The following is a 72,089-nucleotide window of genomic DNA, read 5'->3' as shown; positions in this document are numbered from 1 at the left end:
CTACAAAAGATTTTAAAACAAATCATAACTTTTTATCTTATCAATTCTTTTGCGGAAAACTGCATGAGAATAGTTAAAATTACATGTAAATATTCATTGGAAATAATGATAGACTAAATATTACAAAAGTTACATTTTCATAAGTCTCAAAGTAAAATACAAAATAGTTACAAACTTAAAATGTGATAGCAATGCCATGCTTTTAAATATAAACTGCTCAATGTCCATACATCCATACATATAGGTACAAAATACATCAACAAGAAATTACAGGGATATACCTATAATATATACCCATAAACAATACGAAAATGCTGCTTCCAAGTCTCTCACTTGGCAGCCTTCTCCTTTCCCTTACCTGCGACAGCATAAAGAAGCTATCGCTAAGTATATCACTCAGTGGTGCACAACTAATAACTTTAAAGCTTAAGGTAAAATACAATTTGTCAAAGCATAATAAATCACATTTTTCTTAAGCATGAAAACTTCACAATAGTTCTAAATTCATAAGAGTCATTTATTGGAATAATATTTCAAATGAGAAATCACACTTCATAAATCACAATTCACAAAGCGTTAGTGTTGCTAACATCAACACACAGTTTAGGCTATAACACAAAATTTCACGATCAGTGTCGTGTTGTACACCACGACAAAGCAATCTCAACCTCACTAACCGTTATTAATGAGGGAAGGGCTAGCTAGCTAATGAGTGCTCACGTAGTCTTATCCCACTAACCGTTATTAATGGGAGACATAATCAATATCAATTATCAACCCCAAGTAGCTGTTACTACTGTGGAGTTCCGAAAGAGACTGTCATGCTAATTGTGGTTTCAAAACAGTTTCTAAAAATTTCCCACTCAACAATCACATTTATAAACCAATAAACACATTTCAATTCATCATAATATCCATATAAAGATGGCAACACCCAAATTTTTTAAATGCAATAGAAAAACCGTATTTCAGTCAAAGTAAACTTGTTCAAAGCAAACTCATTCAATTTAACACATTCCAAGCAATTTACAAGTTTAAAAATGAAAAAAAGGTTAGTTGTGCACAAACCTTCAATAATTCTCCTTCCTTGTTACCTACTTCTCCTTGTCCGTACCAACTTCTTTTTCTACTGAAAATACACAAATAGAATACCTCAATACCAATCTCAATTGCTGCCAAGAACTCATTACATGCATATCTAATGCATCCCAAGTTAGCTTTGAAAATTTTAGAATATTTTGGTTTTGGGACAGCTTGGTGCCCCAATTTTTGAAGCCAATTTGTACCTAGTTTTGATCATAATTTGATGAGGTGTTCTTCATGAAAATTGTTCATTTAGGTCTTAAATTTATTTTCCTTTTTGAATCGCCTAATTTAGAGCTGTGTAGCTCAAGTTATGGCCAAAGTACGGTTACTGTTTACGTCACTGTTCATGCTGCAGATTCAGTTCTGGCAGATTTATCAATCCAAAATCGTTCAGCAATTTGATCAAAGTAAGTCCATAATTTGGTCTAATGTTCTTCATACGAAATGTTCTACTATGTCTTAGGTTTCCATCGGTTCAAGAATCGCCTAAATCGGAGCTTTCTAGAGAGAGTTATGGCCATGCAAATTTACTGTTCATATGGTAAATATGCAATTCTACAGATTCGGTGATTCAAATTTGCTCAGCAATTTGATTGGGTTAAGTCTATAATTTAGCCTCAAGTTCTTCATATGAAATGTTCTACTATGTCTTAGGTTTCCATCGGTTCAAGAATTGCCTAAATCGGAGTTTTCTAGAGAGAGTTATGGCCATGCAAAGTTTACTGTTCAGATGATCAAATTCTGCAGGTTCCAAAATTGTGTCTCCAAGTTCAAGCCAAGGTTTAGGCAATTTCTGGGCAGTTTCTGGGGTGGGTCTCTTCATGAAAATTCTAGCCCTATGTCTTAAGTTTCATTTCCAATTGGTTTCACACCAATTGGAGTTGTGTAGCTCAATTTATGGGCTGTCAAACACACTGAACTCAGTGTGCAAATTCTGCCCTAGGTTTAAAATTTTTATTTCTTCAATTATTCCCTCTAACCAACCTCAATTCACATTTAATTCACCCAAAATGACTATAATTTAGCATTGACACATCAATGGCACTTCCTAGCACAAACCCCGCAATTTTCAAACACCAAAGTTTGCAATTTTCCCTAATCCTACAATTTCATTACTTCCATTCATCAACCCAATGTCAATTTAAACTAAATAAACCTCAAATGATCATAATTTAACACTACACACACCAATTTCACTCTCTAGCACTAAAACACCAAATTTCCCATGAACCCTAATCTCCCATAATTAAATTTATACACATTTCATGCAATTTCTTTGCCCCAATCATGTATACTACTTCAACTAAGCTTAATCTCATCATAAATTTCATTCAAAGACATCAAACCCTAACTTTTCTCTAATTTTGGCCAAAACCCTAGTTTAGATTCCATACATGTTTTCTTTCATTTTCTTATGAAATTTCATGCTTTCTCATGTAAATTCATCAGATCCAAACTTGATTCAAAGCATATTTGGTTAATCAAGCATGAAAGAGAGAGCTTACCTCACTTGATGATTTTTGCCACTTCCAATCTCTTCCAAATCTTGCTCTTCTTGCTTTTAATCTCTCAATCAAAGATCTCTTTGATATTTTCTTTTAGTGGGCTATGGAATTTATGAAGGAAATTAAAGTGAATCAAGACTTGGAAGGGAAAACAATGGTGGAAGAAGATTGGAGAAGAAGAGAGAAGAAAAGAGAGGGAGAGGGAAGATGGGTGGTGGCATGGAAGAAGAGAAAGAAGGAGACTTGTCTTCTTTTATACTTATTTATTCCTTTTTAATTAAATAATTAAGTTTAATTATCAAAAGCCCATAAGTCATTAATTTTAATTAGATCAAAAATGGAATTTAAATTTTAGATTTTTGCCTCTTTTATTTTCTTTCTACTTTTACTCTAATTTTTTCCGCAATTTTTCTTCATAATTCAATATTTTATTTTCATTTTATTAAATTGACATTTTGGTTAAAAATCAACTCTTAAAGTGAATTGACCAAAATACCCCTTATCGGGTCATAATCCCTCTTTTACAATATACCCGGTGAGTCCTTATATTTTTGGATCACTTGAATTTTTATTGTGTCTATCTCAATTAATTTTCTATTTATTTTTAATCCTCAAGGTGTCTTTGAATAGTACTAGTCACGAACCAAAAATTGTACTATTCATAACTCGGAGGTTCGGGGTGTTACATTGGCAACTATTATTGTATGCAAATTCTATCAATGGGAGGTACCTATCCCAGCTCCCCCCAAAATCAATAATTCAACTTCTAAGCATATCCTTAAGTACTCAGATCACTCTTTTTGACTGACCATCTATTTGAGGATGGAAAGCAGTGCTGAAATGCAACTGAGTGCCTAAAGCTTCTTGCAACTTCTTCCAGAATTGTGATGTAAACCTCAGATCTCTATCAGAAATGATCGATGCAGGCACTCCATGTAACCGAACTATCTCATTAATGTATAACTCAGCTAACTTCTCCAATAAGTAGCTGATTCTGACAGGTAAAAAATGAGCAGACTTGGTTAATCTATCAATTATCACCCATACAGCATCATGCTTTTTCTGTATAAGAGGAACACCTATAACAAAATCCATAGTGATGTGATCCCATTTCCACTCTGGTATCGATATTGGTTACAGTAATCTTGATGGAACTTGATACTTTGCCTTACCTTGCTGACATATCAGGCATTTAGTCACATAATTTGCAATATCATTCTTCATACCAGGCCACCAATAATGAGTTTTCAAATCCTAATGCATCTTTGTTCTCCCTAGATGTATGGCAAAAAAACTACAATGTGCTTCCTTGAGAATGCTCTTCTTAATTCCCTCATCATCCTGTACACATATTCTTCCTTTATAATACAAATAAATGTCTCCCTTGATCTCATATTCATTCTCCTTCTCCTCTTGAATCTACCTTATGATGGTTGATAGCTTCTCATCTTATTTTTAGGCCTCTTGTACTTGCTGTAGCAAACTAGGCTTCACTTGCAACTCAGCTATAATAGCTCCATCTCATGCTAAAGCCAAACGAGCATTAAAAGATCTTAAAGCTGCTATGGACTTCCTGCTTATAGCATCTGCTATCACGTTCACCATCTCGGGGTGGTAGTCAATAATACAATCATAATCTTTCAGAAACCCTATCCATCTCCTCTGTCTCGAATTGGGCTCCTTCTGAATTGGCAAGTATTTAAAACTCTTGTGATCTGTGTAGATATAACACTTCTCACCATATAAGTAATGCCTCCATATCTTTAATGCAAACACAATCGCTGCTAGTTTTAAATCATGTGTAGGGTAGTTCTTCTCATGTGGCTTAAGTTGCCTAGAAGCATAAGCAACTACCTTCCCTTCCTACATCAATACACACCCTAATCTATTTTGAGAGGCATCACTATAAATCACAAAGTCTTTCCCTGATAATGGTTGTGTAAGGATAGGTGCCTCTGTAAGTATTACTTTTAGCTTCTCAAAGCTTGCTTGACATTTATGATCCCACTCAAACTTAACATCGTTGTGCAACAATTTAGTTAATGGTGATGTTATGAGAGAGAATCCCTTCACAAATCTCTGTAATAGCTAGCCAACCCTAAGAAACTTCTAATTTCTGTCATATTCTTTGGTGGTTTCTAATCTACAATAGCTTTTATCTTTTTGTGATCCACCCTAATCCGATCAACTGACACAATGTGGCCCAGAAAGGTAATCCCATACAGCCAAAACTCACATTTAGACAACTTAACATAGAGTTGCTTCTCCCTCAAGGTCTGCAGTATAATCCTTAAATGTTCTTCATACCCTTCCTAGTCTCTAGAATACACTAGTATATCATCAATAAAGACTAACACGAACCTATCTAACTAAGGATGGAAGATACAATTCATCAGGTCCATGAATGCTGCTGGTGTATTGGTTAGCCCAAATGGAATAACTAAAAACTCATAATGTCTATACCGAGTTCTAAATGTTGTCTTACAAACATCTTACTCCTTTACTCTCAGTTGATGATACCCTGATATAAGGTCAATCTTGGAGAAAACACCTGTTCCCTTTAGCTAATCAAACAAGTCATTAATTCTGGGTAAAGGATATCTATTCTTCATAGTCACCTTATTCAACTGTCTGTAATCCACAAAGTCTAAGTGTCCCATCCTTCTTCTTTGCAAATAATACCGGTGCTCCCTAGGGCGACATACTAGGGTGTATAAACCCTTTATCCAACAACTCCTGTAACTGAATTTTTAACTCCTTCACTTCTGCGAGAGCCATCCTAGAAGGAGCAATGGACACTAGTGTTGTACCAGGCATAACCTCTATAGCAAACTCCACTTCCCTCTCTGGTGGCAAGCCCTCAGGGAAAACATATGGACAATCATATGTAATGGGTATGTCTTGAAGGTTAGGCTTAGCCTTCCTAGTATTAACCACATGTGCCAACTAAGCTTCACAACCCTTTCTTATCAACCTCCTTGCAGTAGTGGCTGATATAACATTAGACAGATAATCTATCTTTCACCTACAATAGTGATCTTATCATTATCAGGAGTCCTCAATGTGATTCTCTTTAAATGGTAATCCACCATAGCTTGGTGACATGACAGCCAATCCATCTCAAAGATCACATCAAAACTCTTAAAAAGGCAGCTCAATAAGGTCTGCCAAAAACTCATACTCCTGAATCCTCAAGGGACAACCCCAATAAACCTTATTCACCATCACACTATGGCCTAAGGGTTTAGTAACTAGGATGTCCTGCTCAATGGTTTCAACCTTTAAACCCCTATCTACTGCGGTGGCAGTGCACATGTAAGAATGAGTTAAACTTGGGTCTATCAATGCATGCACCACAGAGTCAAAGAGAGAAAATGTACCAACTATGACATCGGGTGCATCCTGCTTGTAACACCCCTCACCTGTCTACAGTATAGCCGAGCAAGGCGTGCTACACGGCGTGCCGGAACACCTAGTCTGTGATTATTTCATTTCTTGAACTCAATTTATTTTAAGAAGTCTTTTATGTAATATTCATATCATGCTGATACTATTGTCATACTTTAATAAAATCAGTATTTCAAGACTGGTATTAAAAATTTGGCAAGATGCCATCTATATTTAGGACAAACTGTCATTCCAAACCTGTTGAAAACAGTTTAATATGATGATATCAAAATCTCAAATATTTTTACAGTCTTTATTTCTCAGTAAAGTCAATAGACTTTTACAGTCATTAAACAGTTCCATAATATAGTCCATAATAATTTAAATATATATAGAAAATCTCCATATCATTTAATATGTACAAAATATTACAAACTTTAGAGCTTTCATAACATTACAAAATACAGGCTGAATTTCAAATATACAATAAAAGTATAAAATACAAGATATCCTAAGTCCTACCATGTATGCAATGCAGTACAGATGACTCTGGACTCCTGTGCAGATCTGATGTCTCACCCGGTCGTAGGTCTGCTGGGCTCCCCAGCTGTGTCTCCAATACCTACGCGTTACAAAAGCAACGCGCTAAGCAATTTTGCTTAGTGGTGCCAAATATAAAGAAATATACACTAAAATAAAGTAAATAAAGTGTTTACAAATTTTTGGTGGTGCTGTATGTCAGTAGACTGGATTTAGCTATTTGAATTTAATAATACTTGAATTACTGCCCGTGTAGCCTATATACTGACCAGACTGGATAAACGGATATACTGGCACTGGGTACCTAGTACCTTGGGCCGTCACACCATCGGGAGACATCGGTCACAAAGTGTCTCCCGATGTGCAAATAGCGTGGCTAAAAAGCCATATAGTCAATCTGGCGATAAGCCAAAAATAAATACACAATATATATAGCAGTAGGCTATTAAAGTCACAGTGTGGCATAATAAGCCGTAAAAATACAGTATGGCATGAAGCCATTTACAGAACAGCTGTCAGAATCCTATTGGCATGCCAACCTATCCATACTAGTCAACTAGGCAAACTAGGGCACATTATTAATTAATTGTTTAATTCTTCAATTTTTGGAGTTTACTAACTATTATATAATTCACAAGTCAATGCATATGTTGACCTTTTTAGGTAATATGGATAAGTTGTTTCTAGCATCAATATGTCACAATTTATATCTCAATATGCTGCCAATATAGTGCCATTTACCATTTTTACAAATTGGCATTCATTGCCAAAATGCTTCAAGCATCATTGTATGCAAAATGTCAAATTCTCAATTTTTGTATGCTAGATTGGTCTAGCTTAAAGTCCTATTTCCCTTGGTTTTTAGCTTCTGGTCAAAGAAGCAAAATTGTAGCTCTATGTCTTATTGCACGCGGGGCAAAATTTCAGGTCATTCCGAGTTGTGTAGACCAAGATATGGTCAATTTGCTAAAGCTGGACAGATTGCACTTTTAGTGCACAATTTGGTCAATTTTTAGGTCACTTTTGGTTCGGCAGTTTTTGTGCCCGAACTTGTGCAAGCCATTTGACTTGGTTTTGGTCAGTTTTGGGCTTTGGTGTCTTCATAAGACTTGTAGATATAGGTCTTAACTATTCATGGTCAAAATTTCAGGTCAATTGGACCTGTTTTGAGTAAGTTATGGCCTAAACACTAACTGCTGCCCAAATGGTCAGTTTTCAGGCCTTAAATGCACTAATCCGGATTTGGTCACTTTTTAAGGTCAGTTTCTAGGCAGAATTTTAGCAACCTTCCTGCATGAAAGTTGGCCTATTTGGTGTCTAGTTTCACCCCATATTGGCCTCATACCAATTGGGTTCATAGTTTGGCACTTATGGCCTCATTTAGGTGCTGCCTTCAATACACAACCTGCACAAAGCTCATACACTCCCAATTTAATGTTCCTTCTCCTCCTCATTACTACAATATTCAATCAACAACACTTCCATACATATATTGTACACAATTCCAGCAAAAATTCTGGACAGAATACTCAAGTGCACAAGGCACACAATACACCATTAAACTTCAATATTTACATCCACCCAAATTCAACATACTTCAATGTTAATATTATACATATACTTCAACATATTCATACTTCAACATCACTTACACTTGCTGCCCACAAATTGACATTCACATATATAATTAATAACCATATATTCACACACAATTTCATGCTATTAGGGGCTGCCAAACATGGCAGTTTGCTCAAGGCTTCAAGGTTCCATTTCACACCTTTAATCTAAACACTACATGTACATACTTGTGCACAAACTTACTACAACTTTCATTTGGACAATTCAACCTTCATTTTCATTCATTAGAAGTAAAAATAACTCAAGCTCAACAAGGGTTCATGGCTGCCAAAAATGGACAAATTCATTTCTCACTATTTCTTTCATTTCTCTTCACCAAAACACTCACCTCAACCTAAACACAAGCTTTACCAAAGCAAGGGAGAGGTTTTGGACACTTACCACTTTTGGAGCTTGTTAAAACTTCACCAAATCTCTTCCTTTTTGTCTTCTATAATCTGCCCAAGAGGTGTGGACCAAGTTTAATGAAAGAATTTAAGTGGAAACATGGCGTGAAGGTGCTTGCATGAGAGGTTAGGAAGCTTGGCCATGGTGTTTTCATGGTGGTCCATTTCGGCTGGAGAAGATGATGCAGAAAACTGAAGTGTTTAGTGGACATACACATGTCCTTTAGGTGTTTAAATACCCCTTAGTGCTCCACTCACTTTTAATTAAGTAATTTTATATGTTAAGATTTTAATTATTCACTTTATACCCCATTTCTTGCACTATTAATATAATGTACCACAATTTTAATTTTTAAGACATTTATAAAGTGTAATATCATTTATTTTTAATGGACATTGAGGTCAAAAGGCAACTCTAGGTGTCAAATGACCAAAATACCCCACTTCGGGTTATATTCCCGATTTTTCGGTAACACCGATTTTTGTCTGTTTCTCGATTTTTCGTTTTTCTTTGTACTAATTTATTAATTTTTCTTTGATATTTCTAGTGTCAATTACATTTCAATAAACCTTTATTTATGTCTCAAAATTAAATTCCGAGGGTTCTCCGCAGTTCTAGAGTCGGCAACAGCCTTCCTGGTGTGGTCACCCATCACTGCGGTACCAGCTCGTTTAACTTAGCTTCACTTTCTGTCTTTTATTTTTCTTCGATTTTTCTTGTTTTTTTTTTTATTTATTTCATCATTATATGTCTATTCACTATCACCGAAGTGTAGTTCGGACATTCGACTTACTGGATGTTATTTGACCATCGAGCAGCAGGCGTACAAAATATGTACAGTGGGGATGTTACAACTCTTCCCCTCTAAATAAAAATTTCGTCCTCGAAATTTATCTGATGTGAAGAGCTGAGGGAACTGTTGTCTCATTGTCTCCTCACTCTCCCATGTTGCCTCTTCCGTGTTGTGGTGTCTCCATAGGATTTTCACTAGTGGAATTGTCTTGTTTCTGAGCTCTTTTATCTCTCGTGCCAAGATTTTAATTGGTTCTTCTTAATATGTCAGGTCAGGTTGTACCACAATTTCTTCTGCTGAGATGACATGTGAAGGATCTGATCTGTATCTTCTGAGCATCGAGACATGGAACACATTATGTATCTTGTCCAGCTCAGGTGGTAAGGCTAATCGGTAGGCTACTGGTCCCTCACGTTCAATAACTTCATATGGCCCAATAAACCTAGGGCTTAATTTTCCCTTTTTCCCGAATCTCAACACTTTCTTCCACGGTGATACTTTGAGAAATACCTTCTCGCCAACTTCATACTCAATGTCTTTTCTCCTCAAGTCAGCATAAGATTTCTGTTAGTCTGAGGCAACTTTCAAATTGGCCTTTATCAGTTTCACCTTTTCCTTTGTCTGTTTTATAAGGGTCTGGCCCCACTAGCTTATCTTCACCCAACTCAGTCCAACATACAAGTGTTCTGCATTTTCTCCCATACAGTGCTTCATAGGGTGCCATTTGTATGCTAGCTTGATAGCTATTATTATATGCAAATTCTGCCAGTGGAAGATATCTATCCCAACTTCCCTCAAACTCAATAACACAACTTCTTAGCATATCCTCAAGGACCTATCACATATATTCGGTTATTGTTATCATTATCAGTTCAATTATTGTTTACAATAACTCAATGAGTTTCAAAATTTACCTGGATTATTCTTTCTGACTGTCCATCCGTCTGAGGATGAAAAGCCGTACTAAAATGGAGTTGTGTGCCCAAGGATTCTTGTAATTTCTTCCAAAATCTAGATGTAAACCTCGGGTCTCTATCAGATATAATGGAAAGTGGAATTCCATGTAGTCTAACTATCTCACTGATGTACAATTACGCTAGCTTTTCCGGTGAGTAGTCGATTCGATCGCGTAAAATGTCTTGATTTGGTTAACCTATCCACAATCACCCATACTGCATCATGCTTCTTCTGAGTGAGAGGTAGACCACTGACAAAGTCCATAGTGACTTAGTCCCACTTCCATTCAGGTATGTTTATGGGCTGTAACAAACCTAATGGAACTTGATGTTCTGCTTTGACTTGTTGACATGTCAAGTATCTAGTTATATAGTCAACTATGTCCTTCTTCATACCTGGCCACCAGTATTGGAGTTTCAGGTCATGGTACATTTTTGTGCTTCCTGGGTGCATAGCATACACACTGTTATGTGCTTCTTTCAGAATACTAGTTTTCAACTCTTTATCATCTGGAACACACACTCTTTCTTTATAGTATAGGCACCCATTTTCTTTCACTACATATTCAGTTTCCTTCCCCTCAGTGATTTTGCCCATAACAGCCATTAATTTCTCATCTATCTTCTGCCCATCCTGTATCTGTTGTAACAGATTCGGCTTCACTTACAACTCAGCCAAAATAACTCTATCATGAGTTAAGGATAGTTGGGCATTCAGAGATCTTAATGCTACAATAGATTTTCTGCTTAAAGCATCAGCGACTACATTTGCCTTCTCAGGGTGGTAGTCAATCACACAATCATAATCTTTCAGGAATTCAATCCATCGCCTCTGTCTCAAATTAAGTTCCTTCTGGGTTGGCAGATACTTCAGACTCTTATGGTCTGTGTATATGTAGCATTTTTCTCCATACAAGTAATACCTCCATATATTCAATGTGAAGATAATTGCTGCTAACTCTAAATCATGAGTAGGGTAATTCTTTTCATGTGGCCTTAACTGCCTGGAAGCATATGCGACCACTTTCCCTTATTGCATCAGTACACACCCTAACCCATTGTGTGAGGCATCACTGTAGACTACAAAGTCTTTTCCAGACATTGGCTATGTTAACACTGGTGCCTCTGTCAACATAGCCTTCAGCCTCTCAAAACTGGCTTGACACTTGTCATTCCAGTTAAATTTCATATTCTTGTGCAGTAATTTGGTCATTGGAGCAGCTATCAGGGAAAATCCCTTTATAAATCTTCTATAATATCCAGCTAACCCCAAGAAACTTCTGATCTCAGTTGTATTTCTGGGAGGCTTCCATTCCATCACTGCTTCAATCTTCTTGGGATCCACTCTAATCCCTTCAGCTAATATTACATGTCCAAGGAATGCAATCTCATTCAACCAGAACTCACACTTGGACAATTTAGCATACAATTTCTTCTCTTTTAAAGTCTGCAGAACAATTCTCAAATGCTCATCATGTTCTGCTTTATCCTTGGAATACACCAGGATGTCATCAATGAAGACCACTACGAACCGATCTAAGTATGGATGGAAGATACGGTTCATAAGGTCCATGAATGCTGCTGGAGCATTTGTTAACCCAAATGGCATCACCAGGAATTCATAATGCCCATACCGAGTTCTAAATGCAGTCTTAGGCACATCTGCATCCTTAACCCTTAGCTGATGATACCCTGATCTGAGATCAATCTTAGAAAACACACTGGCTCCCTTCAACTGATCAAACAGATCGTCAATTCTAGGCAACGGATACTTGTTCTTCACTGTTACTCTGTTTAACTGCCGGTAGTCAACACATAACCTCAGTGTCCCATCTTTCTTCTTTACAAACAGTACCGAAGCTCCCCACGGTGACACACTGGGGCGTATGAACCCCTTGTCTAGTAATTCTTGCAGCTGGATTTTTAACTCTTTCAATTCAGCAGGTGCCATCCTATACGGAGCAATTGAAATTGGAGCTATACCCGGCATAATCTCAATAGCAAATACAACTTCCCTTTCTGGTGGCAAACTAGGCAATTCCTCAGGAAATACCTCAGAGAAATCCTTTACTGCGGGTATGTCAGACAAGTCAAGTTTACCCTGCCTAGTGTCAACCATGTGTGCCAGATAGGCTTCACACCCTTTTCTCAACCATCTCCTTGCAACTGTAGCTGAGATGACATTGGACAAGAAATCTGTCCTTTCACCCACAACTGTTATTTCTTCGTTCTCGTGATTTTGAGAGATTCTCTTCAATTTACAATATACTATTGCCTGATGATGGGATAACCAGTCCATTCCCAAAATCACATCAAACTCATAGAAAGGCAGTTCGATTAAGTCTGCTAAGAACTCTTTCCCTTGAATCTTCAATGGACAGCCCTTATACACCTTGTTTACTACCACACTGTGGCCTAGCGGATTTGTGACCAGGATATCTTAGTCACTTTCCTCCACTGCTATTCCCTTTTCTACGGGCAGCTTGATATAAATATATGAATGAGTAGATCCAGGATCCACTAATACATGCACAGAAGTATTATAAAGGAGGAACGTACCCTTGATGACATCTGGAGCATCCTGTTCCTCCTGTGCCCTTATATCATAGGCTTTGGCTGGTTTTCTGCCTTCTACTCTCTCCACAGATTCTGACACAGGTTTCTGTGAAGTACCGGCTACCTCAGTCTTACCCGGCCTTCTACCCCTTGGAGCTGGAGGGGCAGGCCTATTAGTTGATACTGGAGTGGATGCAGCAGTTCTGCGAGGACAATCTCGGACTAGGTGGTCTGTAGATCCACACCGTAAACAAGCACCTATCATCCTCCAACATTCACCCTTATGCCATTTTTGGCAATGTAGGCAAGCAACAGATACTGTTGGGGTGGCCCCTGTGCCACTGTCACTGGAGCTAGCCATTGAAGGGGTGGGTGGCCTCTCCTTGGTGTAAGCGAGATTTGGGCCTCTGTGGTGACCACGACTTGGTGCTCTACTAAAACTCGAGTGGCGAACCTCTGAATTTCTTGCTAGGGCGAGGAAGATGTCTGCGGTCGACCACGACCTCTTTTCTGCTATCTGTCCCTTCTGCTCTGCTCATTCATTCTAACTTTTTCAACCTTCAGTGCAGCTTCCACCAATTTGGCAAACTCTGTAATCCCCAAGGCTGTAATCATTACTTTAATGTTATCATTGAGTCCTTCCTCAAATATCTTGCATCTCTCTGCCTCATTAGGGACTATTTCCCTCCCATAGCGGCTCAGTCTAACAAATTCTCTTTCATATTCAGCACTGTTAGCTGTCTCTGGCGTAGGGTAATAAACTCCCTTCTCTTCTCTTCCAAGTATACACTACCCACATACTTCTTTCTGAACTCAGTGAGAAAGAAATCCCAAGTTATCTGTTCTGGTGGCACCTCACTAGTTACTGTATCCCACCACTGGTATGCATCATCTTGCAGTAGTGATGCAGCAGCTTCCAAATTTTGCTCTGGAGTACAATGAAGTTGTTTCAAGACTCTTCCAGTTCTGTCCAACCAGTTTTCAGCTGTGACAGAATCATTTTCCTTTTTGCCCAGAAAGTCCACTGCTCCAAACTTCCTGAGTCTCTCCATATGAGATTTTTGATGTGGAGGTGGTGGTGGTGGTGGCATAACTCCTACCATCTGTCTAAAAAACTCAGCCATTTGCTGAAATGTGGCTGATGCATTTGGTACTGGTGGAACAGGTTCCCTCCTGTCTCCTGGTTCAGTCATAAATGGAGCATGACTTTCCACTTCCTCATCGACCGCTCTCTGCGATGTGGAGTCCATATTCTGATCAAAATAACAAAACAAATCAAAAGATCTGCATTAGAGTCATCTTATCACTTACAATGTAATGCATGATATGCAATCTATCTAGGTCCAAAAATACCTAAACCGTGCTCTGATACCACTAAATGTAACACCCCTCACCCGTCTACAGTATAGCCGAGCAAGGCGTGCTACACGGCGTGCCGGAACACCTAGTCTGTGATTATTTCATTTCTTGAACTCAATTTAATTTTAAGAAGTCTTTTATGTAATATTCATATCATGCTGATACTATTGTCATACTTTAATAAAATCAGTGTTTCAAGACTGGTAATAAAAATTTGGCAAGATACCGTCTATATTTAGGACAAACTGTCTTTCCAAACCTGTTGAAAATAGTTTAATATGATGATATCAAAATCTCAAATATTTTCACAGTCTCTATTTCTCAGTAAAGTCAATAGACTTTTACAGTCATTAAATGATTCCATAATCTGATCCATAATAATTTAAATATATATAGAAAATCTCCATATCATTTAATATGTACAAAATATTACAAACTTTAGAGCTTTCATAACATTACAAAATACAGGCTGAATTTCAAATATACAACAAAAGTACAAAATACAAGATATCCTAAGTCCTACCATGTATGCAATGCAGTGCAGATGACTCTGGACTCCTGTTCAGATCTGATGTCTCACCCGGTCGTAGGTCTACTGGGCTCCCCAGCTGTGTCTCCAATACCTACGCGTTACAAAAGCAACGCACTAAGCAATTTTGCTTAGTAGTGCCAAATATAAAGAAATATACACTAAAATAAAGTAAATAAAGTGTTTATAAATTTTTGGTGGTGCTGTATGTCAGTAGAGTGGATTTAGCTATTTGAATTTAATAATACTTGAATTACTGCCCGTGTAGCCTATATACTGACCAGACTGGATAAACAGATATACTGGCACTGGGTACCTAGTACCTCAGGCCGTCACACCATCGGTCACAAAGTGTCTCCCGGTGTGCAAATAGCGTGGCTAAAAAGCCATATAGTCAATCATGCGATAAGCCAAAAATAAATACACAATATATATAGCAGTAGGCTATTAAAGTCACAGTGCGGCATAATAAGCCGTAAAAATACAGTATGGCATGAAGCCATTTACAGAACAGCTGTCAGAATCCTATTGGCATGCCAACCTATCCATACTAGTCAACTAGGCAAACTAGGGCACATTATTAATTAATTGTTTAATTCTTCAATTTTTGGAGTTTACTAACTATTATATAATTCACAAGTCAATGCATATGTTGACCTTTTTAGGTAACATGGATAAGTTGTTTCTAGCATCAATATGTCATAATTTATATCTCAATATGCTGCCAATATAGTGCAATTTACCATTTTTACAAATTGGCATTCATTGCCAAAATGCTTCAAGCATCATTGTATGCAAAATGTCAAATTCTCAATTTTTGTATGCTAGATTGGTCTAGCTTAAAGTCCTATTTCCCTTGGTTTTTAGCTTCTGGTCAAAGAAGCAAAATTGTAGCTCTATGTCTTATTGCACGCGGGGCAAAATTTCAGGTCATTCCGAGTTGTGTACACCAAGATATGGTCAATTTGCTAAAGCTGGACAGATTGCACTTTTAGTGCACAATTTGGTCAATTTTTAGGTCACTTTTGGTTCGGCAGTTTTTGTGCCCGAACTTTTGCAAGCCATTTGACTTGGTTCTGGTCATTTTTGGGCTTTGGTGTCTTCATAAGACTTGTAGATATAGGTCTTAACTATTCATGGTCAAAATTTCAGGTCAATTGGACCTGTTTTGAGTGAGTTATGGCCTAAACACTAACTGCTGCCCAAATGGTCAGTTTTCAGGCCTTAAATGCACTAATCCGGATTTGGTCACTTTTTAAGGTCAGTTTCTAGGCAGAATTTTGGCAACCTTTCTACATGAAAGTTGGCCTATTTGGTGTCTAGTTTCACCCCATATTAGCCTCATACCAATTGGGTTCATAGTTTGGCACTTATGGCCTTATTTAGGTGTTGCCTTCAATACACAACCTGCACAAAGCTCATACACTCTCAATTTAATGTTCCTTCTCCTCCTCATTACTACAATATTCAATCAACAACACTTCCATAAATATATTGTACACAATTCCAACAAAAATTCTGGGCAGAATACTCAAGTGCACAAGGCACACAATACACCATTAAACTTCAATATTTACATCCACCCAAATTCAACATACTTCAATGTTAATATTACACATATACTTCAACATATTCATACTTCAACATCACTTACACTTGCTGCCCACAAATTGACATTCACATATATAATTAATAACCATATATTCACACACAATTTCATGCTATTAGGGGCTGCCAAACATGGCAGTTTGCTCAAGGCTTCAAGATTCCATTTCACACCTTTAATCTAAACACTACATGTACATACTTGTGCACAAACTTACTACAACTTTCATTTGGACAATTCAACCTTCATTTTCATTCATTAGAAGTAAAAATAACTCAAGCTCAACAAGGGTTCATGGCTGCTAAAAATGGACAAATTCATTTCTCACTATTTCTTTCATTTCTCTTCACCAAAACACTCACCTCAACCTAAACACAAGCTTTACCAAAGCAAGGGAGAGGTTTTGGACACTTACCACTTTTGGAGCTTGTTAAAACTTCACCAAATCTCTTCCTTTTTATCTTCTATAATCTGCCCAATAGGTGTGGACCAAGTTTAATGAAAGAATTTAAGTGGAAACATGGCGTGAAGGTGCTTGCATGAGAGGTTAGGAAGCTTGGCCATGGTGTTTTCATGGTGGTCCATTTCGGCTGGAGAAGATGATGCAGAAAACTGAAGTTTTTAGTGGACATACACATGTCCTTTAGGTGTTTAAATACCCCTTAGTGCTCCACTCACTTTTAATTAAGTAATTTTATATGTTAAGATTTTAATTATTCACTTTATACCCCATTTCTTGCACTATTAATATAATGTACCACAATTTTAATTTTTAAGACATTTATAAAGTGTAATATCATTTATTTTTAATGGAAATTGAGGTCAAAAGGCAACTCTAGGTGTCAAATGACCAAAATACCCCACTTCGGGTTATATTCCCGATTTTTTTCGATAATACAGATTTTCGTCTGTTTCTCGATTTTTCGTTTTTCTTTGTACTAATTTATTAATTTTTCTTTGATATTTCTAGTGTCAATTACATTTCAATAAACCTTTATTTATGTCTCAAAATTAAATTCAGAGGGTTCCCCGCGGTCCTGGGGTCGGCAACGGCCTTCCCGGTGCGGTCACCCATCACTGCGGTGCCGGCTCGTTTAACTTAGCTTCATTTTCTCTCTTTCATTTTTGTTTGATTTTTCTTGTATTTTCTTTTTATTTATTTAATCGTTATATGTCTGTTCACTATCACCGAAGTGTAGTTCCAGACATCCTGACTTGCCTGGACTGTTATTTGACCACTGGAGCAACAGAACGTACAAAATATGTACAGTGGGGATGTTACACTGCTCCTCTCTGGCTCGAATGGCATATGCACGTGCTAGCACTCTAGTGTTTAGTCTCTCCATTGTCTCAAATGCAGGCCTTACGCTGCCCTCGGCTGCCTCAGATCTCCCGGGCTTCCTACCCCTCTGTGCAGTGGGAGCCAACCTCTCTGTCTGTGCTGGGCGAATAGTCCTCCTAGGACATCTCTCTAGAAGTGGTCAGTGGCCCCACATCTATAACAAGCTCCAATTAACCCCAACATTCTCCTCTATGCCTTTTCCCACAGTGTGTGCACACTGCTGGGGCGGGACCTCTCACTGCTGGTCCTGGTGTACTAGCCATCGATCTTTGCCGGTGCCTCTCCCTAGCGTGGACTGGACCTGTCCGACCTGAGTCGATGCCTTACTAGATTGCCCTCTGGGCCTCTTACTACTTATGAATGTGGAGCTATACTGGCCAAAGCCTCTCTTCTGCTATTCACCCCTCCTACTCTACTCACTAACTCGAACTCTCTCCACATTCATAGCTGCCGCCACAACCTGAGTGAAATCTATATACTGCAATGCCATAATATGAAGTCTAACACTATCATTGAGGCCTTCTTCGAACCTCCTGCATATCTCTTCCTCTATGGTAATGATCTCCCTGGCGTACCTACTCAGCCGGACAAATTCTCACTCATATTCAGCCACAATCAGTTGTCTCTGCCTCAGAGCAATAAACTCTCTCCTCTTGTCCTCCAAGTAAATACAACTAATATACTTCTTTCTAAACTCTACCAGAAAGAAATCCTAATTCACCACAGCTGGTTGTACTACCCTGGTCACTATGTCTTATCACTGGTAAGCAGCCTCCTGCATTAGTGAGATTGCACACTCTAAACTCTGATCCGGTGTGCAATGCAACAGCTAGAGAACTCTCTCAGTCCTCTCTAGCTAATACTCTATAGCAGCTGGGTCATCCTCCCTTTTTTCTCTAAAATCCACAACCCCATACTTTTGGAGCTTCTCCAAAGGTGATCTCTATGAGGGCTGCATCTGAGCTTCTGTCACCTACCAGAGTAAATCGTCCATCTGCTAAAAAAACTACTGCTGAGGTTTTGCGAGCTGCTTAGCAGCTACTTGTGGTGCAAAATCTCTCATGCCTCTAACACTACTACTCTCAGGGGCATGACTCTCCACTTCCTCTTCAATAGCCCGAGGAGTATTAGAATCCATTCCACCAACCTAAAATAGATAGGCGATTAAATCTGCATAAGAGTCACCTTAATCCCTAGTAGATGCAATGCATGTTTATATACATATGTTATAATTTGTTATCTAGGTCTAAGAATGCCTAAACCTTGCTCTGATACCACTATATGTAATACCCCCTACCCGATCTACAGTGAAACCGAGAAGGAGAAGTTACATTCGGTGCACAAAGCGCCTATCTTTGTGCCTGATAAATGTATAATTTATTAATTTTACTCCCATCACATTTAGTGTTTCTAGTGTATTTTTATGCCTAATTTAGTTGATTAAAGTATAGTTATCAATTAGGCATATTTTTAGATAGTTGTTGGAATAATTGTGTTAAATGGAGAAATTTTCAGCTTTTGCATTAATTTGACCTTTGCTGTATTTTTCTGGTGTTTCTAAAGTTGTGGGTCTCGAAATTGAGTGCTGTTTAAGTCATTGAAAAGCTAAGTAAGAGCACTACAAATGACAAAGAGGGACCAAAGCCCAAATCAGTCTCCAAGATTGACAAGATGAGCTACGGATCTATTGCAAAAGCCCATAATTGATTTGTCACGACCAGTCTTGGGATTTATTTTATATTTAGAGCTTCGGAGGTCCAAATGAAGCAAACCCAGGCCCAATTGAACCTTAAGAGCCACCTCTACAATTGTTGTGAAGGGCTGAAAGTGAGATAAGATCATTTTAATTGTCAAAATTGGCAATGAAGTCAAAATTATGGGCTGGACCATTTATCATAACCAGTTTTGGTTTTTAGCCCATAACTTAGGCTGTAGACCACGGATTTAGGCAAATAAGTACCCGTTGGAAAGCTAAGAAGTAGAGCTACAACATTCCTGAAGAAGGCAGAGGCAGATTCGAAAAGGAAGTGGCTAAAAAACTGCCGTGATTGCAGAGCAGAAAATCTATCTTTTGAATTTCAAAACTTTTCCAAGTTTGGCTCTTATTTTTGGATTAGGTTTTGAGTATAAAAACCATCTTTGGCCAGCAGCTGAAAAAAACCATTCAGACCTTCGAACACTATAGAAGACCTTCATTCTCCATTCTCTTTTTAGATTTTTTTTCTTTATTTTTCTTTAATTTTCTATAAGCCATGAACATGAGTGGCTGAGTTCTAAATTTAGATCAAGGGATTCTAGTTCTATTGCATGATTTGTGAGACTAGGTTCTTAATTTAAATTATGTCTTTTTGAATATCTATTTGTTTCCCGATTTCATTATTTTTGATCTATTAAATGATTTGCTAAAAAGGCCTATTAGTTAATTGTTTGATCTGATCAATTGCTAGTTCATATTCATAATCTGTAATTGTTGTGTAAGATTGAATGTGAGTAGCAATTAGGTTTTATTGATTATGATCCAAGTTTTCGATAATAACCTAAGGAAACAATAGGGTGAATTAAATGATTTATGCTTTTATAAATCGTTGTTCAGCTTAACTACTTCCTATTTTTAAAGTAGTTATTAATTTGATGAGGATTGCTTAATACCAATTCAATTAATAATTAGAGTCAACAAGAGTGCTGGGCTCGAATTGATGAGTATAGGAAGCTGAGGGTTTTACCTCACTGTTTGGTAAATCTACGTTAAGTATTCAATAAGAGATAATTGTATTTCCTTTGTCTATGATTGAGTCATGCATTAGAATGCGAATTACCATTGACTGAAGTTTGTTTAATTCGAGAAGTTTCATATCTAAATTTAGTTCTTTAATTTCTAAAATTGATTTCTTCTGATTTAGTATTACAACCCCCCCCCCCCCTCCCCCCTCTTTTCTTTTCTTGTTACACAAGTGCACAAAATTTAGTAACACAGTCTCTAGGATTTGATCTGGATTACCACTTACTGCAGAAAATATTTCATTACTGATAATTTCAGTTAATTTAATTTTTTGTGGGTTCGGCAACCATCAGTGCCATTATTTATTTTTCCTTTAATTCTTACCAATTTATTTACAATAATTTGTCAGTTTTTGTTAAATGGAGAAACTGCAAGAGTTTTTCCTAAATTTTAACAATTCACCTATTAAAATATTATTCATAACCTGTTAAATCCTAAATTTCCATATCATTTCCATCACATAATAATCATCAAATTTCATCAACATTAATCTTCACTCAAGTTGCACATAAACAAGAAATATCTTAAATTTACAATTTTATTAACCAACTCATGTGGCTAATTTAAACTTACATACCTATGATTACATTATCTAAAATAAAGTTTATATAATATTTATTACAACATAAATGTACATACACGTATGAGTAAAGATATACAATGAGGATGCATCCACCCAAAAGTCTAAGGTACACACACGTATGACTCCTATCGTAATTTTGGACTTTTCTGCAGATCCAATCTACCTCCTGTCAGCCAAAATCTACTCTTTATCTACTCTACCTGTGCGAGGAAACAAATCTTTGTGCTGAGTTAAATAGCTTGGTGGTGCACTTTTAATTTAAAATAATATAATTCCTTTTATGTACATTAACACATAATATGCTCATAATATTCATACAAGAGTATTTAAAAATCTAAAAGCAATCAAATAACATCGTGACATAAATATAGGTCAATAAATCCATACTTGTTATTCATACCATTTAATGAGGTTAAATGCACTTTATTAACTCAACAATCCTTTATGATCACAAATGGGAGCTTTACTTTTGTGCCTATAATAACCTATGACAGATGATATATAGACTGGATAGTGGGACTCGCGGTGTTGACCACTCAGTGGTTTGGGTCGATATAACACAGGCTTACATTCTCGGTGCTGACCACTCGGTGGTTTAGGTTGGTATAACACAGGCTTACATTCTTGGTACTGACCACTCGATGGCTCTGATCGATATGTCACTAGCTTTCATTCTCGGTACTGACCACTCAGTGGCTATGATTGGTAGCATGCCCACCTATCCAATCCTATACTCACTGTCTAGGCTTACTTAGGCTCAACTTTCTTAATTAACATTAATTTAACATTCTTTGCTCCTATAAATATCAAGATATGTGTGCCAACATCCTTATGCCATTTCCATATAAGAATAGCCTTTGCATTCAAACATATTAAGTACATGCACAACTAGCATTAAAGAACATCATGGCATAATCTTGCAAATTCCTAAAGGTATATACTGTATTCCATTAGGAATTAAACCACGTAAATGCAAGAATTAATTTATGCATTCTTCATAAGATTTTTAGATTTATATTTTAACTTTCATTTGGTTTTTGAATCACTTATTTCTGATTTATAGATCACAAGTTATGACCAAATAAGCAGGATCTGGTCATCTCTACCTTTTTCTTCCAGAACACAGGGTAGATTTTGGATAGGTTTTAGAACTCAATTTCAATTAAGTTTCAGTCATACTTTGTCAAATTGGTCTTCAGAAAGCTGTTTCTCTGTGTCTTAGCTTTCCAATAAGACAAGATTCACATCATTTGGAATTTTCTAGGGCAAGTTATACCCTTTTTACTCTGGATAGTCCAGGATACACTCTTACCTGATTCCATATTCTATGCCCTATTTTCTAGTTAATTTTAAGGTTACTTACCCACAATATTTGGATATTATTCCTTCATGAAAGTTTTAGCCTTATGTCTTACCTTTTATTTAAATTAAGAATCACCCAATTTCAAAGTCTAGAGCTCAAGTTATGCTCATTTTCCTACATATTGTTTAGTTTTTACCTGACCAAGTCTAGATACAGTCAAAATTCATTATTTCTATTCATAGGCCAATTTGACCATCTGAAAGACAGATTTAATCAAAGTAGCCTTCATAAGATATGTTACTACATGTTTTAAGTTCCCAATGGTTCAAGAATCACCTAATTTGGAGGCCTAAATCATGAGTTATAGCTAAATTATCACCTACTATTCAAGGATACAGAGTCTTGAGAATTCTAGGATTTCAGATTTTTAACTCAGATTTACACTCAATATTCAAATAATTTACATCTAGAATTTGTATTGGGTCTCTAAAACAAAGTTTTACGCCTATGTTTTAAGTTTTTAAATAATCTTGTATCACCTCAATTAGAGTTGTACAGAGGAAGATATACCTTACTCACTACACAGAGGTCACAGGACTGATTGCTGGAATTCCAGGAATTTCAGTTTTGCAATTCCAACTTCCTCTAAAATTTTAACCACTTTTCCCTTAAGAATTAGGTCCGGGTCAAAACATAGAATTTATAGATCTATGTCTTAAGAAAATTTTGGCATAAATTATATCTCAATTAGAGTTCTATAACTCAACTTATAACCAAATTAACACAGACTGCTCACTGGATATACTATCCTGGCAGTCACCAACCAAGGACTCATAAAGTAACAATTTTTATAACAAGCATAGACAAGCACTTACCTCAGCTTAATTCTAGAAATTTGCTTCCAATTGCGAGTGCCTTTCATCAAAAATCCCAAGCCAAATAAGTGCTTGAGCTTTGTTTTTTCCCCACCAATAGTTCTGCCCTCTTAAATCAGCTCACCAACCTTGATCCTTCCTTCCTATTTCACCTTGATTTCATGCTTTGTTCTTCAATTCCTTCAATTTTATTGCAAAATAGCATCATAAGTTGTTGAATTAGGGTTTATATGAGAGCTTGGATAAAAGAAAATGGAGGAGAATAGAAAGAGAGAGAGAGTTGGCCGGCTGGATAAGAAGAAGAAGAAGAAGAAGAAGACAAGTTTTTTCTTTTTATATGTATCTTGTTATTTATCTCTTTTAACCAAGTGTCTCCATGCCATTGGTCCTCTTTAATTGGTGATTAATTAACTTATAATCACACTTAATGATTCTAATTAAACTCAATTATGGGCTATGTTGGGAATTTTAATCCTTTCCCTCCCAAACTTCATTAATTTTACAATAAAGTCTATAGATATCATTTTAAAATCTTTAATTTAACCCCTCATTTAATCAAATTTATATACCATATTCAATATTTGAATTCTCATTGAGATATACTGAATATGGTCTGTAAATTTGATTAAATGAGGGGTTAAATTACAAGACCTCACTTAGCATTGTTTTTCCCTTCCCCTTTGAACCTCTACGAGACTTCCCACTGCTCTCAATTCTGTGCCAAGTGTCCCAGAATCTTCCTACTCCTTGCTTCTATCATCTTCAACATTCACCTTTAGCTCCTCATTCCTTAGCCCAGGAACATCGGCTTTGAAAATGTGGGTTATTGGCGTTTCCTTCAAATCGATTCATGCACTTGCAAAAGATGAGGTTTCCGCCAAGAAGGAGAAAGAGAAGTTGGGATAGTCAGTGCCTATAGGGAGTGGAAAGGGAATTCGTCAAATAAGTCTTATATATTGAGGAAGAATGGATCGAAGATGTTAGATCGACAACCACTAAAGAAAGGATTGATTAACATGGTTATAGTTGGATTAATGATAGGTCTTGATGATTAGCAGAAATTTGTGATGTTAGGGTCATTTTTAGGGTTAAAATAATTTTACTTAATTTTTTTTTTTTCAGTATCTTACTTGGCAATAGTAATGCTAGTGGCCATATTAAAAAGAAACATGTCAGCATTAATTTCACATCATCGCGCCTGTTTGTCGAGGTCATTGATCTCCCAAACACAGTGTTAAAATGTTACAATTTTTTAAAGGTCAAGTGTTAAATGATAAGAAAAAGGTTAAGAATCAATTAACTTTTCCGGTAAAGGTTAGAGCCAAACAATGTATTTGGCCCCTATAAAAGGAGGTGTTCACCATTTCAAAATTCCAATAAGTGGTTTGGATCTTCTAGCAATTATTTTTTTAATTAAATTACATTTATTTTAAATATATTTTAAACTAAATCATATTTAAAATAAAATCAATGATATGCTACTAGAAATAAATAGATGTGTGGTTATTAATAATTAGTAATATGGAGGAATTAATTAATATGTGAAGACAAAATAATTTGTTTCTAAAAATATTATTAGAAACAAATCTATTTAATTCTAAAAATAGATTTAGAGAGAAAAAATTTTGTTTATAAATATGGTTTTAAGGGCAAATAGTATAATTTGTAAAAATATATGGAGAAATAAATTTTTTATCTCCATAAGTTATTTTTACAGATAAATATATTTGTTTTTAAAAGTTAAATTAGTATCAAAAGTAAAGTTATACCGTTATTTGCCGTTAATTACATTTACAAATAAAAATAAATAAATAAATATTTATTTATCTTTAAAAAATATTGGGATAAATATACAATTTTAAATCACAATATAACAAATTTGGTGTACTGTTCTCATAACAATAAACTACTAAACCGAATATCATAGCATAAATTACCATCAAGACCAAGCCGAAGCATGCATGTTATATTGTTGGAAATTACATATTAATCTCATAATTTTTTAAGGAATTTTTGTAAATAAAATGAGAAAAGAAAAATAGAGAAAAAAAAAAAAGTTGTATAAACATTTGCTTTTATGAGTACAATTGTCTGCGCATGAGCATGAATAGCTATGATACATGGAAAAATGGATTCCCACTTGAAATCAACCACCACGGAAAAATAGATTTCCGCGTTTTTGAAAACGTTATGGAACCAAAAAAAATTGTAATTTACAACTAAATCTCTTTGAGAAACTCAAATATTAGTCTCAGATTTGTTTTTTTAATAATAATTTTATCTTTAAAATTTAATTCTGTTAATAAATTAGTTCATTTCATTAATTATTTTTTAATTTAAAATAATTTAATTCTAAAATTTTATTTTGTTAATAAAATAGTCTTCATATTTAAATGTTACATTTAAATAATTATTTAAAATAAATTTATTTATTTATTTACATATAAAATAAATAATCACTTAAATAAAAAATTTAAATGTAAGGATTATTTTGTTAATAAAATAAAATTTTAGAGACTATTTTATTAATAAAATAAATTTTTTAAAAATTAAATTATTTAAATTAAAAAGCAATTAATAAAATTAACAATAAATTTAAATAGTAGAAACTAATTTATTAATATAATTAAATTTTAAAAATCAAATTATTACAACAACCATATCAGTGACTATTATACCACAAAGATTTAATTGTAAATTAAAAAAAAAAAAAAAAAAAAAAAACTCAGCGGATCGGGTTTCACAAGTCTTTTACATCAAATTAAAATAAAAAAATTATAAACAATTACTTTACAGCCTAATTTCATCATGATCATGATACCATTTTCTAGTTGTCTCATCAACAAAATTTCACTTTTCTTTGGTTATTTTTATTGTCTCGCTCACTTTTTTATTGTTTATTATACCATGATATTTTTTAATATTTTATAAAATTAATTATAATTATAATTTTAATGTAAACTTCAAATACTATTAATCTAAAACTCATTAATAATATATTTTTAATATTGAAACACTTGGAATTTGCCGCAACCGAAAAAGAAAGCTTTTACATTTAATTAGGTTTTAGGAAAGCGCACTGCACAGTGGAAAATAGCTTCTATAAATACCATGCTAAGCTTGTAGAAGGAAGACGTAGCAAATGAGCCATCAAGCTTCCTATTTAGAACATTTAAAAGTTTTTCATGGCTCTTAGTTAAGGCCATGGAGGAAAACTCTTTAGCTTTATATTCATCGTCATCATCATCATCTTCTTCTTCTTCTTCTTCTTCTTCTTCTTCTTCTCAACAATGGAAATATGATGTTTTTCTTAGCTTTAGGGGTGAAGATACCCGTAAAAATTTTATTAGTCATTTGTATAAAGAGTTTCATCAGAAAGGAATCATCACATTCAAGGATGATAGAGAACTTGAGAAAGGGGAAATTATTTCTCAAGAACTCCTTAAAGCAATTGAAAACTCCAGAATATCTGTTGTCATCTTTTCCAAAAATTATGCTTCTTCAACATGGTGTTTGGATGAACTTGTGAAAATTTTAGAATGCAAGAATTCTGGCAGCCAAATAGTTTTGCCCATTTTCTATGGTGTGAACCCATCAGAAGTTCGAAAACAGAATGGGAGTTTTGAAAATGACTTCGCAGAACATGCGAAACGTTATCAGGAGAACAACGGCAGGGTGCAGCGGTGGAGACTTGCAATGACTCAAGTGGCCAATCTTTCTGGATGGGATTTACAAGACAGGTTAGAATACATCCCTTTCTTTTAGCTATTTGCATTCATTTTTTCGGGTAAATAATCTAGTTCACATGCAGGTGTGAAGCCAGGAAATTAAATTAGCGGGTTAAAAAATTTTTGTTTTGCTGATGTGAGGAAAAATATATGTTTTTAAGTTTAATAAGAATTTGTATTAAATTTAATTTTACATTATAAGTATAATTATATTAATATTATATTTTTACATATATTACAGGTCAATCGCTAAAACAATAATTAGCAAATATGAAACAAGATACTAAGAGTATAAGAAATTGTTCCATTTATCTACTAGTGAGTGCTTAACTTATTTATTATCGTAGAAAAATCAACAAACACCGATTGATAAATTTATTATAAAAATAAATAAATAAAATTTAACTATAATTAAAATAGGGATATTGTTGAAAAAAAATCTAAAACTTTGACGTTTTTTTTTTAATTCTACCCTAAATTTTTTTACTTTTTAACAAAAATACTCTGAAATTTTAATTCGTTTACAATGTACTCTATAGTTTATTCCACCATTAATACTCATGGATTTTGCCATGTCAGCATAGGAAATGTAAAAAAAAAAATCTCAAACTTTGCCTTTGTTCACAATTGTATCCAAAACTATTTTATTAACAAATATACCTTGAAGTTTGAACTTCACTACAATTGAATTCCATCGTTAATTGTCTCATTTAGCGCTAACAGAGGTGTCAGGTCAATGCTTTTAATATCAAATTGATACTAATTAAATCTAATTTACAGTAAAAGAAAAAAAATAATTCATTTCTGGCAAAACTGACACCACTTCCACTAAAAATACAAATTTTCATTTTTAACCTACCCCTCAACTTCTCAGTCACTAGTGCTCTTCGACCTTCATGCCTTATAAAGCCATTCGACACCAATCTCGTATACCTACTACTCCATAATCATTGACCAATGCACTTATTCCTCCCTACTACATCAAAGCATACAACCTCTCTTAACCATTCTTCATCACCTCGACAAGCCATCAGTTCTACCCAACCCAACCTTACTTATGAAGACTCAGCCTCACTCCCTATCAACATCCCTTCTCAACAACTCAATCCGATTCATCTTGATAGTCCCAATATAGGACCTATTAATACATCAATTAGGGTTTATTTTATTATAAATTGGGTTTAATTGGTTTTAATTTGGGGAATTACATACTAGCCTGACAAATTTGTTAGCATTTAGCGGGGCAACTAAGGCAGGGTTCAATTGTAAAAAAATGTATAGTTTGGGATTTTTTTGGACATTTTCACCTTTAGAATTAACGGTAGAATAGACGGCAGGGTACAATTTTAAAAATGTTAGAAGTTTAGGGTATTTTTGTTAAAAAAATATAGTTTGGGGTAGAATTGCTAGAAATCTCAAAGTTCAGGATTTTCTTAGACATTATCCCATTAAAATACACATGAATAATTAGAAACTTGAATTCTTGATTGTTCAATAGAATGATAGAATATGAATTATAAATAAAAAATAAAAATTTTACCTTATAAAATTGAATTTGTGCACTAATTTTGTTGACATAAAAATGAAAAGGAAAAAAAAAAGCCAATTGGTAGAGAATGAGAGGAAAGAATACAAAAAGAGACATGAGAGAGGAGAAAAAATTGTAATTTTGTGAATATGATATGAGAAGGAGAAGAATAGGAAGAAAAGAAAAGTTAGAGAGGAAAAGAGGTGGATGAGTCTTTTAGGATTTTTATCACATAAGTTTTGATTTTTTTTTTTGAAGTTTCATTATTAATTTTAAAAGATTAAATTAACAGATGTTTAGGGTCAAATGTCTAGTCAATACAAGTTTATTAAATATAATAATATTTTAAAAATTTTAGTGGGTAAAAAACTAATTTTAAAAGTCATGAAGTTAATTAAGTATATGATATCTGTGGAAATTTTTTTAAAAAAATTGAGTACAAGGCAAATCTGCCATTGTTCACATGAATCAAAAGATACAAATATATGAGTTTAGCCTTCTAGCTCCAGTGACTGAGGCACGTTATTTTTCGGGTAGACCTAGGTTCAAGTCCTCATTTTCCAATCTCATACTTAAAAAAAAAAAAAGATATAAATATATGAGACTCGTATATTTAATATATGTATTTCTCACCATACATTTTATATTTTCACCCCATAATAAATCGAATATAAAGATGAATTTCTGTTTCCTATTAAACTCATGTTTTTCTAGTGTGGGAATTATGATCTCAACTCCATATACACATTTATATTTTCTTAATAAATTGCTATTTCAAATCTTTAAATCACCAAGCATTTTAAGATCAATCACAATTAATAACTACAAATAGTTGATTATTGACTTGTAACTTAAAGCTAATGTTCAACTAAATAGACCCTAAAATCTGTGAACATCATTAATACTCTTAAAACAGTAGAAATTATCTAAGACATACTAATTTATTAGTAACATTAAAATACAACTTCTTTGCCCTGGGAAAGTAAATTATCAATTATAAGTTCTCTTATTTTAACGATTGGAATATTTGTTTAATTTTCAATTTTTTAAATTTAATTGTATTTTTTAGCATTAAATATATAATATTATAATTAACATAAATAATTAAAAAATTTTTGTTTATTAACACTTTCAACTCCATATGTACATAATTATTATTTAATATATTTCAAGATAAAAAGATGCATTAGATCTTGCTACAATATTAACATAGTGGCCCTTGAATCTAACAAATATGTATTTAAATTTTATAAAATTTATTAATGAATAGAATTTTATTTAGTTTATAATTACTTATTTAATTGAATTATGATATTAAATTAGGATAAGTTTTTATCTTTGTTTTAAGGTAGACAATTATGTAATTATATTTTTAACAAAGTGATTGTTCAATGTGCTTAACAAAACAAATTATCAAACTATAGATCTAAAAGAAATATTCCAAATCTCCATACACCATAAAAAAAAAAAAAAAAGTCATAAATAGTAGGATGAGTTCAACAGCTCATAAATGGAAAATCCTCGATTAGCAATAATAGAGGATTTAAACCAAAAACCTTTTCTTGGGATGGAGACTTCATAAAATACTCAATTGACAACAAGAAAGCAAGATCCATAAAGAAAATATCTGGGGTTAATTGATAAGGGTTTTTTGTTAGTATACGGGTCATATCAAGTAATAGATTGATAAATAGAGTATCGTTTTCACGATGAATTATGTTTTAATACTAAACTATGGTTTTTTTTATTATTTAGACTAACAACTATATGTATGAAATTAAAATTTAACAAAATTGCAACTATATAAATGAAATTAAAGGAAATATGCAATAAGTAATGTAAATAAAGTTTTAAACTAATCAAAACTTAACCAAACTAACAATGGGCATGCAAAAACAAAGATTAATTGATGGTAAAAATGATTCCGAAGTTGGGATTCATGAATTAAATCTATTGGGATTTAGTTTGATTCATCCAATTTTTAAAGGAAATATATGGTTTGAAGGTAGTTGATTCTAAAATCATTTAATTTCTTTCTCAAGCAAACTACAGAGTGTTAAAAATCAAATCCCACTCTAGTACGGTATTTAATTTACCCAAAACCTATTAAGCTTTTTAATCAACCAACTCTTAATCCCTAGTTTATCTCTAACACTAGGTAATTAAGTTCAAAACCTTAATTATCTATCAATGATTTTCACCTCTTGGTCCTTCAATCAAAGATTAAAAACAATATCTAATGGGTTCCAACATTAGGCATGCCAAGAAAGCACACAAAGATTGAATCAAAACTCATATATGTATAAATCTGGATAAAACTCAATCTAAATCCATAAATAAATTCAAAATATACAATCTAACTCTGAAATCTTAGAGAAACTACTCTTTCATGGTAATATTTACAAAGAAAAATGATAAAATTAACGAAGGAAACATAAAAATTGTAACATCCTGTGCAAAAAGGGAAGGTCTCGGCTAGAGCGGTCCTCTGGGATGGCAAGGCTCGCTGGTGCCCTTGTTCAAATGGGGGGCAAGAATGAACTGAATCGTACATTGAAATGGGGAAAACTAATAACTAGAGGCTACTTTTGGTGGAATGGCCTGGAGAGTTGGAAGAACTCCAGGGTTAAGCGTGCTCGTTTGAGAGAAATCCTAGGATGGGTGACCTCCTGGGAAGTTCTCCATTCCACCTATGGGACAAAACCGTGAGGTTTATAGTTAAAGCAGACAATTCCTCTCGTGGTTGGAGCAGGGCGTTACAAAAATAGACTAAGAGTAGAAAAACCCAGGTGAAGAAGAGTCCAAAACTCTGAAAAACTATAGCTAAATGTCACCTAGTAGCAGCTCTTCAGTAGAAATGACATCCTCTCTTCTCCTTATTATTTTTTTTTTCTCTTTGTTACTCTTTTTCCTATTTACTTCTTCCATTTTTCTTCTTCTAGATAAAATGAGAAAATGATGTATATATATGTCTAGAAATTTGCCCTGGAATAGGTTAAAAGAGGAAAAGAAGGAAAGATATAAAAGTGGTAATGTGTAAAAAAAATTTCAGCTCAGCATGCTTTTTGCATCAGTTACATACCCAGTTTTGATTTTGCCATACCCATTGTAAAATCTTAAGCAGGATTTCAAGCGTTGCACTACCTAGCAACACTAGATAAGCCATTTCTCATGCAATTATTGGAGGGTTTGAAGTTGCATTTTTACTGCGCTTGCCTTGTGACATACTTAGTGTCATATCTTAAGCACAATAACATGCCATAAGTAGGATTTAGCATACCCCATGCAACATCTCAAGCAAATTTTGGTGGGCTTGAATTTCAAAACATAATTTCTTCTACCTTTTCCATTCTTCAAGCTTTCAAACCACCTCAAATCATCTCTCATTATACCAATGACCTTCAAAGCACCTTAAAAACCTATTAAAAACATTAAAATTCTAAAAATCAAATATAAAGTACCTAAAATTAACAATTTAACTAAAATAAACACTAAAAGCATAAAAAATACTAAATAATAAGGGCAAAATAGATACAAAATGAGCCTAAAATGCCTATATGAATTGAGTGTATCATTAATTTGTCAACCATAGTGACTAATATGAAACCAGGAGTAGTAAACTCAGGTTGCCCAACATCAATAACTAAATAGTCTACCTTTCCTATGTATACAAATTATGCAATTCTAACCACTTTAAAATCATTCACAGATGGGGAAAAATATTTTGTCGCTATAATATATGCAATTTAAAGCAAATGCACATAAAATAGCCTAGGCATATGTTAAGAATTATGTAAACAGAAATATATTCACCACATGTACATGAATTTCAATCCTAGACGCGCTTTATTCATTTCAGACCAAACAAAAGTGTAATTATCATCACATAAAATAACTCATTACATTTATCCTATGATATATCTTCAAGAAGAGTTAAATATATATTCCTTGGACCGTGGATACTCCTAATGGTAAAATCAACAAAATACACAGCAACTTTTGTATAAATATGAACGCAATAGAGCAAACAGATTATCTTCCTATATAACCATTGTAATTTCAATAAATAAATAAAAATATCAATAATAACAATACAATCTCAATTTAGAGAAATTGTCAAACTGGAATAAAAATTATAACATTACCATAATTATATGCCAATTTAGTTTCTTAATACATGCATGATTTATTTAATTTTTAATCATCAATAAGTGATATTAATTCCAAACTTTTAAAAATTTAGATTATAATTGTATAGGAATTCTTTTTATAAAAATTGAAAGAATTTTTTTTATAGAAAAATGAAAGTCACGAATTTTTTTTAAAAATGAATTTTTCTTATTTTAGTTAATTCTTTTTTAGAAAATTTTATTTTGAATTGTAATAAAATTTTTTTTATAAAAATAAAACCTTAATAAAATAGAAGTTAAGTACAAATAGAATTAAGAATGTTAAATTTATATAAAGTCCAAAATTAATTTAAATGATAAAAATAATATAATTATAAATAATATAAATCATGAAGAGTATTTTTGAAAATGCAAATGTTTCCCTTGTTTTATATATATATAAAATAATTTTTGGGACACAATTTCTTTATTAATTTTTCAAAATCTAAGTAACTAAATGTGATTTTTAAAAATTTTAAAAATAATTTTATATATTACAAACAAAATTGAACACTTGATTTCTTTTTTTTACTTTTTTTTTTGTGTGTAAAATATTGCGTTATATATTCTTCTAAAAAAAATTGTGTTATATATGACAATAGAAGAATTATTGCATTGCAGGGATGATTCAGAGTTTATTCAGGACATTGCTAAAGGCATACTTAATAAATTGAGAAGATTTAGTCCTAGCATAGCCAAGGATTATGTTGGAATGGATTCACGAATGGAGAAAATGAGATTGTGCATGGGAATAGAGGAGCTGAATACTGTCAAAATGGTAGGGATTTGTGGGATGGGCGGCATAGGAAAAACAAGTATTGCCGGTGTCATCTACAAGGAAATGCAATGCCAATTTGAGGGTAGTGCTTTTCTTGCAGATGTTAGAGAAACTTCAAGAAAATATGGTTTGGTCACTTTACAAAGACAACTTTTATGTGCAACATTGATGGAAAGAGACATAGATGTGTATGATGTATACAATGGAGTTGATCACATAAAAAATAGGCTATCTCGAAAGAAGGTTTTGGTCATTCTTGATGATGTTGATGAGTTGGAGCAATTAGAATTATTAATTGGAAAAAAGGATGAAAACTGGTTTGGAGTTGGAAGTAGAATCATCCTAACAACTAGAGATGAACATTTGTTGATCCATCATGAAGTAGATCAAATATATAGGGTTGAAGAGTTAAATCATCATGAAGCCCTTCAACTCTTTTGCTTGAAAGCCTTTAAAAAAGATTTTCCACCAGAAGGTTACATGGAGCTGTCCAACCAAGTTGTAAACTATGCAGGTGGCCTCCCATTAGCCCTTAAAGTGTTGGGTTCCTCCTTGTATGCTAGACCTATCAGAGAGTGGAGTAGTGCATTGGAGAGATTGAAAGAAGTTCCCAATGAAAAAATTCTAAACAAACTTGAAATTAGTTTTGATGGATTGGAGGATATACAAAAAAAAATATTTCTAGATATAGCTTGCTTTTTCAAAGGAAAAACAAAAGATTATGTGATGAAAGTAATGAAAAGTGTTGGATTATACCCAGATATTGGTATAAGGGAGCTCATTGATAAATCTCTCATAGCTATTTTAGACAATCAAGTGTGGATGCATGATTTACTTCAAGAAATGGGTCAAGAAATTGTTCGTCGAGAATGTCGTGAAGAGCCTGGACAACGTAGTAGACTGTGGCTGTATGAGGATGTCTGTCACATCTTCATGAATGATACGGTTAGTATTACTCAGTAATTAAGTACTATGCCTACTTTCACGCACTGCCACTATAAATATTATGTAAGTCTTCTAGCATTGTGATTTTGGAGGGTTTGGCTTTAAAATTTAGGTGGGTGTGTGGTTTGGCTTGTGGGTCTTGGTTAGCCGACCTTAGCCGGCTCTCCCCTTGTTTTCACTGTGATAAAATCTTGCTTTGTTTATATATATATATATATATATATATATATGTCTTCTAAGCTGTTTTGAGAGTGGCTTTATTATAACGTTTAAGTTACTCTATTTGTGATTTGGAGGTTAGGGATTCGGGCCATGAAAATAACTTCTTTATAATGCAGGGTTAAGATTGCGTACATCAACCCTTCTCTAAGCCCACACATATGAAATGTTTCTTTTATTCTTGTTGCATTGAGCCGCCCTTTTTTTCTAGTTATTTTCATTTTTCACCACTAATTGTTGCCTTTGATGTTTAGGGGACGACTCTAATTAAAGGTGTAGTCATGGATTATATTTTTGATCAAGGAGACAGATACTTGAGTTCTAAAGCCTTCTTGAAGATGAAAGCTCTAAGATTCCTCATACTTTCAAATTTAAACCTCTCCAAGGATATTGAATATCTTTCCAATGAATTAAGGTACTTAGAATGGTATGGATATCCTTTCAAATCTTTGCCACAATCTTTTCAACCAGATCAACTTGTTGAGCTCCATATGTCATATAGCAGCATTGAACAACTATGGAAGGGAGTAAGAGTACGTATAACTAACTTTTTATATATATTTACTATGGTTTTATGGTATTGGTTGAAGTCTCTTTCTGATGTCCTTTCTTTCTACATCTTTTAACAGCCTCTAAAGTTGCTGAAGATAATTGATCTTAGTTACTCCAAAAATTTAATCATGACACCTGACTTCAGAGAGATCCCATATCTTGAAGAGTTGATTCTTGAATGTTGTACAGGATTACTTGAAGTACACCATTCTATTGGACTTCTACAAAGGATTGTTTTGTTGAACTTGAAAAATTGTAAAAGCCTTGTAGCTCTTCCAAGTAGCCTGTGCAATTTGAAGTCTCTTAAAGTTTTTATTTTGAGTGGCTGCTCAAATCTTGAAGAAATGCCGGATAAGATAGGGGATATGACATCTTTGGAGGTGTTTGATGCAGCAGGAATTGGTTCAACACTATTGCCATCAGTTCAACCATGGGATTGTCTTTGCCCTTGGTGGCCAATGCCTAAGAAGAATCCACCTGCCATGTCATTGGTGTTGCCTTCTTTAACAGGTTCACACTTCCTTATGGAACTTGATCTAAGTTATTGCAGTCTTACTGATGCAGCAATTCCTGATGATCTGAGTTGTTTCCCCTTTTTATCATATCTAGATCTAAGTGGAAATGATTTTGTAAGCATGCCTGCAAGCATTAGCCAACTCTCTAAACTCTTAGATTTTCGCTTTGCTAATTGCAAGAGGCTTCATTCATTTCCAAATCTTCCGTCGAGTATCATGCATCTTAGTATGGAGGGTTGCTCTTGCTTGGACACTTCACTACTTACAAGCATAAGTGGACATTTTAAACTTGAAAATCTTCACTTAGTTGATTGCAGGAGGCTTCAGTCCCTGCCTGATCTTTCATCAATTGTTCTACAACTTAGTGTGGAAGGTCGAACGACAAAAGAAACTGTTCCAAATCCATTTGAAGAAAACATTTTGAGACCTTCATCACTCACTTTTATAACTTGCTTGAAGTTGGTTGAGATTCAAGGCAATAACCGTAGGGCATTGGCAAGGCTAATAAGCTACCTACATTTCATACTAAGGCACGGTTCTCAGGTCTCTCTCTCTCTCTCTCTCTCTCTCTCTCTCTCTCTCTCTCTCTCTCTCACATGACGTGGGGGTCTTTAGATTTTCATTTTTTTTTTCACACATTTCAATTTCCTTTGAGTTTTTCCCTTAAAAAAAAATAATTTCTGCCCCACCCTAATACAATGAGGAAAATACTATATGTTACCACCTTTTTAGTAACTGGAGGTCGCTAACAATTATGAGGAATTCTGAAAAATTCACTTTTTTTTGTTATTTGAGTTTTCTTTTAGAGAATATTGCGTAATTGGCTTTTTTCCTTTTGGAAAATTAACATATTATTTCATGGTAAGTATAATTTTAATTTTTATTCGTTTATTATACGCGAATGCTATTACTTTATTGTTTTGTTCTATTTCTATGTTATCTAGGTGGCCCATAGTAAATCCCACCCTGCGTCCATCCTTGGAGGCTCCAAAATGCAACTTAGGCCTCTGACTACTACCCTAAGCATTTTAGAGTCTGAGAATTTGTGCATTCCAAGTCCCTAGTACTGTCAAACATGCCTATATAAAAGCGAAATAGACACTCGATCACTAGAGACCTGTTCAATTACACATACAATCTCTCTCAACACATGCATCCACCACCAAGTTTTTCATTCTTCAATTTTTTTCCCCCTTAGAATATTGCTGCTAAGCTAATCGAGTTAACTATTAAGTAATAATTTTGGCCCAGGGACTCTTTAGTCCAAGCACTATTGTATCAGTGTGTTTATCCGCAAGTGAAGTTCCTGTGTGGTTCAACTATCAAGGCTCGGGGTCTTCATTAGAAGTGCAGCTACCTCCTTACTGGTTGAGTTACAAATGGATGGGATTTTTTGTATCTGTAGTTATTAGATTCCATGATGATCAGCCTGCTCCAGATACTTTTGCGGTTTTCTGTGACTTGCATGCCTATATTTCGCCGGATCAAAGTTTGTTTCTGGGTCGCTCTACCTTGGAAATCTCTCAAGATTTATGCATTGGTTCTGATCAACTTTGTTTGAACTTTGTACCTCGTAGCTCCATAACTTGTCTAGATCAGTTGGAAGGATGTAATCACCTTAAGACATCATTTTTCTCTGACCAGTTGGAGGTGAAAAATTGTGGATTTCGTCCGTTATATAGTCAGGATATTGATGAGTTAATACTGTGCAATAAGCCTTTTGAGAATGGCCTCCCAGGAACAACGGCTGCAGAGGTACTTCTTCTTTTTTCCTTACCGTCAAATTTTTGAATTCATAACTTTCCGCAACACGAGATAATTTTATCAATTTTAATATCTTATCATTTATTCTTTTAAAAATTTTTTTGATAAATTTTAATTTGTAGGTATTGAAATTTATTTACTATGTCCTTAACATATGTTGTTAATCATATAGTATTAATATAATATTATTTTTTAGAGATAAATATCTCTTGATAAATAAGATATTTATTACTAATAAGTACAAAGTTTTATTAATCTCTAAATATCATATTATTTGTTTTTAATAACTCATTTTCTTAGATAAAAATTTATTAGTCTCTAAATATTATATTAATTATTTTTAATAATTATTTTTTTAAGTAAAAACTTATTAATCTCTAAATGTATAATTATTTATTTTTAATAATTAATTTTTTAAGATAAAGCTTATTAGTCTCTAAAAAGAATAAAGCAATGTCCCACATCATTTTTTCAAGGACTTGAGAGGTGACGGTTTTCTATGAAAGGCAATCATCTTATCTTGACATTTTAAGCAAAAAGTAGGATCCAAATATAGGCCCGCTAGTTATAGTTTATTTTATAAAAACTATATTTATTTATTTTAAATAATATTTAATATTTGTAGCAATTTAAATAAATTTTATTTAAATTATATATAGTAGTAAATAAATATTGTTTTATTAAAGACAAATAAATGTATTTATATTAATAATTAATTATATGAAGAAATTAATATATAATGACAAGATAATTTATTTTAAAAAAATATTATTAGAGACAAATTTTTTTGATTATAAAAGTAGATTTAAAAAATTTAATATACATAATTAAAGTCAAATTAATTTGTCTTTAAAAATAGATTTAGGGGCAAATAATGTAGTTTGTTAAAATGAAAAGGGAGACAATTTTTTTGTCTCTATAAGTTATTAATATAAATAAATATATTTGTCTCTAAAAGTTAAATCAATGTCAAATATATATTTATCTCCATTTCTATCTCTAATTACATTTAAGTACAATAATAAATGGGATAAATAATTATTTATCTCTAAAAATATATAGAGACAAATAAATAGCTTTTTGAACCAAAATTTTTAATCTCGTGTAGTGAGTCTTTATAATTCTTTGTTTTGCTCACATTTCGTTACTTCCATCTTTGGTAGCAGAGATTTCATAGCAAATTCAACAAGAGATAAAGAAAGAAGAAAAACAAAATAGTCATAAAATACAGAAACATTTATTTTTCTTTTTGAATAATAAATTTTTTTTTTTTCAATTTTTCTTTTGAGAGAATGTTTTGTTAATAAATGGAATATTAAAATTTTATTTTGGTTACAAATCTTCAGTTTTAAGGTAATTCTTTTATTTTGGCTACCGACTTTGCTTATAACTTTACAATTAATTATTTGTCTATTGTTTTTTATTGTAGGTTTAACCTTTTTTTTATTATTATTTTTTATTGGATTGTAGGTTTAACTTTGCCGAAGTGTAAAGGAAACAATAAAACAACCACATTGGTCTCGATTGAGAGAAGTTAATTAGGAGACCCAATGTTATGCTCCTTTTCTGATTTTTTTTCCCTTTTTCTTTTGAGTGTTTGGTTCTCTCCTTGCAAATAATGTTATCTTGACTAGCCAGCTGTGGTGTTCAACACACATTTTTTTCTTTTTTGCTGTATTTTCTTAAATATGTATGTATAGATTTGGCTGTTGTTGGGTTTGATATATCTTTATCTTTTGTGAATTTGTTTGCGTATATCCTACACTTGATCATGCAGTGGGAATCTCTGCATTCATTTGAATGGAGACAAAGGATCATTTGGTTGAGTAGTTGAAAGTCACCTTTCAGCTTTTAAGCTTTTAGTAACTGATTTGGAGTATTTGATAAACACAGTTTTTGAATCAGTTTTTCAAAAGTCAGCAATTAGCAATTCAAAATAATAATTGCAGCTATGAAAAAGTTTACATCGTAATCTCTCTAACCTTTCAATTGAATGGGGACACAATGGTCATTTCTAAGAATTATTTTCTAAATCAAAATTTGTCTTAAATATTATTATATACTATGAACTCGTTATGATTACTTAAAAATACTCGACTCATTGCCATTCTTAGTTTTTTTTCCAATTTTCAATTTCTCACCATTTTCTAGTCTTGATTAAATTTTCATTTTCTCAGCATTTTACCTATCCATAGTCTTGATCCAATTTTCACTTTCTCAGCATTCTCTCCATATATGGTCTTGATCCAATCTTCACTTTTTTAGCATTTTTCAAGACTATCATGACTTCCTTGGCATTTTCCTTGTACAGTCTTGATCCAGTCTCTTCACTTTCTTGTCATTTTACCTGTACATAGTCATGATCTAGTCTTCACTTAACATTTTTTTTCTGCACACATTCTTGATCCAATATTCATTTTTGTCAAGTTTCAGATGATACCTGACTGGGTTTTTCCCACTTGCTTTTTCTTTCGGCATGCAATTCAAATTCTGTGCCACTGTTAGATTTCATATCAAACTTTATCTTTTTTTTTTTGAAAAAAACAAGAGGTGGAAAAAGAAGTTAGATTATTTTTTGCCACGACTCGAATTCTAGGCCGGATCGACATTAAGACTTAGGTCAACATAAGGCCCCAAAAGCCTGTAGTAAGCTTAACTACTCCTAGCCCAACTATAACAGCCATAATTATTGTCCAATTTTAAGGAAATAAAAGCACAGAATCCGGCCATAAATTAGACTATCCAACGGAAAGTTGTTAGCTTACCTGACCTATAAGCACAAAATATCTCAATTTGGGGAACTCCGCTTACCCTCACAATCCTCAAGCAATTAGATAATCAAATGGGAGATCAGCTCCCTCATCCGTACTTATACATTCCAATATATCCATAAAATATGTTTACAAATTCAAAGAAATAAATCATTACAGTCCCAACCAATTTAGAGCTCTACTTAGTACATGTGGAGTTCTAGATTAGAAAATAAAGAAATAAAATCATAATAAAACTTTTGCTGGTAAACCTATGAGAAAGAAAGCAGGTTAATCTCAAAGAGCCCTCCCGTCACCTGGAGAAAAATAGTTGAACAGGAGTGAGCATTCGACTCATGGAGTAAAATATTGATTTTAAATATAATTTCTATAATTAGCTAAGACTAATGCATCCCTAAGGATGAAATGCAACAAATGCCAATATATTCAATCAAATTCAAATAATATTCATACAAAGAATAATTTGGAACACTCATACACCCGTGTATCACATCAATCAAATATATATATATGGGAGCTGATATCCTACATAGCTCTCTTAATTCTAACCTTTGCCAGAGAGATCAACTCGAGCCAGACTTTCTCTTAATAATCTAAATGCGGGGGTCAGCAATATCAACTCAAAGCCATACTCATCCCGACTTATTGCAAAAAGGACCGGGCCCCAAGTGAGACTAGCTCAAGCCAATTTACCTATCTTACCCATATCCAGTACCACACCTCACACACGCCTACACACGAACATAGCTTTAAATTACCCTAAGGCGACATCCACATTAATTTCATCAAATAATAATGCAACACAAAGAATGCCTATAATAGCTATATACATATAATTATAAGTGAATGCATGAGCATGCCTTGTATATATAATAATATTGAAATTATAAATAAAATCAATATCTACTCACAAATTAACCGGAGATCACTGAGGAGGCTAGGCGAAGGAGAAGAGTTGACCCGGATTACCTAAATAATTATATCCATGAATTTATTAATATTAAAACAAAACAAGAAAGTTAAAGAGTCAAATACATCCTAAATTTATGCCAAAAAACTGGCAAAATTTTCCCTCTACCTAGAACTTACCCAACATGCAAGGTAACTCAAACTACACTTCTGCATCCAATGGCCTCAGGCCCACATCACAACAACATCATATTGCCTCTCCTAGGCCTGCCAAATTAGTCAAAAATCATATAATTATACATAAAATTATTATTTAAAAATTTAGGGTATTACATTTTCCCCCCCTTACAAAAAAATTCATTCTCAAATTTTACACAAGGCAGAACAATGACATAAAGTTACAGATCAAATACATATGGGTACTTGCTATGCATAGCCCACTCTGACTCCCAAGTGCATTCCTCCACAGATTGACTCCTCCACAAAACTTTAACCATAGGGATCTACTTTGACTGAAGCTATCTCATCTGATAGTCTACTATGGCTACTAGTTGCTCCTCAAAGGTTAAATTCTCATTTAACTGCACTGTGTCTGGTTGTAGTACATGAGAATGATCGAGAACATACTTCCTAAGTATAGAAATGTGGAATACTGGGTGGACATGAGAAAGGTTTGATGGCAACTCTAACTAATAGGCAATTGCTCCCACTCTATCCGTGATCTCAAAAGGTCCCATGTAATGGGGTGCCAACTTGTCTTTCTTTCCAAATCTCATAACCCCTTTCATAGGAGATACCTTCAAGAACACATAGTTACCCATTGCAAATTCTGCATCTTTCCGCCTTGAATTCACATATTTTTTTTGTCTGCTAAAAGCTGTTTTTAAATGTTCCCTGATCAAAGGAACCATCTCTGAAGTGCACTGCACCAAATCTAAATCATGTACTCTTGCCTCTCCAACTTTTGTCCAACACAGAGGGGATTTATACTTCCTACCATATAATATCTTATTAAGCACGTTTCTGAAATAACTATCTTTGCATGTACCTTATCAGAAATCATTGCTGATCCTATTTGGCTGTTGAAGCATTAGCAACACTTTTCTCAGTGATAAAAGCACTTATACTTCTTAGTTTCGTGATATTATAAGCTTCTAGTCTACTTTTTGCCATGAGGTCATTGTACCAACTCCTGGCTGTCTTATGTAACCAGCTGCGTAGAACTATATCTATCTCCTCTGCCTCAAATTTAAATCCCTTTATTGAACAATATACTTTAAGCTTTTATGGTCAGTGTATATTTTGAACATTTCACCATATAGGTAATGCCTTTAGATTTTTAATGTAAAAATTATAGCCACCGTTTCCATATCATGAGTGCGGCAATTCTGCTCGTGTTTCTTTAACTACCTTGAAGCATAAGCCACTACTTTTCCATGCTACATCAAGACACACCCCAACCCAACTCTAGAAACATCAAAGTACACTTATACCTTTCTCCACTCACGGGCAAAGTCAACACAGGTGTTGTAGTTAAATAGACCTTAAGCTTCTAGAAGCTTTCCTCACATTCATATGACCAGAAGAATGGCACATTCTTTCGAGTCAAAAGACTTAGAAGAGCTGCTATTCTAGAGAAATTTTGCACAAAACACCTGTAGTAACCTACCAGGCCTAGAAAACTTCGCACCTCGATGACTGTAGTAGGCCTAAGCCAATTAGTTATTGCTTTAATTTTCTTGAGGTCTACCCGAATACCTTCACTAGAGACCATATGTCTCAAGAATGAGATGCTCTCCAGCCAGAAATCACACTTTGAAAATCCTTAGATGCCACACATGCTCTTCCTTGGTTTAAGAATACGCCAAAATGTCATTTATGAATATAATGACAAAGCAATCTAGGAACGGCCTAAACACCCCGTTCAGTAAGTTCATAAAGGTCGTTAGTGCATTAGTGAGTCCAAAAGACATCACTAGGAACTCATAATGACCATATCTAGTTCTGAATGCTGTATTTGGCACATCCTCACTTCTGATCCTTAACTGATGATAACCTGATTGTAAGTCTATTTTTAAAAAGTACCTTGCTTCTTGTAGCTGATCAAATAAGTCACGAATCTAAGGAAGTGGATATTTGTTCTTAATAGTCACTTTGTTCAACTATCTATAATCAATACACAATCTCAAAGTTTCATCCTTTTTCCTCACAAACAGAACAGGAGCACCCCAAGATGAAGTCCTTGGCTGGATGAAACACTTGTCCAGTAGCTCTTGTAGTTGCTTCTTCAGTTCCTTTAGCTTTGTTGGTGCCATCCTGTAAGGTGGCATAGAAATGGGATTTGTACTTGGCACAATATTTATGCAAAACTCTATCACCCTATCCGGTGGCAATCCTAGAAGCTCCTCAGGAAACACATTTACAAATTCTTTAACAATAGGTACATTCTCCACATCAGTACCTTCAACAAATGTGTCCCTCATTAGTGCCAAATACTCCTAACATCCATACCTCAACATCCTTCTGGCGCTAATGGCTGACACTAAGTTGTATGGAGCTATACTCCTATCACCATCAAAGCTAAACTCTTCCACTCTAGGAATATTGAAATAAACCTTTTTATTATTTCTTAATCTTAACTCTGTGATTGGTTTTCACTAACACATCCACCATATAGTATCATACTATAGTACTAACCTACTACTCATTTTATGGAACACAAGCCATTCACCATGGATGATTCTTCTTGCTCTTCCTTCCTAACATGACCATTAAAATATTATCGTCCCCTACTATCCTTTGTAAGGAATTGCCCTTCATGGTTAGATAGGTATCCTTAAACCTATAAGTTCCACCTAAGCTGTCATGGTAGTGAACAATGTATTTATACCACAATCCCAGATAAAATACTTTATGTATTCATTCTTCTTCATATATCCACATCTATTGCCGACAGCTTTCTAGAATTCATCCTCGAATATGCCCATTAGCAAAAGTTTCATCCATCGAATCTCATCCATATATAACACTCCCTCTAGCTTATAGTTCAGAAGGGCTATAAGCCCTGGTAACTAACTTGATCTAATTCCTATCATTACCCTAATCGTCCATCCATCCTTGACATTAGGTATGCACTTACCATTATTCTTATATCAGGAGATTGTGTATGAATTGGTGCCTACTAAACTCTTAAATAACAGGGTCACCTCGACCCAATCTCCATTCCTTACATAACCCTCTAGAGCAAAAAGCACGAGCTGAACTTGAAGAGAAGGAGAAATATTATCATACAGTTAACTGCATATGATTTCGTATGATAATGTTTAACCCATGTCTCTTGGTTTTTTTTTTCCTTTAAATTTTATCATCTCCTTGTAAAAGTTATACTCTACCTATAAGATATCAGCCTCACTAACCCTCTATTGTACCACTATCCAATCCTAATATACTATCTTTATCTTGTCCCTTACCTTCTGCTGTATTTCGGAAGATACCTCTTATTAACAGATTCTTCCAAAGCTAATTTCAATCATGTCTACTGTCATTCGTATTATGTCCTTGACTTTTGTTGTATTCTGAAAGGCATCTCTCATTAATAGATTCTTCCAGTACTAGCTCCACCCTTACCTATAACCATTATTTTGATCCTTAACTTCGTAGTGACTTATAACCACCTATACTTGTCACTTCCTGTTCTACCTCAACTATTGTTCTGTCACTATTGCTTTACTGCAAAGTGACTCTATTGATCACACTAAAGACATTCGCCTAACATTCCTAATAAATCTTTAACTACCTTCTCATTATCTCAATAGTCTAATCTAAAGCCTGTGTCATCATCCCTTATTCTTTTTCTCATCAAGCATAATTGAATCTATTAGATTGACTTTTATTTAACTTACTATCTACTGACTTTGCTTCTCTGCCTAATAGGATAGTTCAAGCTACCATTACACACCCTATAGCTACTACCTGCTTTGGTTGCATACTTTACTTAACTTTTCTCATACTATCAATAATCCAAAGGGTTCTTATCCCATTGCCCCTTATTCTACCTTGGGGACAGAAAATAGATGAAATCTAATCCAAATCCTACAACTCTGAGCTCTAGGTTCAAGCACCTAACACTGCATCAATTATGACCTGCTCTGAGTTATGCACTTCTGGTTCTTATACCATGAAAAATGTTCTCCCTAATGTCATCCTTTTCCAAGCTCTCCATATCCTTACCCTTCTGTTTACCTCGTTTACCTTCTCTAGAACCACATTTGCCTCCTCTACATCTTAACCTTACTCTTCCTAATCTTATCCTGATCTGGGCTTTTCAATTTGTTCTTTAGCCGACTCTTTTTCTCTTACCCAAAATCAAACTTTGACTATTTTATTCTTTAACTCTATTAACTTGATCGCCATGCCAAAAATTTATACTTTTTCACTGTCTTTATCAATCATCTACAACTTGGTGTTATTCAGAATTGGTCCTCAGGCCACTCTAGTTAGCACTTCCACTGGTATTCATATTATTTCTCCTACTACATCTAAACCAACTATTTTATGTTTCCCTTCTGCACTTCTTCTATATATATACATATTTTATGATTTATCTATGTTACCTTTTGTCTTTATCATTTCCTTTACTTAGAGTATACTCTTGTTTTGAGCAATAAGAAGCTAAGGAGGAACTTAGGGAATAGTAGCCATGCATTTTACTATGTGATCTCTATTTCTGTCCATTAGACTACATACTACCCTCTACTATCTCAAGGATGGGATCTATAGGGATTCTATTTTCCCATATCCACTCACTTACCCAAAACTTAAGATACTGGGTACCCAAACCTGTCATTCAAATCAAAGGTTTTACATCCATCATGTTCTGATCACTTATGTTTCCTATAGTGAAACTTGTGCCTCTCTAGGACACCTAAGCCAAGAACTCTCTATCACATATTATAGTCCCACCTGGGATGCCATTCGGTAGGTTACTAATACCAATAGCAATTTATTATCTCTCTTAAAGGGCATTACCATACTCCATAGCACAATAGATAGTAAAAGAGGTACTATATCTACTACATTGCCATAACTACGTAAGGTTATCAGCTCTCTTATCATACTATAAACTTTTTTAAAACATCTTTTCATAGGCTATAACATTATTCGTAACCTTCGATCTACTTTAGGAAGTAGAACTGCACTCAACATTTCACCGTCACACAAAGAGTACGATCTTTATCAAACTCTAGGGAAAAAGTACACTGTAATGACAAAACTAAGATCCTATACCTGAGACCAAATGGTCCCACTCTATGAATGCTACCTTTACTTTGTGATTATACTGAAATCTCTAATCTTATGGCAACTCTTGATATAACTTTAGCTCATGCTAGGGTAATCGAGCCACTAACTTTAGCTGCCACCCAACTGTGGCCTTCAATATTCTAACTCAAGGGTTTTTAACCCCTAACTAGGAGTTCCCAACTCCTCTATAGATATAAAACTCTGTTTTGGCATATCTATACCAAATCAAAGGTTACCTGCAAACACTCTGATCATGGAACACTGCAGGGAAGCACACAGCCCTACATAATAATCCTATGTCAGTACTATAATCTGTAGCTTACAGCACAAACTTTTAGAACATTGTATAGTTATTATGGTACTTCTCTACAGACCAGATTTCCCAATCTCTTATCTATTTTGAACCCACTGATACCATAAAGTTACTCTGACTGGGCAATGTGCTGACGACTGCTAGCAGTAGCACCCTCACCTCTATCTAGGGTAGCTACATGGCCACAACTCGCCTTTATGTTCTCGTGCCTTGTACTAGATAGGTACGCCACTTAGCCCCATACTAAGAGAAACACAGCATCTCTTAAAGCACGTAACCCCATGGCAGACCTCAACATATCTGCTAACTCAAGTCCACATCACCTTGTACTCAACGAAAACTAAGATACTAAGCTAAAGTACTCTTGTACTATCTAAGGAATAATGCAGGTCTAGAAATAAGGAATTATAAAAGAAGACAAAACAAGATCCTACACTCTGTATGTGACAACTTTAGGTACACACGTTCCTATGAATCTAAAGCCTAAGCTCTGATACTATCTTTGTCATGACTCTAATTCTGGGTTGAACTGGCAGTAAGACTTGGATCAGCATAAGTCCCCCAAAGCCCATAGTAAGCCTAACTATTCGTAGCCCAATTATAAGACCCATCATTATAGTCCAATTTTAAGGAAATAAACTGACAAAATCTGACTATAAATTGGACTATCCAACAGGGAGTTGTTAGCTCGTCCAACCTGTAAGCACAAAATATCTCAATTTTGGGAGCTTTGCTCACCCTCACAATCCTCAAGCAATTAGATAATCAAATGGGAGCTCAACTCCCTCATCCATAGTGATTACCCATCTCATACATTCCAATATATCCATAAAATATGTTTACAATTTCATAGAAATAAATCATTATAGTCCCAACCAGTTTAGAACTCTATTAGTACATGCAGAGTTCTAGATTAGAAAATAAGGAAATAAAATCATAATAAAACTTCTGTTGGTAAACCTGCGAGAAAGAAAACAGGTTAATCTCAAAGAGCCCTCCTGTCACCTAGGGAAAAATAGTTGAATAGGAGTGAGCGTTCAACTCATAAAGTAAGATATTGATTTTAAATATAATTTTTATAACTACCTAAGACTAATGCATCCCTAAGGATAAAATGCAACAAATACAAACATATTCAATTAAATTCAAACAATATTCGCATAAAGAATAATTTAGAGCATTCACACACCAGTGTGCCACAACAATTATATATATATATATATATATATATATATATATATATATATATATGGGAGCTGATCTCCTACACAGCTTTCTTAATTCTAACCTCTGCCAGTGAGATCAACTCGAGCTAGACTTTCTCTTAATAATCAAAATGCGAGGGTTAGCGAGATCAACTCAAAGCCATACTCACATCGACTTATCACAAAAAGGACTGGGCCCCTAGTGAGACTAGCTCAAGTCGATTTGCTCATCCTACCCATACCCAGTACCACACCTCACACATGCCTACACACACACATAGCTCCAAATTATCCTAAGGTGACACCCACATCAATTTCATCAAATAATAATACAACACAAAGCGTGCCTATAATAGCTATATACATATAATTATAAGTGAATGCATGAGTATGCCTTGTATGTATAATAATATTAAAATTATAAATAAAATCAATATCTACTCACAGATTAATCGGAATTCACTTTGGCGGTTAGGCAGAGGAGAAGGGTTGACCCGGATCACCTAAACAATTATATCCATGAATTTATTAATTTTAAAACAAAACAAGAAAGTTAAAAAGTCAAATATATCCTAAATTTATGCCAGAAAACTAGCAAAATTTCTCCTATACCTAGGACCTACCCAACCTGCAAGGTAACTCAAACAACACTTTTACATCCAATGGCTGATGCATACATTTTGCATAATCATTTAGGTTTAATTTCATAGCTATTTTATTTGATTATTAGTCACTTTTAGCTAATTTCATTAGTTATTTAGTTAGTTTTTCATAATTGTCAATTTTGGATTAATTTGTAATTTTTACTTTATTTTGTAGGAAAAATGGTGTTTTTGAAGGACCGAAGAGAATTTTGCCATTGATGAGTGTCTTCTACAGCCAAAGATGTCAAAAACAAGTTTTCAAGCTGAAATATGCATTGACCAAACTGTGCATAACTTGCCGCATAAGCTATGCAGATCTGCATAAGGAGAAAAATCAACATTCGAGAACGTAGAAATGTGCATAAGGAGGCGCGCATAGCTTATGCACATTCACGCCTCCTTATGCATTTTCACGGAATTGTGCATAACCTATGCACCAAGTCATGCGATTTCGCATAAGTGACTCGAACAGCTAAAAGCGCATAAGGGACTGCATGACTTATGCAGTCCACTTATGCAGTCCCATAAAGAGTTCATTAATGAGCTGGCAGAAGATTCCCTCAGATAATTCCTCCTAGAACATACCATTTTAGGGCTCCATGTCAGAAAATACTATAAATAGTCCCATTTTCCCATTTTTAGAGAGGAGACAAGGAGCAGAAAAGGAAAGGAAGAGGAGAGGCAGAATTTGAAGAGTCACTTTCACCTTCCACACCATTTTCAACCAAGATTTGCAGATTTCTTTCTTTCCTTATATTTTTCTTACATTTCTAGTGTTTAATTTCTTGTTTCTTAGCTTAGATTGAAGCTTATTTTCATATAAACTCAGATTTTCTTGTAAACATTATGGGTAGTGAGTAGTTTACTTTTGATTCTGGAGTAAGGGTTGTAATATTTGAGATATTTTGTGGATTTTGATTGGGTAATCCATATTTTGTGGTCTTAATGAGTTTTATTCATTTCTTGTGTGCTTAATGTCATGCTTAGTGTAGGATCCCATTAAGTGATGTTCTTAATCCATGGTTGAAGCACCGAAAGGAGAAGGCCTTGTGATAGATAATCAAGAAATTGGACTTAATTAACTTAGACCTAGAAATAGGCTATGGATTAAGAGGATTCACAGATTAATTAAAGAACTTAATGGGTCTTAATTAATTCTAACTCCACGAAAGTAGGATTAGTTTGATTAAGGCACTCTTTGTCTCACTCGAAAGGGAATTCAAAGGATTTAAGAATTAATCTCCTTAAAACCCATATGTTTCATAAGATTGGATAACCAATTTAAAATCCCAAAATAGCTCGAATATGAAATCCCGAACTCCGGAATCGCCTTTTTACCATTGTTAATTTCTAATCGAATTTAATTACTTGCCATTTTGAATATTGCCATACTTGAACTTGCTTATTTCAATTTGATGCAATTTTAGTTTAATTAATACATTGTTGAATAGATTATTAATTTTGCATACATAGATTTCACATTCTCAATACCCATCAATTCATTACTTTAATTTCAAAAATATTTCAATTTACTCAACTTTTATATCAAAAATTCAATCATTAACACAACTCCTCGTGGGATCGATATCTTTTCTATACTACTTGTACGACCCGTGCACTTGCGGTAGGGACGCATCAAGTTTTTGGCGCCGTTGCTGGGGAGTTGTTTGTTTAAGATTGAATTCTTGATTATTTTAGTTGTTTATAGTTTTATCTTTGTTATCTTTTCATTTTGTGTTTGTTTGTTCTTTTTCAGGTACTTTTAATCTTTTATGAGAAGAGCTAGAAGCACAAGTGATACATCCTTATTGTTCAATCCTGAAATTGAGAAATTTTGTAAAGCCAACAAGAAAGAAACCAGAAAAAGGAAAGAAGCCTTGAGAGAAACTGAATTAGAAGAAGACATGGCTGATGAAAGAATTAGAAATGGTGTTAATGCTGGAAATGATCAAAACAATGAAAATGCAGCCCAAGGTGAAGAAGTTGTTAATGCTAATGTGCCTAGGGGAAGTATGATGGATCATGCTTTTCCTCGTTTTGATGACTTGAGAGAGAGCATAGCAAGACCAAGAATTGATGCAAATAGTTACAAGATGGATTTTGGAGTTCTTCAAATGATTCAGAATTCTCAATTCGGAGGACATCCTTCTGAAAATCCACACACACATCTGAAGAAGTTTGCTATGATCTGTGACATGCAAAAACAACCTGGAGTGTCTGATGATGCAGCAAGATTAAAGCTATTTCCATTCTCTTTGAAAGATAGAGCATTGGACTGGCTTGATTCTTTACCTCACAACTCCATTACAAATTGGGAGCAACTCACTGATGCATTTCTTGCACAATATTTTCCACCTGGAAAAACTCAAGAACTGAGGAATCAAATGACAGCCTTCAGACCAAGAAAAGATGAAACTCTCTATGAGTCATGGATGAGATGGAAAGAGTTAGAGAGATTATGCCCACATCATGCCATTCCGAAATGGATGATAAACCAGAATTTTTACACAAATGTCACTCCTGCAATCAGAGGGATTATTGATGCTCAAACAGGAGGAGAATTTATTATGAAGCATGAAGATGAAGCTTATGAGCTATTGGAGAAAATTGCAAAGAATACTCATCTTTGGAGTAGTCCAAGAGGACCAGCTCCAACTCAAAAAAGGCAAGCTACTGGAATGTATGATCTTGATCCATTCAATATGATTAATGCAAAGTTTGATGCACTTACAAATGTTTTGGCTAAGAAGATGGAAGATTTGAGTATGTTGGTTAGTTCATCATCATCATCTGGAAGTTCACAACAAGTGGCTTATACAGAGGAAACTACCAGCTGTGTAGTAGATTATAGAGAACAAGCAGCATATGTTGGTAATTATGGAAACAAACATATGGGGAATTCTTATTCTCAAACTTACAATCCAAATTGGAGGAATCATCCCAACTTTTCATGGTGAAATCAGCAAAATCAAGTTCGAAATTAGAATTTTCAACCACAACAGCAACAAGGAGTTCCATATCAGCAAAATAGGCAACAATTGCCTAATTTTCGTGAAAAATATGAACCCTCCACCAAAACAGCAAGAACGAAATTCCACCACTGAAGCTTTATTGCAACAGATTCTTGCTAACCAAAATAAGCATGATGAGGAGATGAGAGAGATGAAAGCAAGGCTAGAACAGATGCAAACACATAATAGAATGCTGGAAAATCAGATTGCACAACAAGCATCTTCCTCAGGTGCCAAGTCTTTTGGAAAACTTCCAAGTCAACCAGAAAACCCAAGAGAGCAGTGTCAAGCTATTACTTTAAGAAGTGGGAAAGTTGTAAATGATGAGAAGAGAGAAAATAAGAAAGAAACTGATGAGAGTGAAAAACAAGAGAGTGCAGAAAAATGTAAAGAGAAAATTGAAGAGAAGGAAGAGAAGTATATACCTCCTGAGCCCTACAAGCCACAACTTCCCTTTCCATAAAGATTTCAAAAAGCCAAGCTTGATAAGCAATTTGGGAAGTTCTTAGAGGTTTTGAAGAAACTTTACATAAATGTGCCATTTGTTGATGCTCTTTCACAAATGCCCTCTTATGCAAAATTCTTGAAAGAAATTCTCTCAAACAAGAGGAAGCTTGAAGACCATGAGACTGTAGCCTTAACTGAGGAATGCAGTGCTATCCTCCAAAGAAAACTTCCTCCAAAGCTCAAGGATCCAGGGAGTTTTTCAATTCCATGCCACATTGGGGAATCATGTTCTACAAAAGCCTTATGTGATTTAGGGGCTAGTGTTAGCCTCATGCCCCTCTCAATTTATGAGAAGCTCAATATGGGAGATCTAAAGCCAACCCATATTTCTCTTCAGTTAGCTGACAGATCAATCAAGTATCCTGAAGGGATTTTGGAGAATGTGCCTCTGAAGGTTGGAAAGTTCTATATACCTGTTGACTTTGTCATCTTGGACATGGAGGAAGACTTTAATATTCCAATTATCTTGGGAAGGCCTTTCCTGGCTACAGCTGGTGCTTTGATTGACGTGAAAGGAGAAAAATTGACACTTAGAGTTGGTGAAGAGCAATTGGTTTTCAATATTAATAACACTATGAAAAAGCATCATTCTGAAGCTGATACTTGCTTGAGAGTTGATATTATTGATGAGCTGGTTGAAGAACACTTTAGAAAGAAATATCCAGAAGATCCACTTGAAAATTGTTTGGTTCATTGAGGAGGCATAGACTATGACAACCCTCATGTGGCTGCATATGCTCAACACTTAGAGGGTAGTCCACCATTCATTTCTGCTCCAGTTTTTCAACTCACACAAAAGGAAATAGCAGAATCTAAGCAACCATCATTCAAGGAAGAAGATGCACCTAAGGTAGAACTTAAGCAACTTCCTTCTCAGCTCAGGTATGAATTTCTTGGCACTAATAACACTTATCCAGTAATTGTAAATGCAAACTTGAGTACTTTAGAGGCTGATAAGTTGTTAAGAGTGTTGAGACAATTTAGGAAAGTCTTAGGATACACCATAGATGACATTAAGGGAATAAGCCCACATTTTTGCATGCATAGAATCATTTTGGAAGAAAATTGTAAGCCATCTATTGAACATCAAAGGAGGCTGAACCCAAATATGAAAGAAGTTGTTAAAAAGGAAATTTTGAAGTTACTTGATGCAGGGATCATATACCCTATCTCAGATAGTACTTGGGTGAGCCCAGTACATGTTGTCCCAAAAAAGGGTGGAATGACAGTTGTCAAAAATGAAAATAATGAATTAATTCCCACCAGAACAGTAACTAGTTGGCGAATGTGCATAGATTACAGAAAATTAAATGTTGCCACTAGAAAAGATCATTTTCCACTTCCCTTCATTGATCAAATGCTGGAAAGACTAGCTAGGCATTCTTACTTTTGCTATTTAGATGGATATTCAGGTTTTTTTCAAATCCCTATCCATCCAAATGATCAAGAGAAAACCACTTTTACTTGTCCATATGGGACCTTTGCTTATAGGAGGATGCCATTTGGTTTATGTAATGCACCAGCCACTTTTCAAAGGTGCATGATGGCAATCTTCTCAGATTTCATTGAAGACATAATGGAGGTTTTTATGGACGATTTTTCTGTTTATGGATCTTCATTTGACATATGCTTGGCTAACCTTTCTAAAGTTTTGCAGCGATGTGCAGATACTGACCTTGTGTTAAACTGGGAAAAGTGTCATTTCATGGTTCAGGAAGGGATAGTGCTTGGACATTTGGTGTCTAACAGAGGAATAGAGGTTGATAAAGCCAAAGTTGAAGTGATAGAGAAGATGGCTCCTCCTACCAATGTCAAAGGAATTCGAAGTTTCCTAGGACATGCCGGGTTCTACAGACGCTTTATCAAGGATTTTTCTAAAATAGCCAAACCTTTGTCTAATTTGTTAAGTAATGACACACCATTTGTATTTGACCAAGAGTGTTTGGATGCCTTTTGCAGGTTGAAGCAAGCTCTTATCACTGCACCAATCATGCAACCACCTGATTGGAGCCTACCTTTTGAAATTATGTGTGATGCTAGCAACTATGCAATTGGGGCTGTTCTTGGTCAAAGAAAGGACAAAAAGGCTTATGCTATTTATTATGCTAGTAGAACACTGGATGAGGCTCAAACAAATTATGCAACAACTGAAAAGGAATTTTTAGCAATTGTCTTTGCATTGGAAAAGTTCAGACCTTACATTATTGACTCATAGGTGGTTATATTTTCAGATCATGCGACCATCGGTATTTGCTCAGTAAAAGGAGGCTAAACCTAGGCTCATTAGGTGGATTCTGATGCTACAAGAGTTTGATTTGGAGATTAGAGATAAGAAGGGAGCTGAAAATGTAGTTGCTGATAATCTTAGTAGGTTGAAATTGGATGATGAAGAATTGGATGAAATCCCTATTGATGAGTTTTTCTTAGATGAACAACTTTTCTCTCTTGTTGCTAAACTACCTTTGTATGCAGACTTTGTGAATTATCTATCTTGTGGAGTTTTACCTCTAGGTATGAAATGGCAACAAAAGAAAAAGTTTTTGCATGAGGTGAAATTTTATAGATGGGATGATCCTTTACTCTTTAGGAGATGCTGTGATGGTTTAATAAGGAGATGTATTCCTGATGAAGAGACACAGAGTATTATACATCACTGCCATGCTTCTGATTATGGAGGACATTTTGGAATCTCTAAAACAGCTAGTAAAATTTTGCAAGCCGGTTTCTTTTGGCCAAATCTTTTTAAGGATGTGAGGAAATTTGTGTTGGAATGTGATAAATGCCAAAGGAGTGGAAATTTGTCAAAAAGAGATCAAATGCCCCTAAATAATATTCTTGAAGTGGAATTATTCGATGTTTGGGGAATAGATTTTATGGGGCCATTTCCTCCTTCATTTGGTAATAAATACATCCTAGTTGGAGTTGACTATGTGTCAAAGTGGGTGGAAGCTATTGCAACTCCAACTAATGATGCTAGAGTGGTAGTGAAATTCTTGAAGAAATTTGTCTTGAGCAGATTTGGAGCTCCTAGGGCTGTAATTAGTGATGGGGGTTCACATTTTTGTAATAAGCAATTTGAGAGCTTAATGAGGAAGTATGGTGTAGTGCACAAGATAGCTACCCCATACCACCCTCAAACTTCAGGACAAGTTGAAATTTCTAACAGAGAGCTCAAGCATATTTTGGAGAAAACAGTGAACAATTCTCGGAAAGATTGGTCTATCAAACTAGATGATGCTTTATCGGCATATAGGACAGCCTACAAAACCCCTATAGGAACTACTCCCTTTAGGTTGGTGTATGGTAAGTCTTGTCATTTACCTGTGGAGCTAGAACATAAAGCATAATGGGCCATTCAAACCTTGAATTTTGATCTTAAGCAAGCTGGTGAAAAGAGACTATTGCAGCTTAATGAGCTTGAGGAACTGAGGATGGATGCTTATGAAAGTGCCCGTATTTACAAAGAAAGAACTAAAGTTTGGCATGATAAGCATCTTAAGAAAAAGGAATTCAAAGAAGGTGATTTAGCTTTGTTGTTCAACTCAAGATTGAAATTGTTCCCTGGAAAACTTAAGTCAAGGTGGACTGGTCCATATAGAGTTTCTAAGGTTTTCCCTTATGGAGCAATTGAAATTTGGAGTGAAAAATCTGGGAATTTTAAGGTCAATGGGCATAGATTGAAACATTACATAACTGGAGACCCAATAAAGGGAGCAAGCTGTTATAAGCTCTCCAATCCCTCACCTCTTTTTCACTGAAATTCATGAAGAGTCCAGCTAAGGACTATAAATTAGCCCTCTTGGGAGGCATCCCAAGTCCTTTTATTTTGCTTTTGCTAATTTACCTTTATTCTCATTGCTTTTGTTTTTATCTTGAATCTCCCCAAATTCAATTTTTGACATTGTTGAAATTTTGTCCCTTGTAGATATATTTCAATGGAGGAAGGTTGGTGAACTGCTGGGGAGTGACACTTAACCTGAAATTATGTTCTTTAAATCTCCTACAAATTGATTGATTTTTGCTGCATAACCAGTGCAGGGTCTGCTACCTAGTTTATGCAGAGAGGAAAAATGAAATCTGCAGCAAAAAGGGTGTCTGCAGCAAATGGCTTGTGTTTTTGGTGAGGTGGGGTGTGTGACTTTTAAGTATATGTGCTTTTAATGTTAATATGGTGGTAAGTGAGCCATTTTTGTAGTTTTGAGCTTACTTGGGTTGTGGATTCAAGGTGGACAATATTGCATTTTCTTGGCATGACTTAGGGAGGTCATCATTTGTGAATAGATGCAACTTTATGCAGATTTTATTGAGTTTTTAATGTGCTAAATGTTGATTTGTAGAATTCGAGTCAAAATGGCATGGGTCACAAATGTCTTTTATGCAGGATTTACTTTTACATGCTTGTGTGATGAAATTTTGATGGATTTTGTATGTATTGATGTGTTTTTGATGAAAATTTCTCATGGTTTATACTTCATGGAATTATATTTCTTCATTCTAGGGTATTTTTCACCCTTGGAATTCATGTTCCATTGCAATCTTAATCTTGTTGAAGTGTGCATAAGCAACTGCATAGCTTATGCAATCCTGCATAACCACAATTCTTGCCATTTTTACCTTTATTGCAAGTGCATAAGGAGAGTGCATAGCTTATGCAACTCTGCATAGCTTAATTTTGTCAAATTTCATATCTTTCGAAACCTGCATAAGCAGAGTGCATGACTTATGCACATTTGCATAACTTCAAATTCTTCATTTTCTCTCTCTGCCGAAGTCTGCATAAGCAGAGTGCATGCCCTATGCACTTCTGCATGACCAGAAATTCTGAATCTCCAAACCTGCCGAGGGGTGCATAAGCAGAGTGCATGCCCTATGCACTTCTGCATGACCAGAAATCCGAAAATTCCACACTTGCCGAGGGGTGCATAAGCAGAGTGCATAGCTTATGCACTTCTGCATGACCTCACACTCTGAATTTCAAAACCCACCAAAGAGTGCATAAGCAGAGTGCATAGCTTATGCATACCTGCATGACCACCAACCCAAATTCCAAAAGTTGCCGAAGAGTGCATCAGCAGAGTGCATGACCTATGCATACGCATGACTGATTCTCTGAAAAGCCAAATCCGCCGAGAGGTGCATAAGGGGAGTGCATAACTTATGCACTCCCGCATGACTTCACTCCTCAAAATTTCAAAAGTCACCGAAACATGCATAAGCAGAGTGCATAGCTTATGCACAACTGCATAACCACATTTTCCAAACACCAAAACCCACCAAGAGGTGCATAAGGAAGGTGCATGACTTATGCACAACTGCATGACCACCAACCCAAGATTTCAATACCTGCCGAACAGTGCATAAGGACAGTGCATGACTTATGCACTTGTGCATGAGCTATTTCTCTGAAGTTCAAATCATTCTGAAACATGTATAAAAGAGTGCACAGGTTATGCATAAATCACTTTTCACTTATGCAGTCTCTACACAAACCCGATTCAAATCAAATTCCTTTTCGGTAACCAAAATTCCCACCTCCACTTCCCGACTCTTCTATCCACGACCGTCCTTCAACCTCCATTTCTTCCGGCATTGCCTCTCTCCCTTCTTCTCCACTAGCATTTTCACCACATAAACCCTAAACTTCCCCCTGCATTTTCATTTCCGCCCTTATCTCTCCATCCTCTCCATCGGCAATGGAGTCGCCTCCCCATTCCCGTCCAGCTTCCCCTCTCCAGGTTTCACCATTGTCAACAATACCTCCTAACCCTAATTCCCCTCCACAAGAAACACCCCCACCACCTCCCACAACCACGTACAAACGAAAAATCCGGTCGAAATCTGTGCGACCCATGTCCTCTGCCCCTCCTCTATCCAAACGCAAAGAACCACCCACCCCATTGTCGGAACCACCACCCAAAAAGCCAAAAGCTCCAGCCTCCACACCCTCTTTCAGCAAAAAGCCAATTTCAGTAGCTTCACAGGTATCAAAGCTACCTTTGCCTCTTCCTGATTCAATTCAAAAGGCAGCTTTTAAGAGACTTAAGGATAGGAGGGTACAACCCACTAGGTATATTTCTGCTGATTCTCTACAATCTCTTGGTTTATTTGACAATGTAGTTGCATATCTTGATGGTATGGGTTGGATGGAATTTGTGCATAAGCAGGAGATAGTTTATCCAACTCTAGTTTTGGAGTTTATTTCTTCATTCTCTGCTACCCTCAAATTGCATGATGTAGACCATAAGCCAATTATGAAATTTAGATGTTTGGGGCAAAATAGAGAGCTGTCATTGGACCAATTTCATAGCATTTTTGGTTTTGCAATTGATGGGTTATTTCGGGTGCCACATATTGGAGTAGAGGTAGCCAACAAGGGTATTTGGAATGCTGCCCAATTTTGGAGAATTATCACAAACCAACCCCAAACTTTCTCTGCTGGAAGATCAAAAACCTCCCAAATACTTGACCTTGCACTTAGGTTTATTCATAGGCTGATTGCTAGCACCATATTGGGCAGAGGGACTAGTTAGTCTTTGTGGGAAATCTGAATTATTTATGTTATGGTGTGCATTTCACAGGGTCAAGGTTTCTCCTGGTTATTTCTTTTGTGAGCATGTGCTGCATATTGCCACTAAATCCATAGGTGACATTGTCTTGGGTGGGCTTATAACAGTTATAGCTAAGCATTTTGGTTTTAATCCTGAAGAGCACCCAATACCAGCACTTGTGGACACTTTATATTTTGATACTGCCCACTTAACCAAAACAGGGTTCAGTTTGCCACATTCTGACATTCAACAACTGCAGTGGCCCAGGCCCATTGCACAACCAGAAGCCCAACCTTTTCCATCAGTTCCACAGCACTCCACTGAACCCATCCCACCCCCTCAGCCTGCACAGGAGACCCCAGCAGCCTCTGCTCAGCCCATACCTCCTACAGCTGAACCTTCCTCATCCACAGCCCCTCCTGCATTCAACACTAAAGCCTTATTCACCTATCTTGAAAGGCTTAGTGATGATATATACTTTGTGGATAGGAAGCTTGACACTGGTCTTGATACACTCAAGGATCGTCATGATCAACTATTTGACCTTGTCATGGAAACCAGGGACAAGCAGAAAAAGTTGAAGGAGATGGTGAAGCAAATTATGCTTTTTCTGGGTATGCCACCTCCACCTCCATCACCTCCTCCAGCACCATCATTTCGACAGCAACTAGCAGCTACCATCCCCTTAGCAACATCTTTGGACAAGGGCAAAACAATAGAACTAGATTAGCTTCTGTTTTACTTTTGTTCAATCTTGTAGGACTTTTCCTTTGTAAATATGTTCAAACATTTATAGTTTGTTTTGAATTATGTTTGTTTGTTTTGAATTAGTTTGTTTTAAATTCTGTTTTTCTTGAAGTTTTATTGGATAGCTATTACATTAGTTTTCTTTGATTTTCATTGCACTTATTGCCCTTTTGTACATATTTGCCCATACTCTGTATATATTTCAATGCTTCTACTGCTGGTTGTACATTTCCCCCTTGCCAATCCTCATGCAGCAGCTTTTGTATACACTGCACAGGCTATGAATTTCCTTATGCAAATATTTTGCATAGCCTGTGCAACCCTTTCTGCTACTTATGCAGAACTGCACAGGTTGTATTCCCCTTATGCAAATGTCCTGCATAGCCTATGCAACCCATATTGCCACTCATGCAGAACCGCACGGCTTATGCACCCTACCTATGCACATGTTCAGATGACTTAGTCTGCATAACTGTGCAGCTTCTTATGCATCCCTTTATATCTTGCAATCTCCTCTGCTCCATACCAGGTAACTCTTTCTTTTTGCTCTTAATCTTTACAATTCCTGGTCAATATTATTTGCTTTGAGTTTTGGTTATCTACTACTTGAGACATTGAGGACAATGTCCAATTTTGAGTTTGGGGGTGCACATTTTGATTTTTGACTTTATTTTTCACATTTTGAGTATAGGAGCATCTCATCCCATTCCATTTACATATATTGTAAATATTTACATACACATCCATACATACATATACATAACACATTACACATTTACATACGCATTATACATCACATTGCACACAAATAGACTTCCTCCATTTAGTTAATACATCACTCATTTTAGGAGTCATGCACCATGCATTAAAATCTTTTGCCAAATCCCTTGAGTATTGAAAATGTGCCTATGAGAGTGATTTGACTCACCTTTTAGTTGGGTTTGTGGATTGAAAGTTTCCTAAAAGGTGCAAGGTTTTGAAGTGTCTATCCCTTGCCTATACCTTCTTAGCCAAAAAGCCACCCAACTAGTCATTTGGAGAAGGAAGTGTTTAGAGGGAGTTATTGGATATAAGGTAGTCAAATGATGTCTCACCAATCCTAGAACAAATTTTCTAAACCTTTCAAGGCGAAATACCAGCTTATACTTGAAAAGAGAGATGATTAGGCATTCTTTGATTTAAACCTTCTCATTTTAAACCTTTGGCCCTTTTTCCCAATTAAAATTTACCTTTGCAAACCCCTTTGAGCCTTTTTATCCCTAATTTTTCTTGAAATCCTTATTGTTACCTAGCCAATGAACCAAACACTCCAACCCTTTTCATGAGAATAATTATTACAACATTAGGTACATATATATATATATATATATATATATATATATATAAAAGTAAAGTAAAAAAATAAACAACAAAAGGGAGAAGAAATGCTTGTCATCTTGTAAAAAATGCTAGTATATGTGCTTTTCACTATTGCCATTCAAAATGAAAGAAATCCACCCAAAGTATTAAAAGAAATGAGTTTGGGGGTGGCAAATTTTAGGGACAAGCATGAAAAGAAAATGCAAAATACAAGTCTAAAGTATCAAAATGTCCCTCCATTTTTATGTGTTTTGTAAACTATGCTAGCACTTGACAATTCTCATTATGTATTTCTCTCCTCCATATATATATATATATATATATATATATATATATATATATATATATATATATATATATATATATATATATATAAAAGAAAAAAAAAAGAAAAAAAAAGTATAATAAAATAAGAAATGTACCTTATGTTGTCAAGATTGAAAATATTCTCATGCTTTGAATCCTTTTTACCCATCTTTCTTCTTAGCCTCATTTTGAACCCCATGGCCCCATTACATCCCTAAAAAGACCTTTGATCTCTTGATAGTATTTGCTACATTAGTGGAGATAGGAATAGGGAATTTGCCTATTGGATTGGAAAATTATCCATTCATTCATTTAATTCCATCATTCTATAATAGAGACACTTTGATTATTGATTGTTCTAGAATTCCTTTTGAGCATGACTCTCTCTTTTGATTGGTTGGTTTGGGGATTTTGAATGATAATTAACTTGATGGCTAAGCGGTGAAAGCTTGGATAAGCATTAGATTCTTTACATTTTGAAGGATGGGTATATGGATTGTTGGTATGGCTAAAGGTGTGTTTAGTTACTTTAATAGGTAATTTTCATAGCTCTTTGGATAAGGCATCCCTAAAAATCTTGCATTACATTTTAAAGTTTGCTTGAGGACAAGCAAAAGCTTGAGTTTAGGGGTATTTGATGCATATATTTTGCATAATCATTTAGGTTTAATTTCATAGCTATTTTATTTGATTATTAGTCACTTTTAGCTAATTTCATTAGTTATTTAGTTAGTTTTTCATAATTGTCAATTTTGGATTAATTTGTAATTTTTACTTTGTTTTATAGGAAAAATGGTGTTTTTGAAGGACCGAAGAGAATTTTGTCATTGAGGAGTGTCTTCTACAGCCAAAGATGTCAAAAACAAGTTTTCAAGCTGAAATATGCATTGACCAAACTGTGCATAACTTGCCGCATAAGCTATGCAGATCTGCATAAGGAGAAAAATCACTGTTCCAGAACCAGCCGAAATGTGCATAAGGAGACTGCATAGCTTATGCACATTCACGCCTCCCTTATGCATTTTCACGGAATTGTGCATAACCTATACACCAAGTCATGCAGTTTCACATAAGTGACTCAGAAACAGCCGAAAACTGCGTAAGGGACTGCATGACTTATGCAGTCCACTTATGCAATCCCATAAAGAGTTCATTAATGAGCTGGCAGAAGATTCCCTCAGATAATTCCTCCTAGAACATACCATTTTAGGGCTCCATGTCAGAAAATACTATAAATAGTCCCATTTTCCCATTTTTAGGGAAGAGAGAAGGAGCAGAAAAGGAAAGGAAGAGGAGAGGCAGAATTTGACGAGTCACTTTCACCTTCCACACCATTTTCAACCAAGATTTGCAGATTTCTTTCTTTCCTTATATTTTTCTTACATTTCTAGTGTTTAATTTCTTGTTTCTTAGCTTAGATTGAAGCTTATTTTCATATAAACTCAGATTTTCTTGTAAACATTATGGGTAGTGAGTAGTTTACTTTTGATTCTGGAGTAAGGGTTGTAATATTTGAGATATTTTGTGGATTTTGATTGGGTAATCCATATTTTGTGGTCTTAATGAGTTTTATTCATTTCTTGTGTGCTTAATGACATGCTTAGTGTAGGATCCCATTAAGTGATGTTCTTAATCCATGGTTGAATCACCGAAAGGAGAAGGCCTTGTGATAGATAATCAAGAAATTGGACTTAATTAACTTAGACCTAGAAATAGGCTAAGGATTAAGAGGATTCACAGATTAATTAAAGAACTTAATGGGTCTTAATTAATTCTAACTCCACGAAAGTAGGATTAGCTTGATTAAGGCACTCTTTGTCTCACTCGAAAGGGAATTCAAAGGATTTAAGAATTAATCTCCTTAAAACCCATAAGTTTCATAAGATTGGATAACCAATTTAAAATCCCAAAATAGCTCGAATATGAAATCCCGAACTCCGGAATCGCCTTTTTACCATTGTTAATTTCTAATCGAATTTAATTACTTGCCATTTTGAATATTGCCATACTTGAACTTGCTTATTTCAATTTGATGCAATTTTAGTTTAATTAATACATTGTTGAATAGATTATTAATTTTGCATACATAGATTTCACATTCTCAATACCCATCAATTCATTACTTTAATTTCAAAAATATTTCAATTTACTCAACTTTTATATCAAAAATTCAATCATTAACACAACTCCTCGTGGGATCGATATCTTTTCTATACTACTTGTATGACCCGTGCACTTGCGGTAGGGATGCATCAATGGCCTTAGGTCCACATCACAACAACATCATATTGCCTCTCCTAGGGCCAGCAAACTAAGCAAAAATCATATAATTATATATAAAATAATTATTTAAAAATTTAGGGTGTTACATTTTATTTTAGGCAAAAGGGTATATAACCCTTAAAATTTAGCTCAATTATCATATAAGTCCTTAAAATTTTTTGGGGGTTCAAATAGAACTGCTGACCCTTCTAGTGGGGTTGATGAAATAGGAAGGACACCCTTAATCTCGAAAGGGGATTGAATAGTGAGAGCTGGCTCTAATACCATATTACAAACTTGAATTGAACAGGCAGAGTCAAGTGAATGGGCCAAGGCAAGAGTCTATGATGAGTGATATGGGCTTACTCGAGCTAGGACCAACTGTTGCTAAAAGATTAAAACTATCTAATTAGATAGTTAACTCTTTACCCTTATAAGCCCTTTGAATTACTTGTGATTTTTCGATGTGGGGCTTTAGATACTCCCCTCAAGTGGCAACCACTTCGGTTGCCACTTAAACCTTGAAATCATCCCCCTTAAATCTTTGAACTTTGATGCTGTAGCAACACCGAAAACCTGACACTTGAATTGAACTGGGCTAGAACCTACTCTGATACTAATATCAAAGAACTACTCAATTTAAAAGCTTAGACTTATAGATAAGGGCTCCAATAATAGTTCTATCCTATCCTAAGTTTACTCTGAAAGAGACTCCATTTATGTTTTGAATGTTGTTTCGAGAATTTACCCTATTTAAGTTCCCAACTCTACATTGTGTCGGTTGATTTTGCTGATTTGTTGTATTCTTACCCTTGGACTATTAACCCTTTTGAAATTTAGAATAAAAAGCTCTGATTTTATAGGTTCCAATCTAAAACTGATTCAAATAGCTCAGAAATGCTTCATTTTGAGTTAGGTTCTGAGTTTGTTTTGTTATTCAAGTTGTTTTGCTTAGAAGGTTGGGGAGGGAATGAGAGAAGATGGAGTAGATAGGGAAGGCGAAAGGAGAGGGACACCATTAAACTAAAGGCTAATAAGTTATCGATTATGTTTTGAAGGTGAATTGAGGATGATTTTACCTACAATTCTTATATATGCTTTGCTCTCTGTTCACACACACACACACACACACACTCTCTCTCTCTCTCTCTCTCTCTCTCTCTCTCTCTCTCTCTCTCACACACACACACACAACTTGAGGGGCCCTAGATTAAAAAAAAAAATTCACATTTGTTTTAGTTTCCTTCTAATATTTATCTTTTAATGTCTTACTTTTTTAGAGATATTATGTATTTTTGTATCTTGTATTATTTTTTTTTCTCAATGTGTCTTGTATTATTGAATCATGTATTTCATTTCATTTTTATTTTATCTGGGTAGCCCATAGCAAATACATGCATTCTGATTCCTTGCCCAAAGAACTTTAGAATTTGTACATTCCAGGTAAGATTCGCCATATCAATGATAATAATAAAATCATTATACATAAAATAATTGTATTCTAAAATTTCTCTATATACAAGTTCCATAGCCAAATAGATACTCAACTACTAAATAACTATCCATTTATACATGTATTCACTACCTAACTTGTTAGAATCCAAGTTAAATTAGAAATAGATATTTATAATTAATTAGGATAAAGTTTAGTTTAGAAATAAATAAAATAAGAAGTTTAGTAGAATTTAAATTATGAAGTTTAATAATTAGAGCCCAAAAGGATTAGGTTTTTGTTGGCTTATATATACAAGTTGTTGATTAGCCATTATATAGTAGAGAGCGCACGAAATAGAGAGGAGTGTTGAATTCCATGATTTTGAGGGTGAGAAAAATAATTAGTGATTATATAATTATTTTTCCTTTATAGTGGATTTATTGGTGGAGCAGGCTTACGACAAACCACATTACATTTTGTGTTTTTTAATTTGTATGGGTGTGATTTTCAAAATAAGTTGTATCAAAGCATGTATATGTCAAAGTTACTTATAAACCATTTATACTTGAAGGAGTTATACTAATTCAGAATAGAGGAAGGTATTGATGTGAGAAATCACCATAATGTTTTTAATAAATTAATTACCCTATTGGCTAGTAATTATTGTGCTCTGCGGAAGCATGTAAACTACAAAGAAACAAAGTAAACACACAAAACATCAATATTTATGAGGTTCATCCTCTTCACATACGACTACATCCATGGCCATGCCATCTTTCATTATTAATAATAAATATAATAATCAATTGTAAGCTCAAAACTATACTACCCATTAACCCAATTACACTCAAGAGAATCCTTACAACATAATTGCTCATAGTAAATAAATTAATTAGTCCTCTCAATCTCTTTTAAATATAACCCAATATATTTACTACTTAACTACTACACTATAAAGGGTGTCTTCAACTATAATGGACAACAATTTCTTTCTCTTAGACTATGCCCTTCTCCACCTTTGGTTGAAACTTCTTTCCCTCCAAAAGACTACAATAGGCAAGAGCCCCTCATCAATAAACAAAGCCAAATTCTTAGCAATTGGAAAAGCTCTTCACTGCAATGGGCCACAGCCTTACTCTTTGAGCTGAAAGCCATTCTCTTCAATGGGCAAAGCCACTTTTCATGGGCAAAGCCACTCTCTAAGAGTAAAACCAAATTAATCTCTCCACAATAATTCTATTTATAATACTAATCCTTCAATTCTAATCTAATTAGGAATCCTGCTCAATTTAGGAATAACACTAAAATAGAAGTTTTACTCTATGTCAAAAAATATTCCACCATCCTATTAAGGAATATTTCTCCCACTCAAATTAGGAAAAGGGTCTTCCAAATCAACTAGGATTTTGGATCATAAATTTAACACGAATTTTATTTTCCCTTGGATTAAGATTGTTGCCAAGCTAAACAACTTAATTCTTAAGTAGTAACTTTGGCTCAGGGTCTCTTTAGTTCAAGCGCCCTTATGTCATCAGTGTTTAGCTGCAAATGAAATTCCTAAGCACTTCAACAATTAAGGCCCAGGGTCTTCATCAAAAGCACAGCTATCTCATTGTTGGTTGAGTTGCAAATGGATGGGATTGAAGGCACAACAGAAGCGGTTTGAAGGTTGGATTTCAAAAATTTTCTAGGGTTTCATGCAAACATTCAATATGTTTTATGATCCTAACCAACCTTAAGCACCTAAGGCATGTTAAAACACACTTTTAACATACATGATTCTTTCATTTGCCATTAAAGATTGTGGTTTAACATTTAAACCTATCAAACCCTAACTAAAAGAGGGTTTAGATACTTCTAACCTGATGAGGCGCATAATCAAACTTCTTACTCCCTTTGGCAGTCTCCTAGAGCTCCAATTGCAGCTCCTCTAGCTTGTCCACCACAAGCTTCCACTAAGATCACCAAATGCAAGCCCAAGACCTCTCTTTGTTCTTGCCAACCACTAACTATTAGGGGTTTTCTTTCAGGTGATTTCTATGGATGTATTTGAGCTAGAAACCTTTTCTAGTGTTTTTGATTCAAGAAAGAAACAAGCTTTCTTTCTATCATCAATGGAGGAAAACTCAAAAAAGGAGAGAGAGAGAGGTTGCCGTCCAAGGTGAAGAAGAAGAAGGAGAAGTCAACTCTTTTAGTCTTCTTCCATCTTTTATTAATATACAAGAGACAAAAAACCCATTAATGAAGTGCCACTTGTCAACATCCTAATCAATCTTGTATTTAGTGTCTCAATCTCATTAATCCACTTGTCAAGACAAGATTAAATCATCTAAATGTTATCTTCCATCACCACATGGAAGACAAATGGCACACATCAATAGGGGCCACGTGTCATTATCTCATGGTGACACGTGTCACCTTGCAAAATTACCATTTTGCCCTTGTGTTTGAATTTTGAGTTCGCAACCCAAAATATTAATTTCTCTCAAATTAATTTATATCACATATAAATTAATTAATTAATTAATCTCCATTAATTAATCTTACAATTGAATTCATATTTAAACTCTTTAAATATAAATTCAACTTTCATCATACATCCAATATTCAAGATTTGGTTTCAAGTCATGCTAGGGACTTTTGCAATCTTATTGCAAATCAAAACTATTTAATTAATTAATTAAAGTTTTTAATTAATCAATTAAATCATTATTAAATTGGTGGTTAACTTGTGTAGGTGTGTGACTTACTAGGCTCATTACTAATTGGTAATGAGAAATGATATTAACTCTTAATATCATTGGAACTCTTCCAGTCCACAAATGATTTCCCCAAATCATTTTAGACATCTCCATGGTTGACACCTAGCATAGCATGCCATGGCCACCCAATTAGCAATAAGAAATATCTTAATAATGAACCTTTGATCATACGTTACCATGCACTAAAATTCCTCCGTATTGTGTCCCAATCCCATTTAGGGTCATAGTTGAGTCAAACCCCTTTTTATGAAATCTTATGCACTCATTTGAAATCTAATTCTTGACTTATAAGACTTTACCGTCAGGAAACACCTTTCCTTACAAAGTCATCCGTCCTGGATAGGAACTTAATCTTATCAAGAACAGCTCAAATCTGCATAGGACTTTCAACCCTGTTTAGTCAAGGCTATGGGTCCCCTCTTAACTGAACACCTATCCCAATATATGACTAATCTGAGCCAACACACACCGAAGTATCCATACACAGTATGGATATGTAAGTGGTATCAAACTCAAACCACCCATATAAGAGACAACCGTGTCATTTCAGGTCTAAGAATTATATACACTAGTATGACACAGATAACATTTTATTGACTTAAGTAAACACCATGTTCATGTTATCTGAACGTCACAAGTTCGACCTACTTATCTCATAAATGCCCACTGTATTTATCCCGATATCTCATATCAGATGGCATGAGACTCACCATTTCATATACATCAATATCTCATACTAATCAATGGAGATAAAAAGAGGTGACAGCTCTTTGGATATAATGTGCCTACCAAAATATGCTTCAGCATCGAACTCTGATTTATAGCAAATGTCCCATATATTCTGTCACTCATATTCTTATCTCATAAGAATAGAATATATAACATATTGCTAATGGAAAATTTCAAATAAATATGGTATTAAACACATATAACATTTAAATGAAACGTTCATTGCCATTATGTTATTCACAAGTTACAAAATTAGTGCATGCTCTAAGGCACACATAACTAACAATCTCTCACTTAGCCTAGAGCCATTCACTACAGTATTTAAGACCCATCTTCTCAAGATGTTTGTCTAACTGTTGCTATGTCATGGCCTTGGTTAGTAGATCAGCCAAATTGTCAGCTGAAGCTATTTTTCTGCATGGCAATATCGCCTCTTCTAACTATCTCTCTGATAATATGAAATCACCGCTCTATGTGTTTGGATCATTGGTGAGACCTAGGCTCCTTTGCCTATGCTATGGCTCTATTATTGTCACAATAGAGAGGAACTGTTGACTCAATGGAAGGAACCACTTGCAGTTCTAAAACGAACTTCTTGATCCAAATAGCCTCTTTTGTAGTATCACATGCAGCAACATACTCGGCTTTTGTGGTGGAGTCTGCTGTAGTTGTCTGTTTGGAACTTTTCCAACAGATAGCTCCTCTATTACACAAAAATACAAACCCTGAGATGGACTTTCTATCATCAACATCTGATTGAAAATCAGAATCTGTAAATCCTTCTAGTTATAGTTCACCTCCTCCATATATCAAGAATAAATCTTTAGTTCTTCTCAAGTACTTAAGGATATTCTTGATAGCTATCCAGTGTTCCAAACCTGGATTGGACTGAAACCTGCTAGTCACACTAATAGCGTAGGCAATATCAAGCCTAGTACACAACATGGCATACATTAGGCTTCCAATAGCCGAAGCATAAGGATCCTTGGCCATCATTTCCCTTTCTTCAGGAGTCTTTGGAGACTGTTCTTTAGAAAGGTGAATCCCATGCCTAACTGGTAACAATCCCCTCTTGGAATCAAGCATGTTGAACTTCTTCAACACCTTTTCCAAGTAAAGCCTTTGGGATAAACCTATTATTCTTTTCGGTCAATCTCTATAGATTCAAATTCCCAGAATATAGGTTGTCACACCCTACCCCTCTGTAAGGCATAGCATGATCCCGTAGTATACCTAATGAATTACCAACTCTGTCTACTGATAACCCATTAAGTACACTACAAGGGATTTTAAAAACTTTTCTTACTTCTTTTACAGTGGTGAGCACTATTTACAAGTATTAAAAACTTTGGTGAACTGAAGTGAAACAACTAACTCATTTGGTTTATTTGGAATTTCTGTAAAAATTTTGGCAGAGTGCCATATGTATTTTGGACAAAACAGTTCTTCAGAAAACCTATAAAAAGCACTTCAATAATTTTCCAAATCTCAACTCCAATACATTTCTCAACACAACAATTTATCAACTCAATTCCATAGAAATTTCTCAAAGTCTGAGATAAGGAAATATAATACAATTTTTACGAGTCAAATAACTCATAATTAATTTACAACTTCATGGTACCATTTGAATTTACAACTGCTCAAAACCAAAAACAAAATGTACATACAGTGTCATACATTACAGTACAAAATGCAAAATATTGGTATACTCATTATACTGTAATCCCTCATTTGGATGTATATGCAGCCTAGTCTCACTGCTGTCTCTACTGCGACGGCAATAAAAGCTATCATTTGAGACAATGTCTCAGTGGTGCACAACATTAACCAAATACAATTTTAAATCACAATTCGTAAATCATATAAATAGTGGATACTTAAAACCATAGTCAAATTTAAGACAATAAAGGTCAATAAAAATTTAAACTCCATTTCTCAATATCACAATAGATTTCCATAAGTCAGATCATGTTTGAATTCAAAAGACAGTATATGTCGATGAGAGTTTAAATCCATTTCACAATCTCACAATAAACATCAATAAATCACACACATCTTAATCATGATCCATAGTTCAATTCATCCCAAAAGCCGATGACTAATGAGGTATTCAATTCGTCCCAAAAGTCGATGACTAATGAGGAATAACATGGCTAGCTAGCAAAAATATGAGTACTCATCCAATTCGTCCTCAACAGGCACACACCTCAACACTTCAGCCAGAGAGGGAATTCAATTTGTCCCACTAGACAAGCTAATGAGGAATACAATCAATATACATGATAGCTGTGGTTTCAAACCATTTCCAATGCTTTTCAATCAATAAGTAACCATCAATGTCATTCAAACAATTTTTCACAGTTTCAAACCATTCACAATATTTTTCAATCAATAAGTGTCCATCAAACTCATTTACACAATTTAAAACAATAATATACAAACAGTCAATATTTATTTCAATTGAAAATAATTCAAAAGAAACCGTTGTTGTGCACAAACCTCTGATATTTGTCTCTTGGTCCTGACTCAGTATTTCTTTCCCTTTTGCTGAGTCCTTGTTAACTGAGAAACACAATTTGAAGTGTTTCAGTGCTAAATTAAACTGTCTCTATTGATGGTATTTGGTAAATAATGCACTGAACTCAATTATTCACTTAATCATCTAATATACCGACCCTCGTTGCGTTTTAGGTAATTTAGGTTTTAATGTCGTTAATATGTCACATTCGATAGGGTTTTAGGTTTGGTACGTTTTACCAAAGTCATTTCCTTGTTTAGTGCATTTTAATGCAATTTGCTGGATTCCGGGACACTGGTTTGACCTAGCCGGACGGTCTAGTTCCCTCAGTTTTCGGGTCTCGGTCGAAACTACAAACTTGTAGATCTAGGTCTTATGGACCGCGGTGCAAAATTTTAGGTCAATCCGAGTTAAGTAGACCGAGTTATGGTCATTACACTATTGCTGGTCAAATGGTACCAAATTAGGTTAATTTTAGGTCAAATTGGTCAATTCTGGTTCGGCCAGTTTTTGGACCCGAATTTGTGCAAGTTGTTTGACTTGCTTATGGTCATTTCTGGGCTTTGGTGTCTTCATAAGACTTGTAGGTATGGGTCTTAACTATTCTTGGTTAAAATTTCAGGTCAATTGGACCTGGTTTGAGTGAGTTATGGCCTAAACACTCACTGCTGCCCAATTGGTCATTTTTCAGGTCCTAATTGCACCTAATCCGAATTGGTCATTTTCTTAGGTCACCTTGCAAGCAGAATTTTGGTATGGTTTCTCAATGAAAGTTGGCACATTTTGTGCCTAGTTTCACCTCAAATTGGTCTCATACCAATTGAGGTTACACATTTAAGGTTATAGGCTAAAATGTACACTGCCCTCAATATGCCTTTCACACCCCACTTCAAACACACATTTACCTTTGCAATTTGTTTACTTACCTACCAATCTGTTTTGGTACATTACCAAAAGCATTTTCTACATTACATTAACATTACTTTGGGCAGATTACCATTACCCTCAACACACCAAATATAATTCACATTTACAATTTCTAAGTACCATTACATACACACCTAACCATTACAAATTTTACATACACTTTACAATATCAATCTACATACATATCATCAATCCTTCTAGGTCAATATTCTGCCTACACTTCCTTCAATATATACATTTACTCAAGTGTTCACAAGCTGCGCAAACCTTCTTCAACATCAAAGTGCCGTCCAACTTACCAATTCCCATCCAAGTGCATAAATCACCATATAAACATGAAGTAATTCACTAGGTTACTAACTCACCATGATCAACATTATTTCTCATCAATTATATGCATAATAAATCAC

The 72,089-nt window shown here is 34.8% G+C and overlaps 1 protein-coding gene and 1 non-coding gene across 2 annotated transcripts; one reads left to right on the top strand and one right to left on the bottom strand.

The window, feature by feature from the left end:
• The first annotated feature begins 24,040 nt into the window (after positions 1–24,040).
• LOC131168915 (disease resistance protein Roq1-like) lies at positions 24,041–41,779 on the top strand. Its single transcript, XM_058130674.1, has 10 exons — positions 24,041–24,129; positions 24,347–24,424; positions 25,459–25,510; positions 26,480–26,964; positions 33,271–34,372; positions 34,846–35,124; positions 35,221–35,326; positions 35,504–36,201; positions 36,910–37,413; positions 41,705–41,779. The coding sequence occupies exons 1-10, from the start codon at positions 24,041–24,043 to the stop codon at positions 41,777–41,779; spliced, it is 3,468 nt and encodes a 1,155-aa protein (XP_057986657.1).
• Positions 41,780–50,934: 9,155 nt separating this feature from the next.
• LOC131171619 (small nucleolar RNA R71) lies at positions 50,935–51,041 on the bottom strand. Its single transcript, XR_009142278.1, has one exon. It is a non-coding gene; the product is annotated as a small nucleolar RNA R71 (small nucleolar RNA).
• Between the last annotated feature and the right edge of the window lie 21,048 nt (positions 51,042–72,089).

This window comes from Hevea brasiliensis, chromosome 12 (genome assembly GCF_030052815.1).
Source record: "Hevea brasiliensis isolate MT/VB/25A 57/8 chromosome 12, ASM3005281v1, whole genome shotgun sequence".
Lineage (NCBI taxonomy): Eukaryota > Viridiplantae > Streptophyta > Magnoliopsida > Malpighiales > Euphorbiaceae > Hevea > Hevea brasiliensis.
This window is presented reverse-complemented; position numbering and strand designations above follow the sequence as displayed.

Excerpts from the sequence above, each read along its gene's own strand:
- LOC131168915 (XM_058130674.1), top strand. The coding sequence starts at position 24,041 with ATGTGGGTTATTGGCGTTTCCTTCAAATCGATTCATGCACTTGCAAAA. Across the intron at positions 35,327-35,503 it reads AGAGTTGATTCTTGAATGTT|GGGATATGACATCTTTGGAG; the intron begins GTACAGGATTAC and ends CGGATAAGATAG. Across the intron at positions 37,414-41,704 it reads CAGGAACAACGGCTGCAGAG|TACATGAGAATGATCGAGAA; the intron begins GTACTTCTTCTT and ends GTCTGGTTGTAG.